This window comes from Pinus tabuliformis, chromosome 7 (genome assembly GCF_031772625.1).
Source record: "Pinus tabuliformis cultivar Carrire ecotype Pingquan chromosome 7, CPIR1, whole genome shotgun sequence".
Taxonomy (NCBI): Eukaryota; Viridiplantae; Streptophyta; class Pinopsida; order Pinales; family Pinaceae; genus Pinus; species Pinus tabuliformis.
Genome location: NC_142293.1, coordinates 1,696,268,120 through 1,696,340,208, shown reverse-complemented (window position 1 = coordinate 1,696,340,208; position 72,089 = coordinate 1,696,268,120).

The following is a 72,089-nucleotide window of genomic DNA, read 5'->3' as shown; positions in this document are numbered from 1 at the left end:
GGGAAGGAGTAACTCATCATATGGAGCTTACAACATAAAGAATTTTATGCTTAACACACAGAGCTTGCATCTTTAAAAATTCCTATACTTATTTGAGTTAGAAGTAGATATAATGGGAAGAAGAGAGGTTGTGTGCTATGATTCATGAAGAGCAACTATTAAAGTTATAATTTCAATAATCCATGCAGGAACTAGCATTAACAATTTTGATACAAATAAATCTGTGAGGAACTTACAGGCACATGCATAACATATTGATACCAACGAATCTGTGAGGAAGTCTTGAAATATTTCTAAGAGCTGTAATTACTTGAATTCAGAGAAGAAACATGAACAAAATGGGTTTTAATAGAGGGAGAACATACTATAATACTTGGAGGGGGAATCACCACCATTTCCTTCATATTCTGGAAAATTTGTATTCTAAAGCCATACAGTCTGAAATAACATGTAGTAATTTCTTTATAATTTCTAAACCTTTGTTAAGTCTTGCTGCCTCCTATTTATTTTGGAGAGGGGAGCATGGAAATTCATTACATCAAAAATATCTTCAGCCGAGTCTCAGTTGTCCGGTTAACAAGTTATCTCAGATGGGATGGCTTTGAGGCCCAAAAGCATTAAAAAATTAATTGCCTCATTGAAGAGAGGCATGTTTCAGGACAAAAACAAGTAAACAATGAGACAAAGCAATAAATGAAATATCTTCATGCCCGTCCCTATGATCTCCACTGCTTTAGGTTATAGTTTTCTCCATGGTATGACTTTCCGTGTTGTGTGGATGATTTCTGTCTTGTCTGGATTTACTGCTTGAGTTGTTTCCCCTATTATGGGGTGCCATGTCTGAGAGTTAAATCCTCCCGAGTGTTGTGGGGAAAAGTGCCTATGCAAGACGACCCTATCCACCTAAGGTGTGACAGTGCCTTAGCAACAAACAAAGTAACTACTTGAGTATTCTTCTTTATGAACTATGAACAAAGAAGGAAGGGATGAACTAACCGTTGTCTTCCGCTAGTTCCCTTGGCCCAGTTCCTCCTCTCTTTGATAGCTTTCAACCTCTTGCTCCTTCACTGGCCCAGCAGCACAATACCTGCAAGATCAAAGAAGAGAGAAACTACACAAAGATATATGTTCATATGCATAAAAAGCTTAGGATCAGATTATAAGCTAAACATGCTAATGCAACAATCATCAATGAAACACAAGTATGTAGGAGAAACTCAAATAGTTTTATTGATAGAATAATAAAGGTTCAGGAGGAGATACAACCAAATGAGGCCCGATCCAGCATCAACCTCCCAGCAAAGGAATCCCTTCTTCACCTCCAACAAAGCAATCACCCAATAGTCTAATCTCAATCCACAAACCAACAACAATTCTCTGCAAAGTACAAAATTCGAGCCTCCTGGATCTCTGGGATGAGGGATCCATATATAGATGTTTGCAAAGAGGATGAGTCAGCTTGTCATCTGACTAGTGTCCTTTCTCTTTGTCAGTTCTTGCTTCCACTTGGAGAGTGAGAGCTTTCCACTTGGAGACTGAGAGCCTCTTACTCATCCTTGGTCGAATTCAGTGAGGCAAGTGTCATTGGAGAAGATTATGGAAGCTTCCAGTGTCTTTCCACCTCGCATGATGACCTTGCCACTTGTCATTTCCTGCTCAATGCACCCTGGTAGTGCATTCAAGTGCGTTGCAACGCACCTAGGCAGTGCATTTGGGTGCTATGCAATGCAAGCAGCTAGTGTACCTTCTGAAATGATCCTGATTTGACTCTTTCTGAGTAGTTTCTGGTGGAGAACTTCTGGGAGGAGCTGTAGTTTGCTGACCTTGTTCCTTTAGGGGTAGGAACAACATGTTTAGGGACTTTGGATCCCTTGGATTATGGACATTTCATGCTCAGAGCTGTAAGGCACAAAAATGTCTATAACAGTTGCCCCCTAAAGTATGAGGTCGTTTATCGGGTGAAATGCTTTATTAGGAGGATCCGAAGTTCTTTCGATGCTGGGAGGAGACCTGCAATAAGATACAATACAATACATTATCTTCATACTTGTTTTTTTCATGATCTGGCTAAGGCGGGCATTCCCATGCTCAACTTTATAAATTCATTTACATGTACATAGGACAGACAATCGTCTGATGGTAGACTGATGATTCTGATAGAGCCATCATCCTTTTGGTAGGATGATTATCTGTGCTGCAATGCTGTACATTTCAATGTCTTTATTTTCCTGAATATATATCGCAGCCCGGATGGATGAAACTAGATCCGGGGTCTTCAATCTCGTCCGATCTTCACTCTAAGTACAAGTCGATCCATGTGAGAAATTTGTTGAAGTCGAACATGGAAAGACATCGCTTGATTACCAGTCAATGATGTAAACTGTTAACAAGCGCGAGAGGAATCACTGATAATGATGATGACCCTCAAGGTACTGCAGTACAATTCACGTGGTGTGAATAAAGGACTTGGTGTCGAACACCACTCAAAATCTTTCGGTCGAAGGTCATTGATGTATACCTATCGCCGGAAGTGAGAAACTTGCCATTGAGGCATGCAAGCTTCAAAGTACTGAGGGGGGTGTTCCTAGATCAACTTCTTGGATAATGAGCTGATGTCGACAAGAAGTGATCCGTCAAAGGAGGGCCTTAATGAATCCCACATCAATGACATGGAACGGAGCAAATGATTTTGATAGAGGTGAAAACAATCTGATGATATATGGTTCAGGGTGGCGGTCATGAAAGGATGAAGTATAATGTATGGTAGTGGATGGGACACGGTTGACTCCTTCTGGATGACTTCTCTTGAACATATCGACGACACTTATGTGATGGATTGGTAGCATTTACCCCAAATGTGGATGGTATGGCGTGACCATGGTGATGTGACCGGTGAATGAAACAACCCAACCCGACTCGGGCACAGAGTGGAAGTGTCATGTTCAAGAGCGACCTGCTACCAATAAAGATTCTTTGAGTTTTTCCCAATTTTTCCCCAGTCATTGCTGACCAATACCTCTTTATTTTTGTCAAGCTTGAGGAGGATAACATATGCTTGTTCTATAATTTACCCTTCGGGTAAACCCATCGCTATGTTTTAACGAGCCTAGCGATAGTGAAACTCGTTCTCGTCTAAAGACAAGTTTGTCGCTATTAATGCTTTTAACGAGTCTAACGACAAAGATAACTCAGTCCTTTTCAATTTTAGAGAGTCTAAAAAGGTACGTAAAGTTAACTCCGAAATTCCTTTTTCGTCATCTAATCCCTTAAGTCCGAAAAAGTATAAAACAATACAGAAGGGATGAATTTTCGATAGTTTTAACGAGCCGAACTAGACAAGCGCTCGATCTTTTTGTGCAATAATCCCTCAGGTCCAAAAAGATTAAAATCTAGAGGAGGGATAGCACTTCCAGTCGCTTTAACGAGCTGGAAGGCCAAAACTCGGCAATCTTTTCATATTTTACGAGTCAAATGAAAAGAGCTTAAAGAAGACTCGTCTTTTGAGGAACGAGTGATAAACAGGGTAGCAGCTGATTCCAGGTAAGGCTTGGAATTTTCCAATCACGGCAGTGTCACAAGGATGGCTAGTGAAATTACTCTTCGCAGCTATTCCTCAAAATGGGTAAACAATCAAATGGAGGTGAATGATCGGCCAAATGAAAAGTGGAGGTGACGGTGCAAACACGACCAAGGTTTTAATGGCTAATAAGGTTACATTCACGGTGGTTATTTACCGGAGGATAGTTCATTTTTTAACGAGCTTAAACGCGGGTTGAAACACTTGCTCGATCTTATGTTTATTTTTTAACGAGCATGAACTATGTGCTAAAACTGCTCGAAACTTATGTTTATTTTTTAACGAGCATGAACTATGCGCTAAAACTGCTCGATTTTTCCAGTCATATGATAAGAATGTCTCACTGAAGGTGTCATTTTTTATGGAGCTCGCACCTTACAAAGCTTTGCCCCGTATCCTTTCTTTATGCAAGTTCGGAGACAACTAATCCAAAAAACAGATAAATAACCGCTCTTTGCTTGCACTCCAAAAGGTTTGCATGCCCCCAGGTATAAAACAGAGTTTCAAGGTTACCTCTACTTCATTTTCCGCCAAAACAAAAAGTTTTACCGAGAGAGGCCTACCTCTTACAGGTTACCCAAAGATTGTTCTGCTAATCTTTCAAACAAAACACTTCTTCGGCGATGTCTATCGAGGTAAACAAAGGTGAGCGACGATGCCCGCCAACTCACATAAATTTGACAAAATAATCTTATTCTAGAATAACCTCTCTTCCAATCACGGACGGGGTACAGGCTAGTCATATTCTCCCGCGGAAACCTACTCTATATCCGGAGTTTTCTCTGCCCGAAGCAGACCAGGATGCATGCCCCCTGGGTTCCAGTTACATCCTTCCGAATCACTCGTGCTCATCGGGAGGATGGACTGGGGGTGGAGACATTTCTTGCGTGAATAGACCATTTAGGGATGGTATATTACTAATTTCTATGCGTGACCCAGGAAATGAAAGCTGGTCTACGAGCTTGACCACTCTTCCTTCGTGCGGAAAACACATTACTCTAAAGAGTGAGGAGACAATGGCTCCCATGCAATAAATATAGTCTCGTCCAAGGAGTCGGTTATAATCCAAGGGTCCTTGAACTACCATGATGTTCATTTGAACAGTCTTCTTTCTCAATGTTATGGACACATTGGGAAGAATCCCTAAAGGTCGACTGGTTCCTTTATCAAAGCCTGTCAGATTTCTCATCTCAGGCAAAAGCGATGGCGAACCAAGCGCTTTCCAAGCAATCGAGGAAAGGATACTCACAGATGCCCCTTCATCAATGATAATACCAGCCATGACCATTCTATATATTTGAACGATAATTCTGAATGGTATGCTCACTGGTAGGCGGGGTCTGCCTAGTTGATTCCAGTCGAAGGAGACAACTAGGTTGCTTGGATGTGGGACCGAATAGACAGACGGGTACGACCCTGATGAACTCCCTTCCGGCGGTAAAGGGACGGGTATATTAACCTCATGTTCATTGGAGTCTGTGTTGATGAAGAGAATTTGGATGGTGTCATGTTTATTCTCCTCAGTGACTGTATCATTCGAAGATAAAACCTCTGAAGGCAATACCGGGTCAACTGCCGCATCGACCTTTTGACTTTTGTCTGGTATGGATTCAGTTGGTCCATCTTCAATGACAGGCGCTTCAGCCGACCACTTGAGCGGGCCAGCTAGATTCTCAACTAACGAAGGACTCGGCAAGAGTTTTTTATATCTACGAGGAAGTCGTAACGGTGAAACCGGACGATCATCCAAAACTCTTTTCGCTTCGTCTAAGAAGGGAAAACGGTGGATGGCGTGATCGCCTTCGCACAGTTTGCAGGGAAATCTAGCTCTCCCTCTTTTTCCTGGGGCTTCACTTTCGCTAGTTGACGGTGTGCTTTCAACATGATCACCAGAGGTTGACGACACCGGGTTGTGCAAACGAGGAGACCAGTCCCTCAGTATCCGGGGAATACAGGGACAATCTCTATGGAAGTGGTCTCCTCTGCAAATGACACATGGCGATTTAGGCTCGGTCAGTGCTGTGTGTGGATTTTTGCTGGACGACACTTGTTTTCCCCCATGCGCCTTTGGCTCCTTCTTCTTCTTCTCTTTCTTCTTCTTTTCCTTCTTCTCCTTAGGAGCTTGGCTTTTAGCTTTACCAGTTCCCTCAAGCGAAGAGGAAGGAGGAGAGGAAGAGTTAGAAGAGGTAGAAGGTTGGTGGGAAACTTTAGATTCGTCTAGCTGTTGATTCGAATGTTCAGGAATATTGGTGTTCTGAATGACATTGGTTGAGAAGAGCCAGACAGGCAAGCCAATTGTCAGTCCTGGAAGCGACAATGTGGCCATATGGGGCGCACCAACATCTCCCCAAGAGGAGAAGGGACTAGGATTTCCACCAAGGGGAATTCCTTGGTTGGTATGCTCCATTTTCTCAATCGAAAGATCAACGTAGGAAAAGGGTGATGATTGTTCCGTTTAAAATAAATTTTAACATGCTTTGACACAACTTGTTTTTTCAATTTTAAAGAGTCGAGAAAAAACAAAAGATGACTCTAGTCTCCTTCGAATTTTTAATGAGCCCGAAGTGACAAATGCTCAGATGGACCTTTTCCGTTAAGGAGTCTGAAAAGGAACGAAAGGGACTGCTCTGGAGATCTAGGTAGAGGGTGTACCAAACCAATCACAAAACTGCAGAATACGTTTTACGGTACGGCAGTCAATCTTCCCGAATGCTGTGTTCGGTGCATTGCGATCAGTAGGGCGGCCGACACGGCTTCCTATGGATAAAAGGTTTTAAGCCTATAGGGGTCTCCCAATATATACTCGAAGGTACGTGGGAGCACAATCCGTACTGATACTTATCGCTTCACTGTGGAGGAATCAACCAACCACTCGACGGTAAGATATCAGGCTTTACGACGCCGGAACACGTCTCTAGCATAGACCTCTATGTTGTGCGTTAAGTTACAAAGCGTTGTTAGATTCATTCAATTTATTTTAGGTTGATCTTTCTTAGAAGTTTGCCTTTCGGGATCACCACGAGATGTAGATGTAATTCCTAAATGCAATCTAAAGATGATAAGAAAATCTTTTATCTCTTTTCGACAATGAAAATCCTAGCTACAAGGGGAAAAGAAAGACAACATCTTTTCTCAAAGAGCAAAGAGCACACTGTAAATGCACTTTTTCCTAAATCAAGCCACACAAACTATCAATATGCAAATGCACAAGTGCATGTATTTGTTTTTCACTTTCTTAATATTGATGCCTAGAAAGAAAGTTGATGTACAAATTTGAATTTGCTTTTCAATGATAAATACAAACAAGGAAAATACTCGTTTCGACACTTAGAAAAGCACAAATCCAAACCAAAAGACAAAAGTAAATGTATAATCAACTGTCTACAGCAAATAAACTTTCTCCTAAGACCAAAGTCGATACTCACGACAAATCTGAATCTAAGGACGACAGTATGACTATTTCACTTTTGTAATGGAAAACTGTAAATGATGCCACAAATACACAAAAACACTCACAGTTATTTTGTACAAAGGAGGCGGAATTAAGGCAGAGAAAAGGGGTTTTCAGATAGGTACCTATACTGGTCACAGGCTGCAAAAATCAGAGATAAAACTGAACCAAATGAAGCAAAGAACCTCAGCTGCACAGGGCAAGGCTGATCAGCGCACCTGCAGCACAGAGAAACTGAATTGCAGCGCAGGTAGCCCCTTCGGGACCTGCGTTGAAATGCAGAATCTCTTCACAGAGCCTGCGCTGGGGCAAAAAAGAGACTTCTCTCCGGGTTCTGGGTTACGGTTTGCAGTTTAATCTATGGCTTTTGGCCGAGTAAAAGCAATCAGTATGGTACAATTAGAAGGATGATTTAAAGGAGGACTAAGAGCTATCACAAAGGGAAATCAGATCATTTTTGAATCCATTTTTCAAATCATAAACAAATCCAGTGAGAGGATTGAGGTAGCAGCTGTCTACTTTGCATTTGATAATGGCAAATGCAGTTCGATTTTCTGCTTCCAAGTTTATGAGATAAACAACAAGAGAAACACAAATAAACTAACTAGACACGATCCCCAGTGGAGTCACCATTTTGTTGTGGGGAAAAGTGCCTATGCAGGACGACCCTATCCACCTAAGGTGTGACAGTGCCTTAGCAACAAACAAAGTAACTACTTGAGTATTCTTCTTTATGAACTATGAACAAAGAAGGAAGGGATGAACTAACCGTTGTCTTCCGCTAGTTCCCTTGGCCCAGTTCCTCCTCTCTTTGATAGCTTTCAACCTCTTGCTCCTTCACTGGCCCAGCAACACAATACCTGCAAGATCAAAGAAGAGAGAAACTACACAAAGATATATGTTCATATGCATAAAAAGCTTAGGATCAGATTATAAGCTAAACATACTAATGCAACAATCATTAATGAAACACAAGTATGTAGGAGAAACTCAAATAGTTTTATTGATAGAATAATAAAGGTTCAGGAGGAGATACAACCAAATGAGGCCCGATCCAGCATCAACCTCCCAGCAAAGGAATCCCTTCTTCACCTCCAACAAAGCAATCACCCAATAATCTAATCTCAATCCACAAACCAACAACAATTCTCTGCAAAGTACAAAATTCCAGCCTCCTGGATCTCTGGGATGAGGGATCCATATATAGATGTTTGCAAAGAGGATGAGTTAGCTTTTCATTTGACTAGTGTCCTTTCTCTCTGTCAGTTCTTGCTTCCACTTGGAGAGTGAGAGCTTTCCACTTGGAGACTGAGAGCCTCTTACTCATCCTTGGTCGAATTTAGTGAGGCAAGTGTCATTGGAGAAGATTCTGGAAGCTTCCAGTGTCTTTCCACCTCGCATGATGACCTTGCCACTTGTCATTTCCCTCTCAACGCACCCTGGTAGTGCATTCAAGTGCGTTGTAATGCACCTAGGTAGTGCATTTGGGTGCTATGCAACGCAGGCAGCTAGTGTACCTTCTGAAATGATCCTGATTTGACTATTTCTGAGTAGTTTCTGGTGGAGAACTTCTGGGAGGAGCTGTAGTTTGCTGACCTTGTTCCTTTAGGGGTAGGAACAACATGTTTAGGGACTTTGGATCCCTTGGATTATGGACATTTCATGCTCAGAGCTGTAAGGCACAAAAATGTCTATAACACCGAGCTACCCAGTCTCTTTCCATTCCCGTCAGTATCGACCCCGATTCCGTGTTAGAATGGGCATTCTTTGAGTCAGCGCGTGCCAGTTTTGAATGCACCACTTGTTTCCCTTAAAGACATGGCTACCAACCCATTCGCCTTTAAAACTTTGTACCATGCTTTCAGGGCCTTACTGTGGCAAGACTTTTCCTCATAAATTGGTGCGGTAGAATGACGAGTTTTGTTTTTCCTTAGCTCCCCTTAGTTTAGCCCCTTATACTATTGTTTTCTTCATAGGACTGGGGGCTATGACCAGGGGCTTAGCCTTTGGGTACTGAGACTTTTAGAACTGTGTCTGGTGGCCTTTTTCCTTTGTAACACAAAATCCTGCACTTCGACACTTTCCAAGGATTGCCACTAAGATTTCCCTTTGAACCCCGCAATCACCGATCCGCAGGGTCGGGCCCACCAGAGGTATCGCAATTGCACTGCGGGAGGGGAAAGGCCCTTTACCTTTTCTCCATAGCGTGGGCCGACTTGTCCAGATGTGAAATCCTCATGAGGTAGAACAAATAAAACATGACATCTGAGAGGATTTCTTGTGTATCGCAATTGCAAGCCGGGAAAGACTGAGGTGCAGGAGGGCCTTAACCTGCACGATCGCTGGTCGCCAATTTGTAGGGGGTGTCGTCATCACTGCCACGTGCCAACCTATGAGTGGTGACGCGTGTCACCCGAAAATTCCCCCATAAGACCCCTGAAAAAGTCTAATCTGAGTGACATGTGTCCTCCATACTTTCCGTGTCACCTTCCATATTGTTGCGTGGAGGAGAGAGAAAGGGTCCACCCAACCTTCATTTTTTCATGCATTTCATTTGTTAAACATTTTCGACCTCCCTCGACGCTTTTACACTGGATTGCAAATTCAGCAATTCGCAGGGATTTTAAAGTGGTAGCCCCTTTGTTTCGTCGATTTCCGATATTACGGGACTGATGTGAAGTTGCGGGATGCGGGATCGCGACACTACATGATTGTGTGGTTGCGGTACTACGGGATTGCGAGGTCGCGACATGGCCAATATGCGGGATTGTGGGATTGCCCACTGCCAATCACTGATAAGCCATTCCACCATGTGGAGGAGGGAGAAGAAGGCTCGCTGGTCCCTGTTTTGCATAGATTTCTGTTGTAAAATGATTTCGGCTTCCCTCAGTGATTTTACACTATATCGCAACCCCATAGGTTTTCTTGAGTGGCAGCCCCTTTGCTTCGTTGATTCGTCGATGGCCGGTAATGTGGGATTTACTGTGCCCAGGCCCGATTTACGATCTGCCATAGTCCTTTGGGCTTTTCTCTTTGTTTTCTAGCTTCTCAAGGGGTAGTTTAAATTTGCTCTATCTTCTGATGTAGAAGTCCATTCTTGGACTTCCATATACCATTGGAAATATCTCTTCGAGCACTATGCAATGGGGGGGGTGGGGGTTCGATTAAGCTCTGATATCTTCTATGTCTTGGGAAATGGCTTCAACTTCACTACTCTTGGGTAACCTTGACCAACTAAAACCCACAAAGTAGTGAGCGACAACATTGGCTCCAACTGGGGACAATGCCTTGCTGATAAGGTCTTGAGAACCTGCAGACTAGTAACTTTCCTTCCATTGGGCATGGAGTCATTCTTAAACAAAATATAAGTATGTGAAAATGGACTTTTTCACTCATAAATTGAGAAATTCAAATAAAAATTACAATACATGCACACCAATATTTACAATGAGTGTAAAACAGATACTTCTAATTTTGAAAATAAAATTTGAGGAATTGACCATTTACTGGAAGTTTTAGCAATTCACCATCCAAGTTTTTAAGCAAGTGTTCTTTCCCCTATATTTTGCGATCTTGAAGGGGCCAAACCATAGTGGATCAAATGTCCCATGTTTTCCTTTATCCTCCCATCAGACATCCCACTTGAGAACCAAATCTCCTGGCTAAAAAGGTCAGTCATTTGCCCTCTTATTGAACAAATATTTCATTTTATGTTGGTAATTGGACAACTTGGTCCCAACCTTTTCTCTGTTTTCGTGAAGCTCGACCAGCTGATTTATCCTTCTAGTTAAGGCATTTGGCTCTTCCTCTGCTTCTTGTAGTAATCTCACCATCGACATTGCTAATTGGATCGGGAAGACTGCAGCCTTACCGTATACTAGCTCAAAAGGTGATTTTCCCGTGGATCGTTTAGGTGTTACCCGGTTGGCCCATAGGGAAAACTTTAGTTGGGAGTCCCAGTTTCTTTGATTTTCAGCGATGATCTTTTTCAGCACCCTTACGACAGTCTTGTTGGAGGACTCATCCAAGCCATTACCTTGAGGATAATAGTAGTGGAGTGCCTGATGATGATATTGAAATTATGGAAGAAGCTGGTGAACTTGGAAGATTTGAATACTTGGGCATTATCAGTGATAATTTTGGAGGGACACCCAAAACGAGACAATATGTTATCCTCCATGAATTTGATTACCATTGCATCTGTAGCATTTCTAGCTGGGATGGCCTCTACCCACTTGGTGAAATAGTCAGTGGCTGTCAGTATCCACTTATGTTGGCCACTGTATGGTGGGTTTATTTCTCCAATGAAGTCCAGTCCCCACTATCTAAAAGGTTCCTCCACATGTACTGGAATCAGGGGGAGAGGAGAAAACTTTTGCCTTTCAGCAAATACTTGGCACTTCTGGCACGATTTGACTTGAGAATGAACATTCCCAAATAGTGTAGGACAATATCACCCTACCTTAAGAATTTTATGTGTCATGGTCTTCCAACTGAAGTGTCCTCCACATACTCCTCCGTGAAAATCTTCTATCACCTTATGGGTTTCACCGTCCACCAGACATAACAGCAATAACCCTATCGAGTCCTTCCAGTAGAGCAGGCCATTGGATATGATATATTTATATGATTACAACCTTAGGGCCTGATATTTGGAGTTATCTACCCCCAATGGGAACCTCAGGAATAAGAGATAATGAAAAATGTTCTTATAGCAAGGAGATCCCTCATATTTGGCTTAGATTTTTTGCTCAGATGTTCTAATCCTGCTCTGATGATCCTCGGGTCTGCCATCCTCTATGATCAGGTTTATTCTAAGAGCTTGGCAACTGGATTCAGATAAAATCTTGGCCAACCCTTGGCCTTTGATGAGCTTGGTAGGCTTTATTTCTAGATCATATTCTTGTATTTTAGTTATCCATCAACCCCTCTTTCCTTCGTTGTCTGCCTGTACCAGGATGTCATTGACTATTGTTGTTGAGACAAATGTTGTGATTTCCGATTGCAGCACGTACATACGAAGTACCTTCAGATCCTTGACCTGTGCATAGGCTTGTTTCTCCATTATATTATATTTCAGCTCAACATCCCTCAGGACTTGGATGAAAAAGGCGATGGGCTGCTCATAACCTTCTTTATTTTTTTGTAGCAGCACAACAACAATACTATGTGGAGAGGCAAAAGAAAACATGTAGAGAGGTACTGAATAGTCAGGGCTAGCTAGCATTGGGGCCTTGGACAAAGCTTCTTTGATTATTATGAAAGAATATTTGGGGGCAGAGTTCCACCTGACTTCATTTTCCTTCTTGAGCATGTCTGTAATACCCTTGACAATTTCTGCCTAGTTGGGTATGAACCTCCTCAAGAAATTTATTATCCCTAGAAAAGCTTGAACTTCTTTCTTATTTCTGGGCAGGGGAATAAGGCTGATGGCTTTGACTCGTTCAGGATCAATATTTACTCCTTCTTGTACTACTATGTGTCCAAGTAGCTTCCCCTCACTCAGGGTGAACTGGGATTTCTTAGGATTCAGAGAGAGACCATACCTCCTACATTTTTCGAAGGTGAGCTCTAAGTGGAGGATGTGCTCTTCATCAGTTTTGGAGAAGAATGTGATGTCATCCAAGTAGACCACCACGAATTTGTCTTTCTCCCCTACGAAAGCTATGTCCATGGTTCTCTGAAATGTGGCCCCTGCATTTATCAACCCAAAAGGCATGCAAGCATACATGAACGTTCCCCATGGGGTGGTGAAAGCAATTTTATTTTGATCCTCAAGGTGGATTGCCACCTAGTTGTAGCCAGAGAATCCATCCATCATGGACATTCTGGTTAAACCAACCACCTTTTGCAGTATATGATCCATCTTGGGCAGCGGGTAGTTATCTTTCAGCGATGCCCTGTTTAGATTTCGGAAATCAATGCAAAACCTTATCTCTCCGCTCTTTTTCCGGATAGGGACTAGGTTGGCCACCCATTCAAAATAACTTAATAGCACTATGATCTTTGCCTATAGCAGATTTATCACCCCTTTTCAATGGAGGGAAGTAAGAGTGGATTTATCTACCTGAGTTTCTATTTGCACGACTTCATTCACTCTTCAAAGTAATCTTATGTTGAATGATGTTAGTATCAAATGCTTTCAAATCCTCATAAGACCAAGAAAATACATCCTTGTAAATTTTGAATAGATTTAAACACCTTTGTCTGTATTGTAAGGGGATTCCTTTTGATATCTTGATCATCTGGGGTTCCTCATCTAATTCGATGTTGTAGTCTTCTACTTGATCATCTATTTCTAGGGCTATTGACTTGGATATTATGTTGTCCTTATTAAAAAGCCTTTCCAGTGGGACCAGTCCTCGTGGGATGGTATTCCCTTTCAATTGCAAAATTTTTCACCCAGCCACTGTGTCTTTCCATGAAGTGGCTTCTAAATCTTCTTCTTCTTCTTCTTGATCTATGGTGGAGTGGGAAAACTCCCCAATGACTTCTATGAATCTTTTTATCTGCTCGTCATCCTCGAATACCTGCCAGTACTTGACATTATCAAGTATTGAAGGTATGTACCTGACTTCTACCTCATATCTGAGGAGCGAATTTTGTGGGGGGTTGAAAATGCTTGCAGCTATAGCAAGGGAGTCTGTCATTTTGTTTCCTTCCTTGAGCAGAAATTGGATATTGAAAGCTAGGAAGAAATGATCAATTTGGTCACATACTTCATTACGACTAGCTCAGAGTCTCCATAGACTGATAGGCATTCAATGTTCATATTTCTTGCCATTTTTAAACCAAGGAGCAATGCTTCGTACTCCACCACATTGTTGGTCACCTCAAATTTGAGCTTGAATGAGAGGGGTATCATGCTACCTTCTAGAGATACCAACAATATTCCAGCTCCATTTCCCTCTTTTGACTTTGCTCCATCGAAGTGCAATTTACATACTTTGTTTTCATTTAAGTGCTGGTATTTCAACTACCTTGTCAGGTGTACTGATGCTTCTTCTAAGAGGTTATCATCTTCTTCTAAGAATAGACATGAGAGGTCGCTTTCTTTTCCATGAGCTGGGGAGTTTTCTGAGCCTTTAGCTGGGGTCACAGTTTTCACAAACATAGATTCTCTGTACAACCTCCTTTGCTTGCCTCCAAAAGTGGGAACTGTGGCATAGTTCAGATCTAGCTTGATAGATCCCCCCACATTAGAACCCCAAGATATTTATAATAAAATTCTGAACCGAGGAGGAATATCAGCCACCATGATGTCCATTACCACACTCTTCACTGAGATCTAAGCTAGGCTCATGACCAGGTCTTTTATCATCCCTAAGCACTTGACTCTCTTGGAGTCGAAAGCGTACATGTCCTTGTATGGTCTGGTGATTTCCAAGCCCAGTTGTTCCATTACCGCTAGTGACATGAGGTTTTGTGAGGCTCCGGAGTCCAACATGCAGTTGTGTAATAAAAGATCATGGATCACCAAAGTCACATAGAAAGGTGCAGTAAAAGGATCAGGTTCTTCTACATGTGGCCCAAAAACAACCATTGGCCTCTCCTCTTGGAGATTTGTGTTGAGGTAGAGGGATGCATGAATTAGAGACTTGAGCTTTATAAGTAAGTTTCTTTAGAAGCTCAATCAGAGGGATAGGAATATTTACCTTTTCAAGCTCCCTCTGGAGATTGAATGTAGGTTGGACTTTTTCTATACTTCCGGGCTCTGTTCCTTCTTCATTACCCCTAGTAGTTTTCAGTGGAGCAAGTGCCTCCTTGTCAATGTGTCCCTCTGGACTATTTCTTTCCTTATTTTCAAAGACTTTCATCATGGAAGGGTCAGGATTTTGCTTGCCTTTCCCTTTGTCTGGTACTAGAGGAGTAACTTGGGGAGCAATTTCTTCCTGTTGTTTTGGTTCTCTTGACCTCTTCTTTGAAGATCTTAGATTATATTTATGTTTCGGTTGCGCCTGCATGAACTCTACAAACTGTTTGCAATAATAATCTATATCATCCTCATATGTTATTTCTCCATCATGATTGACCTCCTGGTGAACCATATTCTCCTACTCTTCTTCAGGGAAAGAAGAATATAAGTTTCCCTGTATCTCCCGTGTATTCGACAATTGCTCATCGGGACCATCTTCTAAGTATAAAGGATGAGGGATCTGGTCGAGCTACTCCTTTCTCTCCCTTGGAAGCATTTGCAATGGAGGTCTTCTAAATTGCGGGTTGTAATCCTGGTTGTTGACTTGAGCATTCTGTTTGGAGAGGCTCTTGTTATCAATCTCAAGCTTTCCAACCTTCTATGATAAACTCCTAATGGGTTTTTCTAGTTCATCCATCTTCAAGTATGGTGATTCTCTATCTCGACCAGAGGAAGATGCCTCTTCTTTCCCTCTTTTGTTCTCAGTATTTTCTTGCTTTCCTCTTGACTTTCCTGCTAAGGCGAAATGTGCCTCCACCTAAAGTGCATCGATTTGGAGTTGATATAAAGTGATAGACCTCCTTTCCCTTAAAGTAAAGCCAAATTCAAACTCAAATGCTCCCAAGAAGCCTACTCGGGCAACAGCTGGAGGAGGCTTTATCTCGGCTGGCAGATTATTGTGTTGCTTGTTGAACCTCTTTATAAATTTTGAGATATCCTCTTTTGGCTTCTTCTTTATGGTGTTAAACTCTGTGAGGAGGTACTCATGATTTCTCTTTTCACCCCATTTCTGTGTGAAGGAGTTTTCAAGTTCCTCCTAGGTAGTGATGGAGGCATTGGGTAGGGATTTGAACCACTTTCTAGCCTCTCCATTGAGGGATTGTACAAAAAGTCTCATGACCACATCCAGTTATTCCACGTTTATGTTCCTGGTAAAAGCACTAAAGGTTTCAATGTGACTCTGTGCCGTGTTGTCATATTCTCCATTGAACCTAGGCAGTTTCTTTAGGTAGTCCTGGGGCATTGCACTCAGGGGCTGAGGTAAATTTAGAGGTGCATATTTATTTGACAAAAAACTTGGAAGAGCCATCTGGATAAATGGAGGGGGATTGATGTTTTCCTGAGAAACTTGGCCCAAAAGCACAGTGGTGGGAGTGGCTAGATTGAATGCAGGGTATGTCAGGGCCTTAAGAACAACTCCTGAGTAGTAAGTAACAGTGGGCTGAGAACCGAACGAGGAAGCTTCAAAGGCTAGTGAGATGGTAGTATCAGCAGGGGGTTTTCTCTTTCCAGACTTTCCCGAATTTTTTTTTTTTTTGGGTCAAATACGAATAGGGCTTTTTGCTGAGATGTATCTGAGCGAGTGTGAGGTCTCTTAAAATCCAGGATGATAATTGATAATGGGGGGTTGTGGAGTCGCCAAGGTTATTTGAATCCAATTAGAACAAACTTCACTCACCTACACAAAGAGTGCTCAATTTGTCGTATCCCAGGGGAAAAATCCTTCAATACGTTCCCCAGTAATGATGCCAAAAGATGTTGTCACTTCTAGTGACAACCTCAGATTGCTTACAAGCCCAGTGCCTGGGCACATCTAAATTTGGAGAGTCTCAAATGATTCACAGTAAAGGGAGACCTCACTTACATTCTATATGTATATATAATGGGTTGGTTCATTCACCTAAAGGAGTAAGACATGAACTTCTTGGTACTTCTTCCCATATACAAATCTCAGAAATATGCATAAAACAGAGGAGGCTGAGTAGTCTGGGAGAGACTGAGGTGTAGGAGTGCCTTGACTTGTGCGATCATTGATCGCCTATCTGCGGGGGGTGACATCATCACTGCCACATGTCACCCTGTGAGTGGTGACACATGTCACCTGAAAATACCCCTGTAAGACCCATGAACAAGCCGAATCTGAGTAACACATGTCCTCCCTACTTGCCGCGTCATCTTCCATACTGCCACGTGGAGGAGAGATAAAGGGTTCACCCGACCTTGGGTTTTCCATGCATTTCCTTTGTTAATATTTTTTGGCCTCCCCCGATGCTTTTACACTGGATCACAAAATCAGCAATTTGCAGGGCTTTTAAAGTGGTAGCCTCTCTGTTCCGTTGATTTCCGATATTGCGGGAATGTTGTGAAGTTGCGGGATGTGGGATCGCGACACTGCGGGATTGCGGGGTCACGTTACTGTGGGATTACGGGGTCGTGACATGTCCGATATGCGATACTACGGGAATGCGGGAATGCCCACCGCCGATCACTGATAAGTCATTTTGCCACGTGGAGGAGGGAGAAGAAGGCTCGTCGATCACTGTTTTGCATAGATTTCATTTGTAAAATGATTTTGGCCTCCCTCGGCGATTTTACACTATATCGTAGAATCACAACCCCACGGGTTTTCTTGAGTGGCAACCATTCTACTTTGCTGATTCGTCGATGGTCAGTAATGCAGGATTTACTGTTCCTGGGCCTTAGTCCTTTGGGCTTTTCTCTTTGTTTTCTAGCTTCTCAAGGGGCAGTTTAAATTTTCTCTATCTTCTGATCTGGAAGTCTATTCTTGGACTTCCATATACCGTTGGAAAGCTATTTCCGAGCACTATGAAATGGGGATGTTATCATTAAGCTTTGATATCTTCTGTGGCTTGGGACATGTATTCAACTTCACTACTCTTGGGCAACCTTGACCAACTGAAACCCACAAAGCAATGAGTGACAACATGTCGTATTTACTAGAATGAAGTGAGATTTCTTGCTCAACCTGTCAACCATGACCATAATAGAGTCATGCTGCCTCATTTTCCTTGGAAGAATAGTGATGAAATCCATGGAAATTACTTCCCATTCCCATTATGAAATCGCTATAGTTTGTAGTAAACCACCTAGATGCTTACATTCTACCTTTACATGCTGGCGATCTAAGCATCTAGCCATGAACTCTATCACTTCCTTCTTCAAATTCAGCCAATGATAGAATTTCCTCACCATCATCAATGTCTTTTTATATCTTGGATGACCCAAGTATGGCTTGACGCGAAACTCCCTCAAGATAAGCTTCTTGAGCTCACTGCAATTTGGCACCTAGATCTTGTCCTTAAATCTCACCAAATCATCTACCGTGAGATGATAATCTGCATCCTGATCATCTATACTTGTACCTGTACTCTGTTCTAACCTGTGCATGATCTCAATGTATTTGTCATCCTTTTGTTCTACCTACAAGATCCTATCCTGTAACTATGTCCCATAAGAGCTCATAGATGCTATATGATTTACTTGTACCTTCATGCTAAGAGCATCCGCAACTCGATTCTCCTTCCCTTTGATGTATTTGATCTCGAAGTCTAACTCACTAAGGGTAGCCAACCATATATCTTGCCTAGAATTTAGATTCCACTGGTCAAACAATTACCTCAACCCACTATGATCGCTCATCAATGTAAACCTCCTTCCCAAAAGATAGTGTCTCCACATCTTCAATGCATGTATGATCACTGCTAGCTCAAGATCATGCGTAGGATAGTTCTTCTCGTGCTCATTTAGTTTCCATGATTCATAACACACTACCTATCCTTCTTGCATGAGAACTCCACCAAGTCCCCTCTTGCAAGAATATGTACACACTACGAACTCTTTTTCTAGATCTGCAATCTTTAGTATTGGTGCATGTGTCAACAACTGGTTGAGCTGCTCAAAACTAGCTACAGATTCTTCTGTTCGTTCGAACTTCTTACCTTTCTGCTGCAATAATGTGATAGGATATGCAATGCGTGAGAAGTTCCTGATGAACCTCCTATAGTAACCTACCAATCCCATGAATGATCTCACCTCATCCACATTCTTAGGAGCTACCCACTCCATTATGGATCCACTATTATGCCATCCTTGGAGACAACATGCCCCAAGTAATGTACCTCTGTTTGAAAGAAGCTGCACTTGCTACGCTTAGCATACAACTGATGCTCTCTTAGCAATCTCAACATAGTTTCTAAATGCTTGACATGTTCTTCCTCATTCTTAGAATATACCAATACGTAATCAATGAATACAATAACAAACTTGTTTAAATAAGGACACAACACACTATTCATCAAACACATGAATGTAGCTGGAGCATTAGTCAAGATGAATGGAACAACAACAAACTCATAATTCCCATACCTCATCCTAAATGCAGTCTTGAAGACATCCTCTTCCTTGATGCGTACCTGATGGTATCCAGATCTCAAGTCGATCTTAGAGAACATTGCTACTCCCTTCAACTGATCAAACAAATCATCAATCCTCGGTAATGGGTACCTATTCTTGATCGTTACCTTGTTCAGTTGCCTGTAGCCAATGCACAATCTAAGAGTACCATCTTTCTTCTTTACGAACAATATTGGTGCACCTCAAGGTGATACACTTGGCCTAATGTATCCCTTGTCAAGCATCTCCTTTAACTGCAACTTCAACTCTACCAACTCAAGTGTGCTCATCATGTAAGGTGTTTTTGATGCTAGAGCTGCCCCTGGCACTAACTCAATATAAATGCCTACCTCCCTGCGAGGTAGAAACTTTGTAATGTCCTCAGGAAATATATCCTGAAACTGTTGTAAAATTGGGTACCTGCTCAACACATCTGCATCCTCAATTTCCTTACCTTTATCACTAGAAATGTGTACTACAAACATCACACAACCTTTTCTATAACTACGCTTAACCTGCACAATGGTAACCATCCTCACTGATGTAGGCTTCTTCTTTCCTTGCAAAGTCCTCTTTTCCCAACTATCATCCACACATTCAATGGCCTTGTAGAAGCAATCCACTTTGGTCCTGTGAAGGTATAGCCAATCCATACCCAAAAGCATACTATACAATCCCATTGGTAGTACATTCAAGTGTGTTGTTGCAGGCATACCATTTAACTCAAATGCACAAGCTCTTACCCAATGGAGAACTCACTTCTTTGCACCTGTAGCCAACTGTACCAACCAAGATTCTGTGTGCACAACTTTTCTCAAACCACACTTATCCACTAGGTCAGGATTAATATAATTATGGTTAGATCCATGATCAATCAAAATAGAAACAACTTGATCACAAACCTTACCATCCATCTCAATGATCAATTCTTGATGATCCGCATACTTATTGTCCACAACTGCATAGATCCAAGGAATGCTATGACCAACATCACCAAATGTATGTGCCTCTTGAGAACTGTAGATCTGGGGTCTACCACCACTCTGATACTATGGACAATCCCTCTTATGATGATCCTTACCACATATACAACACTACAATGGTTCCCTACCACCGCCTGTCCCTTCTTAGCTGTATTGAATCTCTTGTAAGGAATTGCATTTTCTTTCTCAATTGCATCTCAAGGTCTTCCTTTCTTTGGTGGCCATTTTCCTTTAACTTTCTCATTTCTTTCAAGTATTTCTTAGGCTCAACTTTTCTCTTCGACTGCTCATAACAATGTTCAACTTTTGGATGGCCCCCTCCAACGATCTAGGCTCATCGAACTCAATTTGGTCTTTGTATGCTACTGGAAGTTCACTGATGAATCTATGAACCTTGGCCTTCTCATCCCTGAGATAAGACACATACCTCAAGAGCTCCTAGTATACTCCTCATTTGTCATAGAACCCATCCACAACTCATAAAACTCCTTAGCTCTGTCATCAAAGTACCTCTCCGACAAGTACTTCTTCTTGAAGAGACTTTCAAACGCATGCCAAGTCAAATCTTCCTCATGTATACCTTATAAATTCTTCACATCTTCACACCAAATGTTTGCTTTACCTGAGAATGAAAGTGCCTATATTTTCTTTCATGTTTTCTGAATAATCATGCAATTGAAATAATTTCTTCATACCAAGAAACCACGCCTCTACATCCTGTGATTTATTCATCTCTCCATCAAAGGTAGGTGGCTTTGCCTTCTTAAACTCATCTGGTAAGTATCCCCCATCAATCCTCCTATGAGGATGATAATGATGATGATCATGATGCCTATCAGAACCAGAACTAGAATAGTACCTGTGTCTATCATCTCTCCTATCCGTAGTGTCCAACAACCTGCCATCTCTCACTGTGTCAAATCTATCCAAACTGTGTCTACTAGGAGACCTACTGCCATATGCCCCATTAGTTTTGTCCTCATGTCCATGACTAATTCGAAGTGGCCCCTATTGTTGCAATTCTGACAAACTTTGAAGTAGTATCGCATTCACCTCTACTTATTTCTCTTGTGCTTGAATGATTTTGTCATTGTTTGCTTTGCAACTCCTTATTTATTCCTTCAGGCTTCTCAATGTGTCTGTCAAGTCAAAAGAGTGCCCCAAACCACGTTTCCCATTTGATTTATAGGGAGATTCTATGTAGTCTACCACCTTTCTAGCCATTCGATCTCTTTCCTGCAAGGCATACTATGTCAACTAAACCAAATCACAATAAACCAACCTACCTTAGCATAACTCAAGGAGGATACCTTGTCTACAAGATCATCAAATCAACGTGATACATGTATAACATAATCATAAGAACATATAGACATATATCGAATAAGTGCATCAATGCATAACATCATTTTAGTTAGGGTCTAGTCATCAATGCAAGGCCATATCAACAATGCATGCTATGACCTCATGCATGACAACAACCATTACTCCAATGTACACATTGCCACATGCAACTATCAACATGCATAAGAAATTCCTAATCAACTACAAATACACATGGACGCATGTAGTCGAGCATAAGTGATCAATTATTGTAACCAACCTATAAGATTGATACATGTAATAAAACAACCAAGAATGCAACCTAACATACAAGGATGTAATCAAGCTGCATATAATCATGTAACCAATCATATACTTCTGACAATGCATTCCCCAAATCAACATCAAGTTCCTTATGACAACCTTACTTCAATCATGATCAAGCATTATGCAATGCAACAAGCACATGGAATGCAAGTGTAAGAGACACATGAAAATGACACGCATGCATGACCAACACATTCACCCAAGGAGAGCGCAACCATGCTTTGATACCAATATGTAACACCCCCTCCTCCAAGGTCTACCCAAGCAATTGCCAGTTGGGGTAAATATGCGACGAGAGAGGCCACTATAAGGGATTCAATCTCCTTGGTGACCTTAAGGAAATGGAATCGATGGAACACATCAATCAATCCGATCCAGATCAGCAACAACACCCTCAGGAGACATGTCAGCCACTCAGACATCCTGACTCTAGGTCACGTTGATGTTTTAAGCCTTTTAACCCCTAGTCACTCTCATGTTATAGGCATGACATCATCCAGAAACCCAGAGTCGCTCTCACAGACCTATGTGCCAGCGTCTATGGACTCTTCTCAGCAGACCTATGCCAACGTCCCTAAGATTTGAGCCACTTTTCTAGCCCAGAATCACGGCCTCTGCCCAGAACTTATTACAACCTCCATAATCCATCAAAGACATGATGAAAATACTAATAAATCAAAATCAACGTGAGGATTAGGCCTGAGCATCCCCAACCGGGACTGACATTCTGTCAAACAATTGGCATCAATGCAACCTACAGGTCTAGGATACAAGACAAGGCATGAATGACTGAAAATAATTATGAAACATAACCAGAAGGATCAACACCTTCTCCATTGAATTGTTATAACATCAATTAGGTCTTTCATCCAACATTTTAACAATTACGAGTAAATACATGAAATAACCATGACATGAACCAGCCATACAACCATGCTTACAACCATATAAATATCATCAATATGACATGTTAGTTTTTGGTAGCATTGGAAGTGATCTAGCCTTGAGAATTGGTGGAGAGGCTAAGGCACATGCGTTCTAAAGAACTCATAAACCATTTGGTGAAATTCCACCTAGATTGTATTTTATTAAAATAATTAATGTTTTTAATGGAGTTCCTAAGTCTAAACTTAGGGAGATTAAAATATTAATGGGTATTAATCAAAATATGGGTGAGATTGATCTAGAAGGTGGATCAAGTCATATTTTAATCTTAGCCATTAATTAGAGACTTAATCTCAACTGTTGAAGACTTAACAGGAAACGTATAAAATGGAGGCTTGGGGTTCATTTGGAAACACATACAGAGAGATTGAGGAAATTGATTTTCAGAAGTGAGAAGTTCTCAAGAGGAAAATCGATTGGAGAGTTCTTGCAACAGACGAGAATGAGAATCCAAGAGGACTTTCTGTAGAATACTGACAGAGAGGTAGAGAGAGATTGCAGAGAGGTAGCGTAGAAGCCAGGAGAGTTGACAAAGAAAAGTTGTCTGTCACACAGAATCCAGAATTGCGGAAACATTCGGAACTTCCAAGAAAGCTGACGCAGAGGGAAGAATCTAGAACTGTCGAGAACAACCAGAATTGTTGGGAGCTATCAGAACAGCTGGGAAAGCTGACGTAGAGGGAAGAAGTTGGAACTGTCGGGAACAATCGGAACTGCCGAGAACTACTGGAATAGCTGGGAAAGCTGATGCAGAGGGCAGAAGCTTGAACTATCGGGAATAGTTGGAACTACTGAGAACTATCGAAACAACCAGGAAAGCTGACGTAGAGGGCAGAAGAAGTGACATAGAAATATGCGGGGTTAACCAGTCTTGTGCCAGATCAACCATAATTTGGCCGGGTGAAGTGACGTAAAACTCACTTAGATTTTCTGCTAGTATTTTCTCTGTAAAGGATTTCTAGATTAGAATATTATATATGTATTCAGATATTTCTCCTACATAATAATAAAACCCTCAGAGCTGCTGCATCAGTTTTCCCACATTGGGTTTTTCCGGGGATTATTGTGTCCAAAAATAAGTGTGTCCTATGTATCTTGTTCTTCGATCTGTTTTCTGTTTCATGAGATCAAATATTTAATTAGTGTAGGCTGCATAAGTAATTTGCTTTAGTATTCAGAAGAATAACTTGATTAATGTAATTTAAAAATCAAGTAGGTGAAGTAGATTCAGATTTTCTACAGTAGGGGTTCCTTTGAGTGTAGGAATTTTCACATGGTATCAAAGCGTTTATTTCGAAATAGGAAGAGAAGATCAAGTGCTGAGCAGTGAGGCCGAAAGATGCACTTGGAAGCAATTTGAATCCCCTTAAAGGGATTGCATAGTCCTTTCCCAGAAGCAGAGATTCCGAGGAAATCTCTAAGAGAGTTGACAGGGAGGTACGATTTCCGAATCGTGAGCTTGCAGAGGCAGAGGGAATGACACAAAGCCTTAGTGCAATGCTTAAAGGGCGTAGTTCCTACTGGGGTAGAAATCCACTGAAAAAGAGAAAAGACACATATAAGGAGATTTTTCTCCTTAGAGGACTTCCAACCAAGGAGTCTAAATTTTCACTTGTTGAACAACAACGGAGAGGGGTAGATCTATAAGATCTAGCAGGGAGTGCGTAGGCCAGTCTAAGTGTTATGCAAAGGAGAGAGGAGGTCATTCGACATTTCTATTTGGCAGAGATGGTAGCCGCATATCAAGGAGGGAGGTGGGGAGATTTAGAGTTGTAGTTTGAAAGAGCTACAAATGGGCAGGATCCTTGAGGAGTCCACCTCATGGATCAATTCCTTGCTACAGGAGCCTAAGATTCAGCAGTAGTGAGATGGACATAATGTCAGATGGTGTAGTAGCCAAAGACCAAAGACTAATTAGCACAAAGCAAAGTTGGTAGCAGTGTAGATGGCACAATGTAGAAGTCAGTAGCAGCGCAAAAGATTCAAAGGGTCAGATACTAGTAGCAGTCAAATTACAACATTCATGGTATTATGTTGAACACAATTAAGTTAAGATAATTTTGGATGTTTTCCAGTTGCTTCTCTCAGCAACTGAGTTGCAATACGGATGTAGTGTTAGCAGTGGCAGTCTAGCGACAGAGCAGATGCATCATTTGAGAGGTAGTTGTAGTAAAAATGTAGCAGTGGCAGTGGAAGTGTCATGGGTAGCAGTACAGTAGAAACAACATCACAGTGTTGGTGGCAACAACAGTGCAGAAAGGAGGTGCTTTAGAAACAGAGCAACATGTAGGTGGACATTGTTGCAAGAGCACTTTCCTCACTAAGAGGGAGTGTTAGTTTTTAGTAGCATAGGAAGTGCTCTAGCCTTGAAAGTTTGTGGAAAGGCTAAGGCACATGAGTTCTAAAGAATCCAGAAACGGTTTGGTGAAATTCCACCCAGATTGTATTTTATTAAAATAATATTTTTAATGGAGTTCTTAAGTCTAAACTTAGGGAAATTAAAATATTAATGGGTATTAATCAAAATATGGCTGAGAATGATCTAGAAGGCCGATAAATTCATATTTTAATCTTAGTCGTTGATTAGAGACTTAATCTTGGTCATTGAAGACTCAATATGAAAAGTATAAAATGGAGGCTTAGGGTTCATTTGGAAACACACACAGAGAGATTGAGAAAATCGATTTTCTGAAGTAAGAAGTTCTCAGGGGGAAAATCGATTGGGGAGATCTTGCAGCAGAGGGGCAGTGAGAATCCGGGAGAAGTCCGGAGCATACTAATAGAGAGGCGGAGAGAGATTGCAGAGAGGTAGCACAGAAGCTGGGAGAGCTAACGCAGAATCCAGAACTGCAGGAACAACCGGAACATACGGGAAAGACGATGCAGAAGGCAGAAGGCAGAACTACCGGAACAACTGAGAAAGCTAATGCAGAGGGAAAAAGCTGGAATTGCTGGGAATAGCTAGAACTGCCGAGAGCTGTGAGAATAGCCAGGAAAGCTGACATAGAGGGCAGAAGCCAGAATTGTCAGGAACAACTGGAGCTGTCGAAACGGTCGGGAATGATGACATAGAGGGTAGAAGAGGTGACACAAAAATAGGCGGGGTTAGCCAGTCTTGTGTCAGATCAGCTGGAATTATGCCGGGTGGAGTGAGGTAAAACTCACTCAGATTTTTTGCCAGTATTTTCTCTGTAAAGGATTTCTAGATTAGCATCCTAGATTTGTATTCAGATATTTCTCCTGCATAATAATAAAACCCTCAGAGTTGTTGCATCGGTTTTCCCAGAGACTATTGTGTCAAAAAATAAGTGTGTTTTATGTATCTTGTTCTATTCTCTGGTTTTTGTTTCATGAGATCAAATATTTAATTAGTGTAGGTTGCATAAGTAATTTTCTTCAATATTCAGAAAAATGACTTGATGAATGTAATTTAAAAATCAAGTAGGTGAAGTAGATTCAGATTTTTTGCAATAGGGGTTCCTTCGATTGTAGGAATTTTCACATGAAAACCATTAAATCCACACGTAAACAAGTACAAAAGTAAGAGAACTTAGCTTTTATTAATCATAGGAAAATTTGACCAGGTTCGAGACTTCCACGTACCACTCGACCATAGACATGGTTGAACCAAATCTTTCTCTCAGCCAGTCACCCATGTGTCATATTCCAAGCATGAATGTGGGATCTCATAGAACAACCAATCCAATAACAACGAAGGAAATCCATAGGTTAAACCACCTCCACCCTCATCAAACCGTGATCACACGAAAAGCGATGCTCTAATCACAACTAAACCAAACTTGGAATGCCATACAGAATCCATCGCTATCCTTGACGAATTTTTAGTCTCCTTGTCTTTGAGGCTTTACCACAATCCAATCCCATATCATTTGGCCCTAAACTGAGACCAGTCTCTCAAGATTTACCTCAATCCAAACTTGGACCACTAGGCCCTAAACCGAGACTCCTCCCTCAGGCTTCACTGTGTATACCACCAAAATCGGTCAAGGGATTCCTAGGCCTTTGGGTATGAAAATTGAGACCACCTTTTCCTCGGATTTGAAAATCCAACCGGTAAACCAAAGCTCAAAAACTGAAATAAACATCCCAGCACCATGGCATCTAGAAAAATCCAAGGCTAAGTTGAAAACCACTGTCATAACCCGACAAAACCATGCCACCGATAGCAAGATAACCATACACCAACATCTAAAGCCATGCATGTCCAAAACAGCTAGGAAATCACACATGCAATATGTCACCTGCAAGTAGTCCTACTGAAGCTGTCTGATCCTGCTCTTCTTCCTTGATCTTGGCTTTCCTTCCTTTTCCTTTGCTTGGTTTTCCTTCCTTGCTACAAAGCTAAAGTGCTCCAAGAAAACTCTAAGTGACCAAGAGTGAGATAGAGAGAGATAATAATGAGAGAGCTCCAAACTTGAACTGAAAAAAGGTTACCAACTGATACTCATAATCCTTTTTATGAGTGAGGCCTCTATTTTATTCATTTTCCATTATTTTCTTTCATTTTCCTCCTCACATGCAACCTGTGACCTTTCACCTTACTTTTCTCCTAATTTTCTTTATTTTCATAAATAAATTGTCCAAAAATGACTTTTTTCCTTTTAATGTCTTTGCCTTAGCCTTTGCCATTTTCATTAGCCAAAACACACATCCAGTGATTCCCACTAGGATATCTTTGCCCAACATTCAACTTGGAATAAGTGTCCCTTAACCGTGGTCTTATTTTTCCTTTATTAACTTTTATTACATGAAAATTTTCACCAGGGCTGTTACAATATGGAATTTCCAGGTTTGAAAACAACTTGGCGATGAAAAGAGGATGAAGAGAAGAATAACCCTACATCAAGAGGGGGATGAGTTCTTAGTAAGTGAGTGAGATGAATGTAGTGAAGTGACGAGTTGATATGCTCTTGAGGAAAAATAGGTGTATTGGCTGGAAAGGAATTGGTTTAGCAAGTAGATCCAAGAAAGATCGTTGAAGATGAGATCTTGTTATAGATCTTATAAAATTGAATGTGATGCTTATGTTAACTTGGTCATTAAAATAATCGTGTTTGCATGAATGAATTGGTAGCAACTCCCATAGCAAGTAAGTTATGTCAAAGGAAAAGGAGCATGAAAAACTCTTAGATGAAGAAATGGTGACAGAACCCAACAACAAAATAAATTTGTTAAAAGCTAAGAAGAGTGTGCGCTTGAATATGCAACAACCAATAATTTTGAAAGCAAAGGAACAAGAGTGCTCAAGAAGAGGCTCTATTAGTATGGGTGACAAGTAGAAGACTTGTTACAGAGGAAAGAAGGGCTTGTTGCAGTTCACTAGTAGACATGGAGATTTCTCAAGAGGAAGAGATGAAGATGATTGTTGTTAGTCATGGTAGGGGTTCAGAGGAAGGTCACAAGAAGAAGAAGAAAACCATCAAAACAGTTGGACTCAAAGGAATGAGTGATGAAGAATTTGAGAAGGAGATGCTTGAGTTAAGAGCATAACTCAATCATGTGAAACAATTTCTACAAGAAAGTCAAAATGTCCAAAGTTATGGTTGGATAATGAGCAAGAAGAAGGTGAGATGGAATTCCTTGCAAAGGAAGATGAGACAAAATATGTTTGTCAAATTAGAAGAAGAATTCAGAGAAACTAAGTGTGAAAGGGATGTTTTTATATGTAAAGTTGAACAAGGATTGTTCTTTGATGAAGAGGAAGAATGGTGTTTATTTAAAGAACATGAAGGTTTGCAACAACAAAGGGATGATAACAGTAAGAAGAATTCTGGAACAACAGTTGTGTGTTCAAGTGAAGATTGAACAAGGGGGTAATGATCTTTTGTTTTTAGTCAATTGCAAATGAATTGTTGATTACAAGTAGTAGTGATGAATGCTTTTAGTTGAGGATGATGGCAAGGAACCTTGTAGTTGAAAGTAAGGAAGAGAAACAAAGTTCTCAGTGAGTAAATTGCATGAAAAAACTAGAAGAATAAAGAGTGCTCAGATGAAGATTCCAAAGGAAGGAGTCCACAGAAATAGTAGGAGAAGACTAGGCATTGGAAGAGCTTAGTATGGTATTTACAGATAGGTTGGTGGAGTTAGCTTGTTGTAGTGCCTTGTGTACAGTTCACAGTGAGTAGGGACAAGCTCATGGAAGAAGGAGATTTGTGACTACTGAGAGTCATAGTAAAGGTTCAGAGAGAAGCCATAGTAAATAAAGTTAAGAAAAACTTGATATAGAAGTAGTTGAAATCAAATTACGACTAGATATTTTGAGAGGACTGCTATAAAAAGATGAGGAAGACTAGGGAAATCAAGCACAAATGAAGAGGTAGAGTTTTTAGAGGAATGGTTGGCAGAAGGTCCACATGATGGATATTGCATATAAGTTATAAAAAATAGAATCCGAGAATATTTTTCTGAATTATATGAGGAGCTGGAATTCTTAGAAGAGAGGATATTGAACCAAGGATCACACATTCAAAATGCAAAATCAAAATTGGGAAAAGAGAAGATTGTCATGGATGACAATGAAGATGAAACTACAAGATACAACTAGCAGGTTGTGAAGGAAAGAAATAAACCAGAATTAAATGAAGATTGTTTAAATTTTGTGACAAGAGAAGGTATACAACAACCTAAAGACAAAAAATTTCAGCCAAGGATTGAATTAGAATATGAAATCAACCAAAGGAGAGCAGGAAAATAAAGTTGGTTGTATGAAGAAACAACCTATGATTATGAGGAAATTTTTGAGAAATGTATTGGTAAGTTTAAACAATTTGACAAGAAGTAAAGGTCATTTTTAAGTTTCACTGTGCAGGTGACAATAGAGGAAGGTGAGGAGATTTGCAATAGCCTAGAGAAAAGAGTGCTTGAAGGGTTCCAGAGAAGAGAACCGGGAAGATGCCAAAATCCCAAACTCAGGAGAAAGTTTGGTGAGGTATTGTGTAGCAAGGTGGAGACTTGTTATTGCAAAGGCATGTCATAGCTCATGATTTGAAGTTATTACGAGAAGACTAGATGCATATGACTAGGAGGTCATAAATTTTCATACCTTGGGAGTTTGATGTAGGTGCATAGATGGGGCACTAAATTCGATGAAGACTAGATTGAAGCTTTCTAATGTGATGGGATGGTCACATGATGATGCTGAGAGAAATTTTAAATGTTTTGTTAGAAGTTGTAAAGATTTACATTATGAAGTGAGTTTGTTTTTAGAATAAACTAGAGGAATTATTTCCTAATGTAAATATAGTATCAATTTCTTTTTTTTTTTGTGGAGAAGGGAAAACAATTCATCCTGTGAATCTTGGTTGTCCAATGTTAGCTTTATTTTAAAGAAAATAGTGTTTGAGAAGAAGAAGTGCAACAGTGGAGAAGAAGAGAGGAGGAGATCCAAAACAAGGAGAAGAGACAGAGACCAAAAGCGGCTTGGCTACATTATATATCTGGCTAGTTTAATGTGTATTTGAATTTGGTTAATGAGTAACATATTTATATGCTTTTGTGTTTGTTTCTTTGTTCGTGTACTATTAATGAAGTTTAATTTATTGATATCTTCACTTTTTGAGTCGATTTATATTAAGAATATGAATGCGTCGAGAAGTGTGGTGGTTGTATGCTTTAGAAGCAAGATGACTTTTTAGTTCAAGTGCAATTTGGAGTTGAACATATTTACTCCTGTGCATATGAAGTTGTAACTTCATATTGTTGTCGTAGTTGTTGTTGGTGTGTTTATAATATATTATGATGGCCTATTGATGTGTGTTATTACTGCTGGTTGTTAGGACTCAGAATTGACCAATTTTGACCTTATATTTTTGCCATAATATTATCCTTTTCAGTCATAAGTTGTGAGCTTTGATTACATAATGACTTAATCACCCCAAGGTATGAAGTAACTGTCCGCATATCTATATGTTTAATTGTTCATTGCATATTCGTGAGTATCTTTATATTTATCTTTGGAAAAGCTGACTAAGTTGCCAAGTAATTGTCTTAAGCCTGCAGGAATTATAATTTATAGTTGTTGTAACACCAGAAACAACAACTACGCAGTTGCTGCAACACCAGAAACAACAACTACGCAGTTTCTGCAACACCAGAAGCAGCAACTACGCAGTTGCTACAGTCAGCAACAACAACCATCTAAAGCAGGCTATTTTGCAACAGCTGGGAGTAACAAACGGCAACGCTGACGCGGCATGATCAAGCAGCTGTCTAAAGCGGGTAGAACACAGTTACCATTGCTTCAATCAGAAACAGTATGGGGAAACGGCAAAGGAATGCGAGAATCCCAAGAAGACGGTTAAAGTCGGTCACCAGCTGTGTAACAGCCAGAACCTAAGAAAGAACATATCATTATACTGTTGTAACAGCGCTCTGTAATTCTTATTTTTGGATAGAAAGGGTTAGCTGAATGAACTGTAATAATCTATTGTAATAGATGTCTCCTCTATAAAGAGGAGACATCTACATTAGAAGGGGGGGTAGTCTGTAAGTGAGATTTTGAGAACATCAGCAAGTCTGAACTTTATTGTACCTGAATCTTTTGGCAGATGAATAGAAGATCATTCTGAGCATTTAATCTAACCTTTGTGTTCTGGGGAATCTTGTGAGAGGGACTGGGCCCACCTTCCTCACAAGATTCACCCATTTACTTTTCTGTCAAGTGTGCAAGTGTGTGATAGTTTCTTTCTGTTGATACTCTGTTTGGATTCAATAGCATTACCTCTGGTATTTCCGTTTTGCTAAGTAATCTGTTTCATTAATTGCTTGAAGTTGTGCAAGGATATCTCACTGGTGAATTAGAGTGCAGTGTGTATTAGCAATCTGGTTACAGGGGCAGGTGTTGAACATCCTCGTCCGGAGGATAGGGTCCTGATCCTCTGCTAACAGAGCATCCATTACTTTGCTTTCCAGATTTGTAATTTTAATTAATTACTTTCATTGTATCAGTACTGTGATAACTTAGCATAAGAATTACGTATACTACAACATTTAATGCTTTTAGAATTAAGTACATACAGTACGCGGTAGCCTTTGGAATAAAAAGACTTTCCCAGGTTGACAATTAATGTGGCACTTGATTGTTCAATCAATAAACAATCTAACTAGCCAACATTTTGGTGCCGTTGCCGGGGAAGGCAACTAAAGATTTCTAAAAGCGTTAATGATTTCTTTGTGAAAATAACAGGTGCATGAGAGGACGCAAGAAACCTAATTTCACAGGCGGCAAAGGAGGAAGAAAGACTTTTATTGACGAAATCATCTCAAAGGCCGAAACATCACAGAGGACGAGTTCCCGGAGACCTCAAATCCAATACTCCTCACAAACAGATCGACAGACGGAGGAAGTACTGGGACCTAAAAGGAAGCTGGAAGTACCAGAATACACTGAGGAACCGGTAGAAGAACCTGAAGAAACAGAAGACACAGAAGATAAAGTAAGTGATTCAGGAAAAAGACCAATGGAGGATAACAGAGCAGAAGGAAGGGGGGAGAACTCACTCTCTACCCTGGAGTTCCCTATTGGGGACCTTCTGAGAGGAACGACCCCTATGAAGAACATTCCACTCTCAGCATTACCCAACTTCCATGGGTTATCCTCTGAAGACCCAGATGAATTCCTCTTTGAATTTGATATACTATGTAGAAGTTATGATTATGTGAGTCCTAATCAGAAACTAAAACTGTTTCCAGCAACACTAAAAGGGAATGCGTTGAGATGGTTCATGAGCTTAGGAGCTCAGGCAATCACCACCTGGGACCAGATGAAAGAGGGATTCCTGGCCAAATATCAAGACTACTGCCGAACAAGAGAAAGGAAGGAAGAATTGTTTAAAATGGTTCAGAAGGAGGATGAGAGCTTAGAGGATTTTGTGGAAAGACTGCAGTATAATCTGCAGAGGTCTGACCACCCCAATATGAGTAAAGATATTCTGAAAACTATATTGCTGAAAGGGGTAAGAGATGACTGCTTGGACATGTTGAATATGTTGGGAAAAGGGGACATTTCCAAAGAATCATTTGATGAAATTATCAATCTCTGCATGAGATGCTCAAGAGGAGCGAGGAACAGATCAAAGAGCAGGGATAATGTGTATTCAAGAGTTCAGAAGTCAGCCAGTGGAGGAGCAACAAGAGCCGAAATAGGTAACTTATTGGAAGAATTTAAAACTGAAATGCTAAGCTCTTTTGCTTCACAAATTGATACTCTGCAGATTAAGAAGAAATAGGCGGAAGCAGAAGCTGCTCTAGCCATTTTCTGTTCCAAATGCAGAGAAAAACACCCACTCAGGGAATGCCCACTGGATAAGATACCTATCTGCACAATCTGCGAAAAGGACCATGAAACCTAGCAATGCCCTTCTCTGCCTGGAATCAAAGCAGCATTGCAGTCAACTGAAGAAGAGGCTGAAGCAGTGTACCTGATGACACAGAGGAGGCAATGGCCACAAAGACAAGGTATGAACTCTAACACAGCATTCAGTCGTTGGAATAATAGTTCTCCTTTTCAAACAAGCTACCCACCCATGAACCAAATGCAGTACCCACCCTTTAATGCAATGAATTTTCCACTTATGCCGCAACCAAATCTTCCTTTTCCTGATCCTACTATGTGGAATCCTTGGGCTCCCCAGCAACCGTATTTTAATCAATGGAATCCAAACTAGGCAGCCCAACAGATACCATTTCCTCAACAACAACAGTCCCTTTCCTTACCATCCAATACTCCTCCAAATAACCAGGCAATGAGACCACAACTGCTTGTACAACCTAACCCCAATCCAAATAATAAGAAAGCCCTGCAAGTAATTGACATTCAAAATCAACCTGTCTCTCCCCTGCAATGTAACGATATCCATCTTCGCTCAGGGAGAATTGTTGAACCCATTATAGATGATATTACTGACTTTGACAAAGAAGAAGTTAGAAAAGAGAAACCACCTAACAATAATGCTGAAACAGCGGAATCAGCACCTAATAATAATGATCAAATAATAGATCCGCCATTCCCTGAACGACTGGCTCTCACTAAAACACCTGAGCAACCTACCTTTAACCTTTTAGGAGAGCTACAGAATTTGTATGTTAAAATCCCATTACTGCAAGCATTAAGAGATGTTCCTATTTATGCTATAACTATTAGAGACATTTGTATAAAAAAACCGGGAAGAAAGGCTAAGGATCCCCTCACAGTCCATGTGATGGGAGAATTAACTGCTTTAATGACTGAAAAAGATTATCCTGTGAAGTATGGTGACCCTGGTCACCCTACAGTAACAGTCCAGGTTGGAAAAACCTTTATCTCTAAAGTTCTAGTAGATTTAGGAGCTGCAATAAATATTATGACACTCGAAACAACACAATTGCTTCAGTTAAAAAACTTTATTAGGGAAACTCCAACTATCTTAGAGTTGGCTGACCGCTCTACAATTAAACCTGAAGGGGTCATTGAAGATCTTATAATCTCTGTAGAATCCTGGAATTACCCGGTTGAATTTGTGGTGTTACAAACTAAAACAAAGTTGCGGGGTCATCCGTTGATTCTAGGGAGACCTTGGCTGGCTACAGCAGATGCTTTCATCATCTGTAGATCAGGATCAATGACCATCTCTAATGGGCAGGAAACTAAATAGCTTACCCTCTATCCTCATGCTACACCTATGATTAACAATGATAATTCTGTATGGGTAGATTATGAGGATGAGGAAACCCAACCTATATTGACTATTGGACAAGCCTTGACTTTTAAGGACTCCACCGAAGATGAATTAATCAGCAGCTTTATTTATGAACCCTCTTCGGTCAGCCCTGAAACATATAATCACTTCACTGCAATCTTAGAATCTGAATCCCAGCAGAACATAAAAGATGAAAACTTATTTCAGACAGCAGTAGGCAGCCCTTCCAAAAGTACAACAATTGAAATTGAGCCTGGTAAAACATTAAATATAAATCCTGACTTGACTGATAATGAAAAATAGCAATTAATAAAGTTACTCCAAGAAAATAAAGAGGCATTTGCATGGGACTACACACACATGAAAGGGATCTCCCCTGAACTATGCACTCACCGTATTTACATTAAAGAAGGATCCCGGCCAGTCTGTCAACCCCAGCGAAGAATGAACCCTAACCTTAGAGAAATTGTGAAGGAGGAACTTCAAAAACTCTTGAGTGAAGGATTTATATACCCTATATCTGATAGTGAGTGGGTGTCCCCACTTGTAATTGTACCTAAGAAAAATGGGAAATGGAGAGTATGTGTGGATTACAGAGCATTGAATAAAGCCACCCAAAAAGACCATTTCCCTTTACCATTTATTGATCAGGTATTGGATAATTTAGCAGGTAAGAAGTTCTTTTCATTCTTGGATGGGTTTAGTGGATATAATTAGATTAAAATTGCACCCCAAGACCAGGACAAGACCACATTTACTAGCCCATGGGGGACCTTTGCTTACAGAGTACTTCCAATTGGGCTATGTAACGCTCCAGCAACATTCCAAAGAGCGGTGTTAGGAATCTTTTCTGATATGTTAAATGATTCATTAGAAATATTTATGGATGACTTTACTCCTTATGGAGTGACTTTTGAGGATGCACTGCAAAATCTTGAAAAAGTACTTAAGCGGTGTATAGAAGCACACCTTGCCTTAAGCACTGAAAAGTGCCATATGATGATGAATCAAGGTATTGTATTGGGTCATTCCATTTCATTTTTAGGAATTCAAGTCGATCCAGCTAAAATACAGGTAATTCAGAACCTTCCTATCCCCAAAACACAAACTGATGTAAGAAGCTTTTTGGGACATGCCGGATACTATAGAAGATTTATTAAGGATTTTTACAAAATAGCTTCTCCTCTATTTGTGTTGTTAACGAAAAATGTTGAATTTAAGTGGACTGATGACTGTGAGAATGCGTTCAATAAACTTAAACATCAATTGTCCGTAGCTCCCATTTTGAGAGGACCTGATTGGGCATTACCCTTTCATATCTCCTCTGATGCCTCAGACACGGCAATTGGAGCTGTCCTGGGTTAGGAAGAAAACAGTCTCCCCTATGCCATCTATTTTATTAGCAAGAACATGACACCAGCTGAGCTAAATTACACAGTTACTGAGAAAGAATTTCTATCAGTTATTTATGCTATTAATAAATTTCGACATTACATTACTGGCTACACTACTTTTGTGCATACTGATCACTCGACCATTAAGTATTTAATGAATAAATCAATTACAAATGCCCGAGTCACCAGATGGTTATTACTATTACAAGAATTTGATATCACAATTGTAGATAGGCCAAGAAAAGAAAATGTAGTTGCTGATTTCCTTTCTCGTTTAAAAACTGATGAAAATGCTCCAGTAGATGATTCTTTTCCTGATGAGTATTTATTTGCAGTATCTGCTCACTCACCTTGGTATGCAGACATTGCCAATTATCTAGTTGCAGGAAAATTACCATCACACCTATCACACAGGGAAAGAAGAAAGATCATCCAGCAAAGTGCTAGGTACAGCTGGATAAGTGGGTGTCTGTTCCACACAGGAATAGATCAAGAAATCCGGAGATGCATTGGAGAAGACGAGATTTATGACATACTGAAAACTTGTCACGATGGCCCTTGTGGATGACATTTTGCAGACAAAAGAACAACACACAAGGTACTTAGAATGGGTTATTATTGGCCATCACTGTTTAAAGATGCCAGAAAATATGTGAAGGCTTGCGACAGCTGTCAAAGAATGGGCCAGCCTAACCATAGGGATGAAATGCCACTTAATCCCCAGGTAACTCTTGAACCTTTCGAGAAATGGGCATTAGATTTTATAGGTCCCATTAATCCTCCATCTAATCAAAGAGTGTACATATTAGTATGCACAGATTATATGACTAAATGGGTAGAGGCCAAAGCACTCATTAAAGCTAATGAAGAAGCAGTACTAACATTCTTATTTGAAGAAATCTTTGTTAGATTTGGACTACCCAGAGAATTAGTCACTGATGGAGGACCTCCTTTTAATTCTCATGGCTTAAAAAACACGCTCCAAAAATACCATATCAAGCACAAAATGACTACACCGTACCACCCCCAAGCAAATGGGCAGGTGGAAAGTACCAACAAGGTCATAGAAGCCATCTTAACAAAAACGATAAAGGAGAATAGAAGGGACTGGTTTCAGAGGTTGCCCGAGGCTCTATGGGCCTATAGAACCACTTGGAGGAATACAACAGGCTTTTCACCCTATGAACTAGTTTTTGGGAAGAATGCTATTTTCCCTGTAGAGTTTGAGATTAAAATCTTAAGAACTGCCTTAGCTGTTAACCTTGATTTAACTAATGCACAGATAGCCAGGTTGCAGCAGCTTTAGGAATTGGATGAGAAAAGACTGGATGCCGTCCATCAAACAACTATGATACAACAACAAAGAAGCAGATGGCATGACAGAACCATCAAGCAAAAGCAGTTCCAGAAAGGTAACTGGGCTCTACTTTATGATTCCCGTTTCGAGAATTTTCAAGGGAAGCTAAGAACAAGGTGGTTAGGACCGTATGAAGTGGATGATGTTTTTCCAAATGGAACAGTTAGACTTTTAACAATTGATGGGAGCAGAACACCACTGTTAGTTAATGGCTACTAACTTCGGTTATATCAGCGGCCGGTTTCCAAAGAAGATTTTAAAGCCACTTGCATGGCAATAAAACAGTATTCTTTTCCAGGGGAACTTGCTGTCCCTCAAAGCACTTGAGTTTCTATTATTTATGTAATTTTTTTTAGGTTAGATATTCTTTTTTTTTAGAAACTAATAAATCCTGCCAAGGATTGCGATATTACATTTCAGTATTTTGCATATTGTAGCTTGGGAAGTAGCTGAGAACAAAAGTTTCAAAGGAATTACTTTGCGGACTCGGAACTCCTATTGCTGCAACACCATTCCCTGTTGCTGCAACACCATTCCCTGTTGCTGCAACACCATTCCCTGTTGCTGCAACACCATTTCCTATTGCTGCAACACCATCTTCGGTTGCTGCAACACCATTCCCGTTGCTGCAACACCACTCCCGTTGCTGCAACACCACTCCTATTGCTGCAACACTATTCCCATTGCTCCAGCACATTTTCTGTTTTTACAAACGTCTTTTTTCCCGATGATAAAACATCATTCCCTGTTGTCACAACAACAATTTTCCGTTCCTGCAACACCAATTCCGGTACTACAACATCGCTCCCCGATCACGGAACACTCTTCCCAGCAAATTCCATCACGTACGAAAACACCAGTCTTACCACTTCAGCCCCCAAGGAACAAATATTGATAAAATATACCACTTTGTGTGATGATTACAGCACCCCACTATCACTTCCCGTCATTATCATTACAAATCGCCGGTATTCCCATGCTTTCAGATCCGCGGTAATCATTATGATCCAGCAGAAGACAAGACGAGACTTTTTGACGCAGCAATCAAAAAGGTAAAATACGAAGGTACGCACGTTTATGTATGGGCATTAAATAATAGATAATGCGGAGAAGTTGATAGGACTATCAATTAATTGCACTTCCAATCATATCATGTACACGTAGGAGGGGGGGATTACCAAAGCAACTCTCATAATGACATACCATGTCAACTGCCACCACCCTTAACTCTCCCGGTATTATGTAAAAGTCACCCTATCACCCATGTTACCAGTTGCGATGTTTTACTCTGAACCAAAATTGGAAGCTCGGCTCTGAACTCTGGAGTTTACTGAAACAACAGCTATGGGAGGAACCCTCATTACACATGAACCTGGCACGATAGCAGTCCTTGAACTCTATCCGAAGATTTATCAAATTTTCTTGCAAGCGGGATGGATAGAGTACTTCAGGAGACTTCCGGACTTTGACGAGCAGCAAGTCCTTGAATTTGCATGCAACTTAACAGAAGGATTCTCTGTCGTCCAGGGAGTTCAAATTCCAGTCACAGAGGAAATTATAGCCCAAGTTACCGGGCTACCAACTAATGGCATACGGTGGTTCAGCAGAAAGCACCTGATTCTTAATGCGCAGCAGGATTTTCTCAGACCAGGCGAGCAGGTAGAGCCCAAGAGCAGAGGCGTAGCACTTCAGTCGTTACCTCAACCGTGGCCGAAAGTCACTGAATTTTTCAAGCAATACCTGACGTGCGAAGGCTGCTACCAGGGAATCCACCAGCACGATTTCATCCTGTTGAATCATTTGAGAAATGGTCAGTTAATAAACATGCCATATTATCTATTGGGTTGTCTCAAAAACATGTCACGATATGCTGTTAAAGCGAAGCGTCCACTTCTGTCCTTAAAACACCATTGCTTAGCCCAATTGCTGATTAATAGAGCCTTCGCCCTAAATAACCCTCCACCCCCCATTAATCCCCATCAGGAGGCAGAAATTCCACAGCCGGAGCATGAAATTCCTCATCAAGAAGAGGAAATTCTTCACCAAGCTGAGGACACACCTCAGCAAAATGAAGAATTTCCTCAGCAAACGGAGGACATGCCTGAACAAATCCCTCTAGAAAACCCTCAGCAAGCAGAGCACATCCCTGAATAAATCCACCAAACACCCCCGCAAGTTGCTGAGAATGAACAAGCAGCAGTAGAAAAAACCCCGAGAACAACCCCATCTCCCAAAAGAACCAATTCTCCCATTCCCATATTTGGTATTTCTACTGATGACTCCGATGACAATATCCCCATTACCCTGCTTAAATGAAAAAGGCAGCAGGGAAAGAAAACCCCATCGAAAAGAAGAAGAGCTAGGGTTTCAGCAAAGGCACCTGCTACCCCGGCTACTGCCCCTATCCTAAAGAAAGCTAGCCTGAAGAGAAAAACGCCTGAATTCCCTGCTTCCCTACCAAAGCGAAGAACTCAGTCATCGGTAGCAGCTGAATCTCCTAAGTCCTCCGGTTCACCACCCATCACTATAAGGATCCGCATTCCCACCACTCCTCAAAACTCCTCTCCCTCACCCTCGGAAGCTGAGATGCAGAGTGTCCATAGCTTCGTGACATCATATTTTAAGATAGCTGATACACAAGAACCAGCTGTTGACACCCAAGGTAATAATGACCAAGTGGCTGCAACACAAGAAACAGCCACTACCCCAGGTGACACACAAGAACCACCTGTGGGGAATACTGATCAAAATGATGAAACACAACCTCTGCCTCCACTGGAATCTACTTCTCCACAAGACCAGCCTACCATACCAGCACTGCAGGAGGAAATTGAATTTCTGAAATCTCAGATTCAGGACTATGAGGAGGAGATAATAAGGGTCAAGGAAGCATATCAGAATGAATTCAACGTGCATGTTTTAGCACGAGTAGTGTCTGCAGCAGAGAAAAGTAAGGATAATGAATATGTATGTACCAATTGTGGTGAAATATATACTCAAGAAGGATATAAGGTAGTGGCAGAACTAATGAAGGAAGCCTCTGCTATTGTAGATGAAACAAAAGAGCCTACTGTTATACAGACGGAAAAGCCACAATCCTTTGCTGAAATAAAAGAACCTGTTGACATACAAGAACCAATAGGTTCTCCAGAAAAAGTGTAGACAGAAGAACCTGTTGCTACACAAGAACCAACAGGCTCTCTAGAAAAAGTGCAAATAGAAGAACCTGTTGTCACACAAGAACCAACAGGCTCTCCAGAGAAGATGCAGGACCAAACTGAAGAGCTTACTGACACACAAGAACCAGTAAGTTCCCCAGAAACTGCACAGGACCAAACCGAAGAGCTTACTGATACACAAGAACCAGTAAGTTCCCCAGAAACTGCACAGGACCAAAATGAAGAGCTTACTGACACACAAGAACCAGTAAGTTCCCCAAAAATTGCACAAGATCAAACTGAAGAACTTACTGACACACAAGAACCAGTAAGTTCCCCAGAAATTATGCAGGAAGAAACAGGGAATAACAAAGAGGAGAATACAGACTCACCCCGGCCTACCCAAATTGCTATGAAAGAAGCAGTTACACAAGAATCAACAAATGAAGAAGAAAAATTGGACTCACCCAGCCCTATTCAAATTGCCAAGGAACGAGAAGAAGATGAAGGAAATGAGGAAAAAGGCACAGACTCACCCCGGCCCACCCAAATTACCATGGAACAAAATGAATCAGTACAACAGGAAGAAGAGACACTAGCCGGAAATGAAGAGAAAGATGTTGGATCATCCCATCCTACTCCAACAGAGCAGATTATCCTTTTGGATGCCTTTACAGAAACAGAGCTTCCCTCTGTTAGTGATGCATGCACAGAAACAGATAGTTTTCAAACATTAAAAGGAAAATGGTGGAGAGAGTATGAGCAGTCACAAGGCAAAGCATTCCAACAGCAAAAAGGAACCTGGTTCAATCATGCATATATAAACTGGGAGGCTCTTGAGCAATGTAGAGCTCAATACAAAGAGATTAAGGAATTAAAAGCCAGATTGTCCCAGATGTTTGAATTATTCCAAAGAATACTTGCCACAAGGAAACCCTCTTTCAATTATGCAACATTCTTGAGGGAAAGACTGACATTTTTACAGATAAAGGCTGTAAGAGAAGGTAGACCTCATCAGGTAGTTACCTCAGAGCAATTTATGCAAACTTTTGCAGAGGCACCTAAAAATGATCAAAACCTGTTATGCGAGCTTTATCTCCATAATGAAGCCATGTCCGAAGAAAGAAACATGAATATATTACCCGTGGTTGGCGACATACAGCTGAGAGCTTTCATATCCTTTTTAGCCAACCAGCTTACATGGCAGAACGCCTTTATCTCAGCTCAGCATAATGAACAAAATTGCCTTCTGTGGATTAGGGCTGAACCACAAAAAGCAGCCACTTTCATTGCACAGCATCAAACAATGATAAATGATCCTGATATGAAAGACCACCTCAGGCAACTACAAGCAGTAGTCCTGAAAGACTGCCAGCACTATCTGAAAACCAAGGCACCCTTGGCTGTGAAGGCAAACAAATTGTTTTGGGAAAACTGCCCCAAAGAGAAGCAAGAATATCACCCTTATAATCCATCAAATTTACAGGTAGCACTCACAAGGGTACCTTGCTATATTAGATGCATGCAACACTGTGCTGAAAACTGGATGGGCTACAGATTTAAATTTCCACTTCTATGGTTATCCGGTGAACAATATAAGGGTCAGTTTGGACTATCCGACAGGGAAGAAGTAGCTGCATGGAGGCATATACAGACTGCCTGTGGGTTCAGGAACAAGTTTGATGCCACTTCCTATAACTATTGCCTCAGTAATCTACACTGTTCATCCCATTACTCCGACTCGGACTCAGAGTAAACATTGCATGAGGACATGTAATCTCTTTAGTTGGGGGGGATGTTAGGACTCAGAATTGACCAATTTTGACCTTATATTTTTGCCATAATATTATCCTTTTCAGTCATAAGTTGTGAGCTTTGATTACATAATGACTTAATCACCCCAAGGTATGAAGTAACTGTCCGCATATCTATATGTTTAATTTTTCATTGCATATTCGTGAGTATCTTTATATTTATCTTTGGAAAAGCTGACTAAGTTGCCAAGTAATTGTCTTAAGCCTGCAGGAATTATAATTTATAGTTGCTGTAACACCAGAAACAGCAACTACGCAGTTGCTGCAACACCAGAAACAACAACTACGCAGTTGCTGCAACACCAGAAGCAGCAACTACGCAGTTGCTACAGTCAGCAACAGCAACCATCTAAAGCAGGCTATTTTGCAACAGCTGGGAGTAACAAATGGCAACGCTGACGTGGCATGATCAAGCAGCTGTCTAAAGCGGGTAGAACACAGTTACCATTGCTTCAATCAGAAACAGTATGGGGAAACGACAAAGGAATGCGAGAATCCCAAGAAGACGGTTAAAGTCGGTCACCAGCTGTGTAATAGCCAAAACCTAAGAAAGAACATATCATTATACTATTGTAACAACGCTCTGTAATTCTTATTTTTGGATAGAATGGGTTAGCTGAATGAACTGTAATAATCTATTGTAATAGATGTCTCCTCTATAAAGAGGATACATCTACATTAGAAGGGGGGGTAGTCTGTAAGTGAGATTTTGAGAACATCAGCAAGTCTAAACTTTATTGTACCTGAATCTTTTGGCAGATGAATAGAAGATCATTCTGAGCATTTAATCTAACCTTTGTGTTCTGGGGAATCTTGTGAGAGGGACTGGGCCCACCTTCCTCACAAGATTCACCCATTTACTTTTCTGTCAAGTGTGCAAGTGCGTGATAGTTTCTTTCTGTTGATACTCTGTTTGGATTCAATACCATTACCTCTGGTATTTCCGTTTTGCTAAGTACTCTGTTTCATTAATTGCTTGAATTTGTGCAAGGATATCTCACCGGTGAATTAGAGTGCAGTGTGTATTAGCAATCTGGTTACAAGGGCAGGTGCTGAACATCCTCTTCCAGAGGATAGGGTCCTGATCCTCTGCTAACATAGCATCCATTACTTTGCTTTCCAGATTTGTAATTTTAAATAATTACTTTCATTGTATCAGTACTGTGATAACTTAGCATAAGAATTACGTATACTACAGCCTTTAATGCTTTTAGAATTAAGTACATACAGTACGCGATAGTTTTTGGAATAAAAAGACTTTCCCAGGTTGACAATTAATGTGGCACTCGATTGTTCAATCAATAAACAATCTAACTAGCCAACACTGGTATATGGTAGTGTCGTATATGTGGTGTAGATGCTATGCATTGCTGGTATATGGTTTTCAGACCTTTTAATCCATTGAATCGATTGATATTAAGAGTTGATCCCTCTCGACTCTAAATGTTGTGTGTGTTAGTCATGCATTGGTATTGTTTTCAATTGTTTCCAAAACCGTGGAGGAATTTCCTTTGTGTAATGAAGTAGTGACTATGTGGTATTTACAACGGATAGAATGCTTCCATAGAAAACAGAGCACCTTGATTTGTTGAATGTTGTCAAAACCCTTGTAGATTTGAGTTAGCCTTGGAAAAGAGGTGAAGGAAGTTAAGTGAAATCATTCCTTGTGTCAAGGAGCAAGTTAAGGTCATGGGAAGTTGATTAGAACAAGCCCAAGTTGTTTCACCTTCCCGAAATTAGAAATATAGTTTTTTTAAGGCGCTATAAAATCATTTCACAATTCCTTCATGATTTTAATTGCACTACAAAATTATTACGTAGCGCTATTGTGCTGTATAACAACCCCCCATTTCATAAAATTTTTTCTTTAAAAAATAATAATACGAAATGGGTCCCTTTTAAACATAGATGTGTGAATAAATTGGTATTAACTCATCATTAGAAAAACCCTCAGCAAAAGGTCCAATGGAAATGATATATTTTAAAAATAAACCTTTTTGAATAGAAATAAATTCAGTCTTGTAAATAATTATAAAGTTATTTATTATTGCGATAAAGCAATCGCAAGATCGCATATCGCAATAATAAGGAAAACATATATAAAAGACCTATTGACTCACTCCGATCTGAAAAGCGAATAACTATCGGATATCAGGAAAGGAGAATCACAAGTATAATAAAAGAACATCCCTTATTTCTTCGATGCGATATCGCTATCGGCAATCGGGGGTAGCGACCCAACTCATGTTTAAAACACATTCGAATCCTCTGATGCGATAAGGCATATTGCCATCAACGATCGGCGATTTTGCAATGGCATAAGTAGCATGACCCGAACCCATCCCCGATTGTGATGCATTAAATCAAGGCACGTGTCTCAAAACATGTTTAAAAGGCTTGCATGCATTATATCACCTTTTGGTGATCGAAAGATATTTTGGACTATTATTAAAGCCTTCCCGTTCACGTTACCAATCATTGATTTCGATTTACTTCTGATTATCCGCCAAAAAATCTAAGCCATGCTTGAATGGATCATTCATCATATAAACGATATGATGGGTATTTAAAAACTCCTTTACTATGATTGATAGGTTAAACGGCCAATTAATGAAGCAGTTATGCCAAATTTTCCTTTAGATTGTATCTGCGGCAGTTTCACTATAATCCTTTATTATCCACTAATCAATATAATTCTTTCATATTGGCTCATACTACCTATTCTTTGTGTCATGTTGGTTTCATTCGTTGCACAGAACTCTGCCGAAATAAGAAATTTTAAACAAATGGGAAAGAAATCCAAGAAATCCGTGGCAGCAGCGGCTCCTACAACAACAGTGCAGCCCACCAGTGATCCAGGACCAAGTAAAAAAGGTTTAATCTCAGACACTACGTGTCTTGGCCTTGGAAATACAAGTTGGCAAAGTATCTACAATTTAATTGAAGTAGAGGAACCTGAGGAAGTGTCGGAAGAAACTACTGCAGACTCAACTAATAAATCAGAAGCTTCCCTGAAAGATTTAGCCGACTCATATTTGCACAGGATAGCAGCACGGGAGAAAATTCTTCCATACACTGATGTAGTCAGATGGGTGGTTGAAGAAATTCTAGTTTCAAATAGAACGTTTTGCACAGTTGACAGAAGAATTTTTGGTTCATTTCAGTCTGATGACGTAAGGAAGATGTATCACTTGCCCGAACCTAAAAAGAAATACAACAAAGCCTTTCTGGAAAAATTCACAGAAGAGAATGAGATTGAATCGGCCCCAATTAAGCAATGGAGACAGAATCCTGCAAAGCACAAACATGAATCATCGGGTAAGTACTTTGTCGATTCGTTATCATCTCCTTATTGTTATGTTGGGGCAATGATGTATAGAATGTGGGGAATGCATGATTCTGCAAAGTTCACTATTGAAATGGTTACTTTAATGGAAGCGACAGTTAATAGTTATGTGATGGATTGGGCAAACATATTGTCCAATAAATTAGCCACTGCAAATCTTGACTTCAGATCAAATGCACGTAAAACCACCAAAACCATTCCCCCTTTTTATTACAGTGCTTATATTATCGATATTCTTTGTTTTAATTTTGAATATCCTGTACTCGGGTGGAGATGGACTGCAGAAGACCCTAAGCCAATCCACATTTATCATCAGATGTTATGGAAGGCACACTATAAAGACCACTTGTACCAAATCTATAATGGTTTCATGTTACCTATCTATTATGCCATTTTTGATAAGCTTACCCCAAGGATTTCCGAGGAAGCAGGGATTGACTTGACTACTGTAGGGAATTGGTTTGGGGAAGACAAGTTCACATATATAAGGGTTTATGGTAGCCTTGCAAGACCCCATGTCCTTCCTTTGTATGTACCTGATAAGCTGTTGGCTCGAGAGTTGGCCTACCAAATAACAACAGCAGGAACATCCAAAACTCTTAGGAATTCTAAAAAGCAGGCGTGGCCTACATTTCCTTTGAGGTGCGGTGTTTACACCCTACATGATTACAAACATGCGGAAAAGGAGGCAGGAAAAATAAACATGCTCAATCTTGTAACCATCCCTAACATGCAATACGATCCAAGAAATGTTGCTTATCATGTGCTTGAACAAGCCTAAATTACAAAGTTTGATCATGAAAAAATTGAATTTGACGACCTGTTTTCTTCAGCAGAATCAATATTTCAGGTAAAAACATTTGCCAAAATGAAATATAAAGATGAAGGGATGGTAGAATTCAATAGGCTCAGAGAACAGAGGTTGCAAACTCTGCCTCTGGACTTATTAACTACTACCCCAACAACCTAGTCAAGCGAGCCTGAACAACAAATTGTTGACAAATCTCCTGCCGTGGAGAAGATTCCCGAGAAAGGAAGAGATGGAACAGGAGATAGAGCAGGAGAAACAGAAGAAATAGGGCAGTGAACATATTGATATAGATACTCAGATTGACCCCAAACTCCTCAAAGAATGGCAACAATTTGACTCCATTATAAGCAATTCCGAGACTTCACAAGGGTTCAGCACACCTCAAGTAACAGTCGGTCAAGAGACAACGACAACTACGGTTCCAATTGAAGGGACCAATGGCCTATCCACCAGCAAAGATGTAGAAATAATTCCTAAGGATCCATCCGATCAGATTGTTTTGCAGATAGAAAACATCCCACCATTAGATGTCTTTTACAGTCCCAAACACAGGGCCGTACTGAAAAGACAAAAGAAAAGGAGAAGACTTGATCAAGCTTCCCTTTTACCAGCACAAACAGAGATGGCTAATGTGGTGTGGAAGGAGGAATTTAATCCTTCCGATGACCTTACAAAACTTTCTCAGTATGCCGGAGCCTATTCAACAGCCACTATGGATAAAGCCTCGGAAGTAAGCAATCTACTTAAGGAAAGAGACCAAACAATTGTTTCATTGCAGTCACAGGTGTCCGAAAGACAACAAAAAATAGAATAGTTAGAACAACAACTATCAACACAGCAGCAGATAAACAATCAATTAAATGAGCAACTGCTCAAGGAAAAGCAGAGGATAGACTTAAGCATAGTACAGAAACAAAAGGAATTATCTGAAGCATTGGCCAGGTTGAAGACAATGAATGAACAAATGAGTAAGACGAAAGATGAGCAAATCGATCAACTGTCACACCAAGTAGAAAAGTTAAAGAGTCTTCTGCAACTAGCAGATTTTAGGTCTGAAGCTCTCCAGATCAATAAAGCATTGATTACACAGCTAAAACTGCTATGTCATAACATTTCTCTAATTGACAAATCAATAGATGCCAGGCAGGATTTGGAATAGGCCGATGAAACTTTAACCAACTTTCTTGCTTGGCAAGACACCAGTGAAGCGAAAGCCGCGAATCTGCTTAAAATTCTCGAATCACACAAAGAAATCCTTTTCCTAGAATGACAGTCACAACTGATGAAGGCAGAAAGAGAAACCTCAAGATGTAGATTATCAACCAGTAATTTAATTGAGTTAATCAATAACACTCTTTATTTGTCTAACTTGATTTCACAATGCACTCCGGGTAAGCTGCCGTCAGCCAAAGCATTGGAACAAACATGCAATCAAGAATTGGAGAAGAATGAAAGATTAATCGCCGACATCCAAAGTTTAACTTGGGATACCTTTTGTTTTTTCTTAGTTAAACCATACAGTCAAAGGGCCGCACTCAAATGTTTAACCGATGCGATCAGTTACATGATTCCCAAAATCCATGATGCCACATACTCAACCCAACTGCATTCTCGTCTGAGTCGCCCTCCAGAATTGCAACTGATGCTTGCAATCTGCCAGCTCAAGCCAAAGGAAGATCATCTGAAACAATGAATCATGCTGCCGACTGTAAACAAGCCTATTTTGAGGAGATACTCATGATTTAGTTGTACCATCTAATAGCATTTTTATTTCGTAATTAGTTAGCCTAGTTAGTATTTATAGGCCCTTTCATGATTTTAGAAAGGGTCCTCAGTTTTTGTATAAACTAAAATCAGTAAGTCACACTATTGTGCTTTCGACATATTTTTTAAAGACTGGGCCAATATTCTGAATTTTAACGAAGAAAGCTTTGATGAGATGTGCACTATTGCCTTGTTGTGGAAGTGTTTCTTAGTTAGAAGAAGGAATTTGAATGCGATTTATATTAGGAGTGATCCAAATAACATATGGTACTATTATCTATGCTCTTGTTTCATTCTTTCATGTGAATCGGCATTTATTTAATCTTGCTATCATTGGATATATGTATGTGTTTTAACAACAATCCTGATACTTATCACTATTGAATGTCTAAGGAGTGTTATTCTTTCAATCATATTTATGTCTATGATATATATGAAGAATAGTGTAATAATGTTTTCATGATTACTTTGTTCAACTACTTGAACAAAGTAATTATCATATAAATAAATGTCTTTGTTTACCAATGGAGTCATCTATATGCCTGTTTGTAGATAAAGAACATCAAAATTTACACTAAAGCAGAAACTTCCCGGGATAGGATAGTTGTTCATAATTTTAATTTTTAGATTAAAATCATTCATCCATTATCATTATATTAGAGAAACAACTACTTATCCATCCTATTTATCCATCATTGGGAAACTAGTCCCATTATTTCCAGTTGGAGCCACCACACCAAATGGAAAAGGTGTTGCCTTTAAGGTCTGGACTGGGTGGTTTTCCCTGATGTTGTTGTAGCGATTTTCAAGGCATCGACATTTTTGGCGCTAGAAGGAGGGCCTGAACTATGAATGGCGAGCCAACCCAAACCTATAATCCATTATGAGAGTAAATCTCCCTCCACCTCACCTCGGACCTCCCATTTGCATGTTGGAATACCAGTATTCAAACGAGAAGAAGAGGAGTAAACCACAATTGCTCAAACCCATCATACTTCAGAACAATTAAGTCCTGGGTCCCCTGAAGTTCAGTCACTTATCCATAGACTTCAAGGCTTTTCGATATCACCACAGAAATCTGAGGTATCTCAAGGCAGTAAGACTTCGCAATTCAATCCACCTCACCCTCTCACCAAACTTCAAAGCGGAAAGCTCAGTATTAAACCTACTGAGTTGCCTTTATCCAAAAGGAAAAGGGCAAAAAAGAATATTGAATGATCTGACAGTGAGACTTTCTCATCATCATCCTCCATCTCATCTTCTCCAATGCGAAGTCAGCCATCCACCCCTCCACTACACATTGTTGTTCAACAGGGATCAGGAACTTCACCACCTCAAACCTTTATATCAATTCCTTCCCAAACATCTGTAATTCCATCGCCAATATCATCTACTATTAATTTGACAATGGCTCAGAATCCATGGAACAATCCTGGTGCGGCCACTGTGCCTGCACCATTGCATCCATTGCCAGCACATCCTGAAAAATGGTTGCCGAAATTTAATCCAGATGCAGGAATACAAGTCGACGAACATATCAACAATTTCATGTTATCAGTTAATTTAAAAGGAGTGACAGAGGAAGACATTGTTGTTAGGCTTTTCCCTTATACATTACAAGGATCAACTGGGTCTTGGTATTTTTCCCTGCCCTCTGGATCCATTACTAGTTGAAACATTTTCCAAGAATAGTTTCTGACTAAGTATGGCGATGACAAGTCTTTAGCAATGTTAATTAGTGATCTCTTGAATCTTAGGATAGAATCTAAAGAACCTAGAAAGGAGTTTAATTCACGATTTAATAAACTCATGAATAAGATTCCAACCGCGTCTAAACCAAGTGAGCAAATTAGAAGTTAATGGTATATAACATCCATACCTTCAAATATAGCTATTTTTGTAGATAGAGCTGCAAAACCAACTTTAGCTGAAAACATGAAAGAGGCGCTTGCTGTAGAGAAACACATTATTGCTTTAGAAAAGAAAGCCGCTCTTGAAGATAGAAAATCCAAAAAAGTTTCTTTTAAGGATGATTCAAAGAAGAAAACCCCTAAAGATCCATATGATATGGAGGGTCTACAAAAATTCCTCAAGACTATGTCAAATGAAATGGTTGAAATCAAAAAGCAAGTAGCTGAAAATTCAACAAAAAGGCCATTTAGAAATTTTAAGAAACCTGAATCAAAACCACCAAATACTATATCCAATGCAGAATTAGATCTTGAAGAGGGAGAAGAGGATGAAACAGTCTTTCCATCTGAGGAACCAAAAGAAGAGGAGACTGTTGAATTCCATGGGATGTGGGACTTTATTTTACCCAACTCCGATACAGAAAATGAACAAGAAGCTTTTCCTGTGACTACCAGAAGTAAGGGTACTTCTGAACTTGTTCAGGCAATTTCAAAGAAAAGGAATGAAAGTACCACTACTACTAAAGAAAAGGTTCCCACAAAGAAATCTGCAGCGATACCATCCCAAAATCAGCCATCATCTTCAAATTCACCTTCAACATCTAAGACATTATTAGTTACAGATTCTATGGATTACAATCTTATCGAAGATATGAAGAAGACAAAGACAAATATTACTATGCTTGAACTTAGCAAACTCAAACATCAACAAAAATTACTTCTTAAGGAGCTAAATGCTGTATCTTCTTCACCTCTTCCTAATGCTGTATTGTCTGAAGCTGCTAATGATTTAGGCCAACCACCTCCTAGTAGAGTGGAAGCTATTGATGCTATTTTAATTGGGGATAGATCAAATTCTCATACTCCTCCTTTCCTCTTGACCTTTGAGATCTATAATAGAAATCTACACAACTGTTTGATTGACTCAGGGGCTTCCTCTAATATAATGCCAGCTTCAGTTTGTTCAAAAATGAACATTGAACCCCAAAAGTCTGCAATTCATATTGTACAGTTGGATAGAACTAAGGTCCAGGTTTTAGGGGAAATCAACTCAGTAACTATCAGGTTATTAGATGATCCAAGGGTGGTTCAGAGAATTGATGTTTTAATCGCTGATATACCTGAATTCTATGGTTTGATTCTGAGTAGAGACTGGTCTGAGAAACTCCATGGTTATATTTCTACCGATTGGTCCCATATGTGGCTTCCTTATAAAGGAAAGCCAAATCAGATCAAGATCGATCGGGAGAAACACATGACCCATACTGTTACCGAATTCGAACAAGAAAATCAACCAATAGTGTTCAATAACAATATTTTGGGGAATTACTCATTCGAATAATTCTTTGGAAATTTCACTGCCCAACCATCTCCTTTCTCAGTTAAAAATTTCACATCTCAAATCGAAAACTTCTCACAAACAGATAGATCAAGATGTGTTAATATCGTTGAGGAAACTGTAAATAAAATTGTTGATAATTCTTTATTTTGGTCATTATACTTTGATGGGTCTAAATCTAGTGAAGGTTCAGGAGCAGGATGTATTTTAGTTAGTCTCGAGGGAGAAAAAACTATGTTATCATGCAGATTGGAATTTGAATGCACAAACAATACAGTCGAATATGAGGCCTTAGTTCAAGGACTCTACAAAGCAATTGGTCTTAAAGTTCAATATTTGAAAGTGTTTGGTGATTCAGAAATTGTTATAAAACAAGTTAGAAATACAATTCATTGCCTTTCTAGTCATCTCAAACACTATCAGTCTTTGGTGCAGGAACTCATATCTCAATTTTTAGCATTCAATATTTCTCCCATCCCTAGGTCCCAGAATGCAGCAACAGACCTGCTAGCTAATGTTGCTTCCAAACTCCTACCATCCAAAGATTACAACCCAGACAGATTTTCAGTAGAATTAATTTTTAGACCATCAATTCCCGATAACGTCACCAATTGGCGAGTGTTCAATCATGATGAAGACATTTTAAATTTCTTGACTTCAGACAAGTCCTACAATGATCAAATTATTGATGAAAGTGAGCATGACCTTCAAATGAAGGAAAAGCAAGAAGAAAACTCAATACCAAAACGAGTGGTCAAGCTTGAAGATCTTCATGATATTAAAGACAGGTTTAAACAGGTGACCAATTCAAAGCTCTAGAGTTCCACTTTAAGATTTGAATTGATAAACCTAGGTATTGAGGAAAACCCTCAAAACATCAATTTGGGATTAAGACTTTCTTCAGAAGAAAGAACGACATTCGTTAAATTGTTGCGGAAAAACAAATATATCTTCACTTGGAAATATGATGATTTGAAAACATACGATGCATCGATCATTCAACATACTATTCCAATGCTTCCCGAACAAAAGCCAGTGCAACAGAAGTTAAGGAAGATTCATCATAACCTAGAGAGTCAAATAAAGGCTGAACTAAATAAACTTTTGAAGGCTAAGATAACTTTTCCTGTCAGACATTCAAACTGGGTGTCCAATATGGTGCCAGTAAGAAAGAAAAATGGCGACATTAGGATTTGTATCGATTTTAGAAATCTTAACAAGGCAAGCCAAAAGGATAACTTCCCTTTACCTACCAGGGAGCAGACACTCCATTCGGTAGCCGGTTCCGAGTTAATGTCCTTTTTAGATGGTTTTTCAGGATATAACCAAATTTTGGTCCATCCTAATGACAAACTTAAAACTACCTTCAGAACTAAGTGGGGAACTTATGATTACCAAAAAATGCCTTTTGGACTTATTAATGCTGGAGCTACATTCCAGAGAGCAATGGATATAGCATTCAAAGGATTAATTAGTAAACCAGTAGTTGTCTATTTAGATGATATTACTATATTTTCCAAGAAAAGATCCAATCATTTACATGATTTAAAACAAATCTTTGAATGCTGCAAAAGGTATGGTATTTCGCTTAATCCAAAGAAGTTATTTTTTGCTCTTAATCAAGGAAAGCTTTTGGGCTTCATTGTTTCAAAGGATGGTATTGATATTGATCCAGATAAAATTAAAGAGATTTCTGATATTCCTTTCCCTCATAATAAAAAATCCATGCAATCATTTTTGGGTCAAATTAACTTTGTCAGAAGATTTGTTCCAGATTTTTCCCAGATAATTTACCATTGCAAACGATGATTAAGAAAAATTCAGTGTTTAAATGGGGACCTGCAGAAAAAGAGGCATTTGATTCTATCAAACAATCAATCATTAATGCCCCTGCTTTAAGCACTCCCAATTTTTCAAGTCATTTCATGTTGTATACCCTCGCATCCGCTTTGTCTTATGCAGCAGTACTGACTCAGATTAATGATGAAAACTTGGAATCACCAATCTCATTTTACATCTCAAAGCTTCAAGGTGCTAAACTTAATTACTCGGAAATAGAAAAACAAGCCTTTTCTGTGTACAAAGCCATTAAACACTACAAACCCTTTCTCTTAAAAGCTCACACAAAAGTTATAGTTCCTTTTTCAACAGTAAGACAATTACTAGTCCAAAGGAATTAGGAGAAAAGAGAGCAAATTGGGTCACAACATTACAAGAATAAGACTTAGAAATCAAGACAACAAAGGTTGTCAAAGGCCAAGGTTTTTGCAGGTTGTTAGCAGGAGCATCCAATATTCAAGAACCTGAAGGTACATAAGATATTGAAGTAATCAATCAGATAAGTATCATAGATCCTAAATCACAATATGCAGATCTGATTTTCTATTTAAAAAATGGATACGCTCCTTATAATCTTTCCTATAAAAACAAACACGCCATTAGATTGAAAGCGAAAACTTCATAATGGTAGATGATGTATTGTTTAGGCGAAATTATGATTCAATTCTATTATGATGCTTAGAAAAACCTGAAGCACAAAAGGTTTTGCAGGAGCTACATGATGGACCAGAAGGAGGGCATTTTGGAGCTGATACAACAACTCACAAAATCATTCATGCTGGATATTATTGGCCCACCTTGTTCAGAGATACTCATGAATATGTAAGGAAATGCCAAAGTTGTCAAACCTCCAGTGGAAGACAAAGGAAGCCAACTTTCCCTTTGCAACCAGTGAACATTGAACAACCTTTTGAGCAATGGGGATTGGACATCATTGGGGAAATCACTCCACATTCATCCAAACAACATATCTATATCCTTACCACTACTGATTACTTTACTAAGTGGGTTGAAGCAATTCCTTTGAAGACAACAAACTCTGAGGCAATTATGGAATTCATAGATCAATTCATTATTACCAGGTTTGGTGTCCCAAACGCTCTTGTTTTTGATAATGCATCTTATTTCTCTGGAAATTCTATATTTGAGTTTGCTATCAAAAGGGGATTTAAATTGAAGTATTCTGCAAATTACTACCCCCAGGGTAATGGTTTAGCAGAATCCACCAATAAAAATCTTATTAAAATTATTAAGAGAACTATTGAGCAGAATCATAAAAACTGGCATAAATCTTTGATATTTGCACTATGGGCTGACAGAATAACACAGAAGGCCTCCATAGGCACTTCTCCATTTAATCTAGTATATGGAAAGGAAGCTGTCATACCAGCAAATTTAGTACTTTCATCCTTAGCTTTAGTGCAGTTTATTGAAGAAAGTCCCTCATCTTCTATTCAACTAAGACATGATCAAATTTTGAAACTAGAAGAAGAAAGGGAAAAAGCCAGAATTATACACCTAAAACATTAGCAAATTATCAAGTCATCTTTTGATACAACTTCAACCAGTTCAAAGAAATTACAAGTTGGTGATCTAGTTTTGAAATGGGACAAAGCCCATGAAGATAAAGGAAAACATACTAAGTTCCAGAAACTATGACTTGGACCATTTCAAATCAACGAGAAGATAGGCCCTTCTACTTTCATATTGTAATATTTATCAGGAAAGATAGATTCTCTTCTTGTTAACGGCCTTATCTTGAAAAAATTCTTCAATTGAGGAGGTAACCCCTTTTCCCTTTGTAAATATTAAATTTTCAACAAATTTGTGTACATAGTTTATTTGTTAGAATTTTAGGAAAATAAAGTTGTATGAAGCCTTCCATTGGTTTTTACTATATTGAAAAGTTACTCAAAAGAAATAATTTTGATATTTACTTTTGAGAAATGGAAGCCTTAAAGAAAATAAAATTTCTAGAAAATTAGGTATATTTAGATTCTGAAATCCCATCTTAGTTTTGTGAAATCTTCTCAAGACTTAGAAGAATTGTAAATCATTTTAATGTTTTCAACTAGCCTAAAAACAGTTATCAATACAAAACAGAAACTAATTCAATCTCAGCATCTTCAACTCCCACCCTGTCATCCATGTTCTCTTAAGGAGAAAATTGCTCATCCTATTGATCAAAGTTTATAATTACTTAGAGTGTAATTCTAAAATATATTTGATATAAAAGATAAGAGGTCTTATTACAAGCCTGCTTACCATGATCATAGGGGAAGAGTTCAACTGTCATTACCAATAGTGCATACTAAAACAGGGTAATGGCTTATAATTATAAGACAAGGGGTCTCATCACGAGCCAGCTTGTTCAGTTAGATTACAGCCAGTGAATGGAATTGTCTAAACAGCTGGCCATCAAACCAGGGCAATGGCTTTTTATCTTACAAAATAAGTAAAAAGAAAAAAGTGATACAAAAATATGGAAACATATTTTTGATTCATTCTTTTTAATTATACTCTAAAATGGATGGGATAATGAGTGATCAAATGGTTAAAAGGTATCCTTGTCGAAACTATAAACGTTTGCGGGTAGTAGAGGCTCTACCCATGACAAAGGAGTCATTATAAAGCTAAGTTGGAAAAGCTTCTTGTTTTATCATTATCAACCAATTAAGGCTAATTTAAAACTTATAATGTATTTAATTTTAACACGAGAAGAAAATAACAGAAATAGTTATCATTATATTCAGAATTTATGATTGCCTAGTTATATTAGAATTTTACTGTCAGATAAGATTTCCAGATTAAGAAAGTTTAAATATTTTAACATTTCTCAGAGATAACTGTTTCTCCCAGTGAATCGCCAATTGTTGTGCTATACACAACCCCCTATTTCATAAATTTTTTTCTTTAAAAAATCATAATATGAAATGGGTCCCTTTTAAACATTGATGTGTGAATAAATTGGTATTAACTCATCATTAGAAAAACCCTCATCAAAAGGTCCAATGGAAATGATATATTTTAAAAATAAACTTTTTTGAATAGAAATAAAGTCAGTCTTGTAAATAATTACAAAGTTCTTTATTATTGCGATAAAACGATCGCAAGATCGCATATCACAATAATAAGGAAAACATATATAAAATACCTATTGACTCACTCCGATCCGAAAAGCGAATAAATATTGGATATCAGGAAAGGAGAATCACAAGTATAATAAAAGAACATCCCTTATTTCTCCGATGCGATATCACTGTTGGCAATCGGGGGTAGCAACCCAACTCATGTTTAAGACACATTCAAATCCTTCGATGCGATAAGGCGTATCGCCATCGGCGATTTTATAATGGCATAAGTAGCATGACCTGAACCCATCCCCGATTGCGATGCATTAAATCAATGCGCGTGTTTCGAAACATGTTTAAAAGGCTTGCATGCATTATATCACCTTTTGGTGATCGAAAGATATTTTGGACTATTATTAAAGCCTTCCCGTTCACGTTACCAATCATCGATTTCGATTTACTTCTGACTATCCGCCAAAAAATCTAAGCCACACTTGAATGGATTATTCATCATATAAGCGATATGATGGGTATTTAAAAACTCCTTTACTATGATTGACAGGTTAAACGACCAATTAATGAAGTATTTATGCCAGATTTTCCTTTAGATTGTATATGCAGCAATTTCACTATAATCCTTTATTATTCGCTAATCGATATAATTATTTCATATTGGTTCATACTACCTATTCTCTGTATCACGTTGGTTTCATTCCTTGCGCATAACTCCACCGAAATAACAAATTTTAAACAAATGGGAAAGAAATCCAAGAAATCCGTGGCAGCAACGACTCCTACAACAATAGTGCAGCCCACCAGTGATCCAGGACCAAGTAAAAAAGGTTTAATCTCAGACACTACGTGTCTTGGCCTTGGAAATACAAGTTGGCAAAGTATCTACAATTTAATTGAAGCAGAAGAACCTGAGGAAGTGTCGGAAGAAGCTACTGCAGACTCAACTAGTAAATCAGAAGCTTCCCTGAAAGATTTAGCCAACTCATATTTGCACAAGATAGCAGCACGGGAGAAAATTCTTCCATACGCTGATGTAGTCAGATGGGTGGTTGAAGAAATTCCAGTTTCAAATAGAACGTTTTGCACAGTTGACGGAAGAATTTTTGGTTCATTTCAGCCTGATGACTTAAGGAAGATGTATCACTTTCCTGAACCTGAAAAGAAATACAACAAAGCCTTTCTGGAAAAATTCCCAGAAGAGAACGAGATTGAATCGACCCCAATTAAGAAATGGAGACAGAATCCCACAAAGCACAAACATGAATCATCGGGTAAGTACTCTGTCGATTCGTTATCATCTCCTTATTGTTATGCTGGGGCAATGATGTGTAGAATGTGGGGAATGCATGATTCTGGAAAGTTCACTATTGAAATGGTTCCTTTAATGGAAGCGGTGTGTTAGAAAATTATATATTACGGAGCAATGGAACACATAAAATATTGCAGAAATGTAAACACAGAAAACGCATAAAACAAGAGAGACACAGATATACGTGGTTCACCCAGTTTGGGCTACGTCCACCTCGAACAGCTAGTCCTTCCTTTCTATTATCCAGCAAAATGAAGAGACACAACCTACAGCAGATCCACTGTAATATCCTCTGTTTTCTCTCACAGTCTCACCTCTCTATTTCTCGCTCACCAAATACACATCTATTACACATCCTCAAAATACAATGCCCTCATACCAAGAGAGGGGTTGCCTTCTAGGGCAAAAAACCCTAAACTAAACATAAGTTCTACCGTCAGATCATCCGCCTAATGAACGGCCCAGATTGACTAGAAATTACTATACTTTTACAAGGCAATTTTACATCTGTTTTTTTTTTTTTTTGGCTTCGGGGGCGCTGCCCCTGAGCCCCCGCCGGGGAACCGCTGGCCCCCGGACCCCCCAGCCGGGGGGGATCGGCCCCCCCGGACCCCCGCGGGGGGGACAAGTCCCCCCCGCACCCCCCCGCGTGGAGGGGTGTACAAAACTTCCTAGGGTATACATCTGGCTGAAACAAAGACCTTTGAACAATCATGCTCCACAAACAACATGGCGGTTAATAGTTATGTGATGGATTGGGCAAACATATTGTCCGATAAATTAGCCACTGCAATTCTTGACTTCAGATAAAATGCACGTAAAACCACCAGAACCATTCCCCCTTTTTATTATAGTGCTTATATTATGGATATTCTTTGTTTTAATTTTGAATATCCTGTACTCGGGTAGAGATGGACTGCACGAGATGCTAAGCCAATACAAATTTATTATCAGATGTTATGGAAGGCACACTATAAAGACCACTTGTACCAAATCTATAATGGTTTCATGTTACCTATCTATTATGCCATTTTTGATAAGCCTGCCCCAAGGATTTCCGAGGAAGCAGGGATTGACTTGACTACTGTAGGGAATTGGTTTGGGGAAGACAAGTTCACATATATAAGGGTTTATGGTAGCCTTGCAAGACCCCATGTCCTTCCTTTGTATGTACCTGATAAGCTGTTGGCTCGAGAGTTGGCCTACCAAATAACAATAGCAGAACATCCAAAACTTTTAGGAATTCTAAAAAGCAGGTGTGGCCTACATTTCCTTTGAGGTGTGGTGTTTACACCCTACATGGTTACAAACATGCAGAGAAGGAGGTAGGAAAAATAAACATGCTCAATCTTGCAACCATCCCTAATAGGCAATATGATCCAAGGAAAGTTGCCTATAATGTGCTTGAACAAGCCAAACTTACAAAGTTTGATCATGAAAAAGATGAATTCGACGACTTGTTTTCTTCAGCAGAATCATTATTTCAGGTAAAAACATAGGCCAAAATGAAATATAAAGATGAAGGGCTGGTAGAATTCAATAGGCTCAGAGAACAGAGGTTGCAAACTTTTCTTCTGGACTTATTAACTACTACCCCAACAACCTAATCAAGCGAGCCTGAACAACAAAATGTTGACAAACCTCCTGCTGTGGAGAAGATTCCCGAGAAAGGAAAAGAGCCAGAACAGGAGACGGAGCAGGAGAAAGAGAAGAAACAGGGTAGTGAACATATTGATATAGATACTTAGATTGACCCCAAACTCCTCAAAGAATGGCAACAATTTGACTCCATTATAAGCAATTCCGAGACTTCACAAGGGTTCATCACACCTCAAGTAGCAGTCGGTCAAGAGACAACGACAACTACGGTTCCAATTGAAGGGACCAGCGGCCTATGCACCAGCAAAGATGTAGAAATAATTCCTAAGGATCCATTCAATCATATTGTTTTGCAGATAGAAGACATACCACCGTTAGATGTCTTTTACAGTCCCAAACACAAGGCTGTAGTGAAAAGACAAAGGAAAAGGAGAAGACTTGATCAATCTTCCCTTTTACCAGCACAAACAGAGATGGCTAATGTGGTGTGGAAGGAGGAATTTAATCCTTTTGATGACCTTACAAAACTCTCTTAGTATGCCGGAGCCTATTCGGCAGCCACTATGGATAAAGCCTTGAAAGTAAGCAATCTACTTAAGGAAAGAGACCGTACAATTGTTTCATTGTAGTCACAGGTGTCCAAAAGACAACAAAAAATAGAACAGTTAGAACAGCAACTATCAACACAGCAGTAGATAAACAATCAATTAAATGAGCAATTGCTCAAGGAAAAGCAGAGGATAGACTTAAGTGCAGTACAAAAACAAAAGGAATTATTTAAAGCATTGGCCAGGTTGAAGACAATGAATAAACAAATGAGTAAGACGAAAGATGAGCAAATTGCTCAACTGTCACACTAAGTAGAAAAGTTCAAGAGTCTTCTGCAACCAGCAGATTTCAGGTCCGAAGCTCTCCAGATCAATAAAGCATTGATTACACAGCTAAAATTGTTATGTCATAACATTTCTCTGGTTGAGCCCCTCTATGAAATTACTGCATCAATAGTTGACAAATCAGTAGATGCCAGGCAGGATTTGGAACAGGCCAATGAAACTTTAACCAACTTTCTTGCTTGGCAAGACACTAGTGAAGGGCAAGCCGCGAATCTGCCTAAAATTCTAGAATCACACAAAGAAATCCTTTTCCTAGAATGGCAGTCACAACTGATGAAGGCAGAAAGAGAAACCTCAAGATGCAGATTATCAACCAGTAATTTAATTTAGTTAATCAATGACACTCTTTATCTATCTAACTTGATTTCACAATGCACTCCGGGTAAGCTGCCATCAGCCAAAGCATTGGAACAAACATGCAATCAAGAATTGGAGAAGAATGGAAGATTAATCATCGGCATCCAAAGTTTAACTTGGGTTACCTTTTGGTTTTTCTTAGTTAAACCATACAGTCAAAGGGCCGCACTCAAATATTTAACCGATGCGATCGATTACATGATTCCTGAAATCCATGATGCCACATACTTAGCCCAACTGCATTCTCGTCTGAGTCGCCCTCCAGAATTGCAACCGATGCTTGCTATATGCCAGCTCAAGCCAAAGGAAGATCATCCGAAACAATGAATCATGTGGCCGACTGCAAACAAGCCTATTTTGAGGAGATACTCTTGATTTAGTTGTACCATCTAATAACATTTTTATTTCATAATTAGTTAGCCTAGTTATTATTTATAGGCCCTTTCATGCTTTTAGAAAGGGTGCTTAGTTTTTGTATAAACTAAAATCAGTAAGTCACACTATTGTGCTTCTGACATATTTTTTAAAGACTAGGCCAGTATTCTGAATTTTAACAAAGAAAGCTTTGATGAGATGTGCACTATTGCGTTGTTGTGGAAGTGTTTCTTAGTTAGAAGAAGGAATTTGAATGTGATTGATATCAGGAGTGATCCAAATAACATATGGTACTATTATCTATGCTCTTGCTTCATTCTTTCATGTGAATCAGCATTTATTTAATCTTGCTATCATTGGATATATGTATGTGTTTTAACAGCAGTCCTTATACTTATCACTATTGAATGTCTAAGGAGTGTTATTCTTTCAATCATATTTATGTCTATGATATATATGAAGAATAGTGTAATAATGTTTTCATGATTACTTTGTTCAACTACTTGAACAAAGTAATTATCATATAAATAAATGTCTTTGTTTACCAATAGAGTCATCTATATGCTTGTTTGTAGATAAAGATCATCAAAAGTTACACTAAAGAAGAAACTTCTCGGGATAGGATAGTTTTTCATAACTTTAATTTTTAGATTAAAATCATTCATCCATTATCATTATATTAGAGAATCAACCGCTTATCCATACTATTTATCCATCATTGGGAAACTGGTCCCATTATTTCCAGTCAGAGCCACCACACCAAACGGAAAAGGAGCTGCCTTTAAGGTCCGGACCGGGTGGTTTTCCCCAATGTTGTTGCAGTGATTTTTGAGGCATCAACAAGTGCCTAGAGGGATAAATTTCAGTATGTGTGTTTGGGTTTTCAAATACCCGTTTGACCTTCTTGTTGCATCATTTGTTATATGGAAGCATGTGTATAATTGGATGAGGTGAGAACAAGGATTACAAAGTGAGAGAAATCTCTCTCATGGAATTTATGAAGGCAAATTAATATTCTCATTTTGACTGCATATTTTAAATGTTGTATGAAATATTATTGGAAATATTTACAGAGTGGTGTGTGGAGTTTTGTCTTGGGTTATTGGAAGTTGGGGTAACCCGATTTGTCATCATGTATAATATCATAAGTGTTTTGATGCAAATCGACATTTACCATTCATTCAATTTACATGACTATGTTAGTAATTTGATAATTAAATTAAAATTTTGGAAATCAACAACTATTATATCCCACTCTACTTGTGAGTTTTATTTGTTACATGATGTGCAAAACAATCATGGTATTAAGTTACATTCTACCTACTTTGGAGATTACATTATATGTGAGATGTGATTTAAAGGAGATAAAATTTTAAAATGGGTTGCAATGATTTTAGCTTTTACATATTAATTAAATAATAAAGTTCGATTATTTAGTGTTTTATAGTTAAGTTATTTTAGTGTAATTCATAAATGGAAAAGTGAAAATTATTGACGCTAAGATAATTTTATTATAATTGTCGCCCATGAGGTGTAGTCAAGTTAGTTTGTGTGGGGCTTAGTCAGCATAGGACTCTGGTTCAAATAATCTCATGGGGAGGGGTTTAGGATGGAAGCCAACTTTGAGCGAGATAAAACTATCCCAAGTGGCATCCATACTTCACCAAATCTTGCACAATCTTAGTGATAACATCCCATTGATGGGTAGATCATTCTTCCATACAATATACAAGATAGCATGGGATCTGCCTAGTTACCAAAAAAAACAAACAAACAAAATAACTAAACTAAACTTTATTATATCTTGTTTTGATCAAGGAATGTAATAAAAAAAATTAAAAGAAAAAATAGAATTTTTATTATTATTTGTTTTGTGCTCTTGAGATTTTAAAATAAATGAAAGAAGAAAATAGATATATGAAATGGATTTTTTGATTAAAATAGCTCCTATTATTTACTTAATTGAATGAGGTAAAACAAATATTGGTGATAGCAACTCCAACATTAATCCCCAATCAAATTTTGGAGAACATAAAGAAAAAAAGCATAAAAATGAATAAGTCCATAACAAAAGAATTGTCAATATCTCATTTCAATATAAGAATAGATATGAGATAAAAGGGAAGTGATGGAGAGTTCGAGGGTGGTGAATGGTAGGGTATTAGACAATGAAGCTAGAAGTAGGCTAGGCTTTCATGGGGTATAGATGGAAATCGTTGTGAATTTGAAGGAAGTAGGTTGGCATTGGTGTTGGTCAAGACACATATTTTTACCTTAGGAAATAGAAGCATTGCATCCATATCTACAATGGAGAAAGGAGAGTTTCAATGCCTCACAACTGGATTCTTGAATGGTCCATTGCCTTAGGGATAATACATTGATTAACCATTTATGCAATAGGAGATTACTGCAAAAGTTTCTCCATTAGATCATTGGTTTGTGTCATGTTGTGGTTAGAGGTAAAATCAAAATTTATCAATTAGAGAGGGGTTTATTTTCTTTATACTTAGAAATTTCTACAAATAAAGAAATGGTGGTTAAAGGAGACCCCTATAATTTGGGTGGTATTAGACTTGTCTTGATCATATGAAATGAACATTTTAAATCCTCTATTGCTAAGAGAGATCTATATCTCTAGCGGATTAGACTTTTTGGTCTACCACTTCATCAGTGAATTTGAATACGTTGGAAGCCATCAAAGATTCCTTGGGCATTTATCAATCTACAATGCCAGTGACTATCACAATGGAGGATGTTCCTTGCATTTTAGTTTTGATGGACACCAATGGAAGCATGCTTGCTCAAATCACATTGGTGTGGGATGAATCAAAGTGGATTCACAAGCTTTCCTAGGAGAAATTGTCTTTTTTATGTAGGCACTATCATAATCTAATATTTATTCTCCATAAATATCCTTAAATGGGCTCATCATACAAAAGGAGATGATAGGTCTATGAGACATACTTGAGGGAGTTCGATGTTTCCTAGAACATTCCTTGAAAGGCTACGAGTATGGTGATCAAAAGTCTTCACTAGTGGTCTAAATCTCCATAGAATTAGCAAGGGATAACCTTAGAAGTGTCAAATTGGTTATTCTAGGTAAAATTCTCCCATACTATATGTTTTGGGGATTTATCTAAAGCCATGGAAAATATAATTTATTTCTTAGTATAATCTCTTCAAACTCAATACGTTTCTCACGTGGATTTAAATTTTATGATGGTGTGGAGGATATTCATGTGGTCTCTCAACAATGATGTTATATTGGTGACCCCCCTCCAAAGACCACTACATATATGGAAGGGAACATGTTATACATTGTAGTTTGTCAAGCCCCTTTGATGGCTAATTCTATGGTGGCAGATTCATCTCCAAGTTTGTTTTAAGTTTCTCCACTTTGGGAAGGGGATGTTGTCACTCTATTGTGCTCAAGGTCCCTTTCTCCCTCCCCCTGAGGTATATAGATGATTTCTGTGATGTCTAAAATTTGGATTCAAACCTCATCATAGTTGTTTCTATGATTGTGTGTGAGATCTTGTGCAAAGGTGAGAACTTCCCCTCTTTCATTTGAAGGATATTATAAAACTTTCTTAAGATTGACACGGTTTGCCTTCAATTTTGAATTGCCTTGGGAAGCCATGCAAGATATAAAGGAAGTTAGATAAGTCTAATGTAAAGGGAAAAGTAACTCTTTTATCTTCTAATGTGTTGCTACAAAGTTCCTATATAAAGGGGGCGAATTGTGGTTCCTCTAAGTTTATTGCGGAACTTTTACTTTTGATTTGTGTTGTATATACTACAGGAACACTGGAAAAGATACGATGAATCACTTACAGAGACATGAAACCATAGAGAGAAGTCCTCCTTGACTGATTTTTAATGAAAATTTATACAATATTTTCAAGCCTATTATAAGTACATTATGTGTGTTTTTTTTACTATTAAAAACCTGATTCTTTCTTTGCAAAATTAGAATATACATCATCATACAAAATAAATATAGGTTGGGTATTCTCCTCATAGGAGCATCCATGGCCAACTTCATTTCTCCATCTATGAGGTGTGTGTTATTCTATACCATAGCCCATAGTCAGTACTATGTTGAGGCCTCTCATATTCTCTACATGATCAAATCATTTGTGTAGATCCAAAACCAATCTATTAGGTAGACAAATAAGGATCATCCCTCAAATCCTGTAATTAAGTGTAAAACATCACTAATAATAGTTATGTATATTTTAATTAATTTATTTGTTTTAATATACGAAAAACATTTTTCTTTCTTATTGTTCATTATTGACAAAAGTTGTTGTCAATAGTAATGACATTGCTACAAGAAAAATGTGGTTATGCTACTATAAAGAAATGTGTCTATGACACTAGAACAAAGAGCAAACAACAAAGGCCTAGAGGTGGTGTCAGATTACTTGAGATCAAACCTATATCATTATTACAACCACAACTCCAAATTATCACCAAATATTCTCAACATGTCATATATATATATATATATATATATATATATATATATATATATATATATATATATATATATATATATATATATCTATATATATATATATATATATATATATATATATATATATATATATATATATATATATATATATATATATATATATATTTACAAAGCTTCCAGATTTGAGAACAAGGCCTGCTAGGGATCTGAGATTGAAGGAGTTGGCAACGAGGGGCGTTTATGTATTTTTGCTCTAATACCTACTTCCACCATGATGATTCCTCGATTATTAAACTCCATATAATTTTTCCTCCCAACGTTGAGTTCATAGGGCATAATCACCTTTTTCCAACTTATGAAGCTATTTTTTTTTTGTCTTACCTCCCTGCCATACAAACTTCCGAATTATCAACTCAATTTTCTTTTGTATTGTTGTTGGAGTCTGCACTATTATGAATTGGCATAAAGGCAAAGCTAACAAAACTAATTTGATTAAAGTTATCTTGCCTGCTAAATTGAGCCATCACATTCCCCACTGTTGGAATTTTTTCTTCATTTTGTCTATAACCTATATCCAGATCTATGATTTCATTGGATTTTTAGAAATTGGTATGCCCAAATATTTGAAAAACGACCAATCCACTTTAAAATAAATGCCAAAAATATGATAAATATGTTGGAGAGTTCTGATTGGAGTGTTCCAACCATATATGTTTCTCTTCAGATTATTGAGAAGGACACCAAAGGCTTCCAAAAATTTATCCAGTTTTGAATATTCTAGTGGAAACACAAGAGGATCCTCCAATAAATGGCACATCATCAACAAAATGAGAATGATTCATGCTTTTAGTTCTTCTATTATATTGAATTCCTATGAGAGGTTTGATTTGTCTCTCTTGCTCTAGGTTCCCGCCGAGGGTTTCAACCATTATAATGAATAGGAAGGGTGATATTAGGCATCCTTGTCTAAGACCCCTAGTGCTTTAGAAAAATTGACTAGGCCTCCCATTGATTAAAGGAGCAATCTAGGGCTTATGGATGCAAGCTCTAATGAGGTCAATGAAGCTGCTATGAAAACCCAATTTTTCTAGAACAATAAAAAGAAAGGAGTGTCTGACTCTATAAAGCGCGTTTTCCATATCTAGCTTCAGGATGAATCCTTAGTCTTCTCAAGAAATGCTCAAATGAATGGCTTCTTGGACTAAGAGAATGTTGTCTACAATTTGTCGATTATGAACAAACCCCCCTTGATTTTTAGAGATTATGTGGGCAAGGAGACTTTTGAGACAGTTTGCAAGAATATTGGTTATAATTTTATAGGAAACATTGCATAAAGAAATTGGCCTGAAGCAATTAAAGGAGGTGGTCCTAGATTCTTTTGGAATAAGAGCAAGAAAGGTGGAATTTGTATTACCTCCAATTTTGCGCTTGAGTTGAAATCATCTAATCATCTTGAGCATATCTTTCTTGATGAAATCCCAAAATGTATGATAGAAGGAAATGGTAAATCTGTTTGGCCTGGGTGCTTTATCAAGATGCATGCTCCATATTGTTATTTGCAATTCCTCTTCCTCCACTGGTTTGAGTAAAGCTACATTGTCCTCCTCTGGGACAATTTTTGGTGTTGCTCTCAAAACTCCTCAAAATTATTTGGATTTGGGTTTGTAGTTAACAATCTTTTGAAATGTTGATGTGCCTCTTCCTTAATTTTTTCTTGCCCTTTAACTGTTACATTTCCTTCTCCATTAATCACTTCTATTTGGTTCTTTATTCTTCTTGCTTTAGTTTGATTATGGAAAAATGTTGTATTCTTGTCCTCAGCTTGTAACCATAAACTCCTGGATTCAATCCTCTAACTTTCTTCTTATTTTATATTCATTTGTATAGCTCTCAGTGTAATTCTTTTTCCTTAACTTGCAACTCTTTGGTGTCTTCTTCATTCTCCAATTTAACCTGGACTTGCTCCAATTCTCTTTGTAGCTTGAATTTTCTCTACAATGGTTCCTTGAAGCATGATTTAGCCCATTCTTTGAGAGCTATTTTGACCAGATTTAGTTTGGATTCCCATATGAACCCAGGTGATCCATTAATTCTTGTTTTCCAAATGCACTGCACCAATTTCTTGACCTCTTCAATAGATGACCATTGAGGATTAAAATGAAAAGGAAGAGGTCCCAAATTAACACTCTCCTCGAACATTAATGAGATTGGCTTATGATCAAATGTAATAATTGAAAGGACTTTTGAAGTCACTGATCATGTTGTGAGACTTCTGTGGATTAGAAAACAATCTATTCTTTCCTTAATATTGTTAGGGAATGTCCTTCTATTGCTCCATGTGAATTTCTTGTTCTTTGGGAGAGTGTCTAACAAATTCCGCTCCTCTATTATGTATTCTATTTTATCTTTGCTTGGATCCGGGAGAAAGGAGCCCCCGTGCTTTTCTCATGCATTCATTGCCAATTTGAAGTCTCCTCTAATGATAACATTTTGGTTGTCTTCTGCTACTAACTAATCTGCTAGTGATTGCCAACAAATCTCTTTATCTCTATAATGTAGAGGGGTGTAAACATTGTATATTGTTGTAGATTTCCCTGTATTTTTATTTGAGAAGTCTGATTTGATCCAATGGTTATTTTTTTGGATTTCTTTGAGTTCCATAATTGTTTGATTCCACATGGTGCAAATCCTTCCAGATGATCCTGTCGCATTGATTACAACTTCGTTATTTTTTTGTATTCATTGAATTATCACAATGATTTCTTCTTGAGATAGTTTGGTGTTTTCGGGAAAAGTGTCTATTCAGAATGACCCTATCCCACTGGGTTGTGATAGAGACCTCAGAAAAAAACAGGGAAAACTACTCTTGTATTCTCCTTTATGAACTATAAATGAAGATGAATAGGATGAACCAACCTGTGTCTTGCGCTAGTCCTTTGATCCAATCTCTCTTCTCTTTGACAGCTTCCAGCTACCTGCTCCCTTACTTGCCCAGCGTCACCAAGTTCCTGCAAGTTCACAGAAGAAAGAAACTACACAAAGACATGGATTTATGTTCATAAAAAGCTTAGGATCAGATTTAAGCTAAACATGCAAATATAACAAACATCAGTGATATACAAGCATGTAGGAGAAACTCAAGTAGTTTTATTGATAAAACAAGAAGATCCAGGAGGAGTTACAATCGATGATTCCTGATCCAGCATCAACCTCCCAGCATAGAATCCCTTCTTCACCTCTAACAAAGCATAAATCACCCAATACTCTGATATCTATCACAAAACCAACAGCAATTCTCTGCAATGTACAAAATTCCAGCCTCTGGATCTCTTGGTGAGGGATCCATATATAGATGTATGCAAAGAGGATGAGTCAGCTCATGAATTGATTAGTGGCTTCTCTCTGTCAATTCTTGCTTCCACTTGGAGACTGAGAGCCTCTTACTCATCACTGGTCGAATTCAGTGAGGCAAGTGTCATTGGAGAAGATTCTGGAAGCTTCCATTGTCTCTTCACCTCGTGGAATGACTCTCCCACTTGTCATTTCCCACTCAACGCACCCTGGTAGTGCATTCAAGTGCGTTGCAACGCACCTAGCCAGTGTATTTGGGTGCTTTGCAACGCAGCTAGCTAGTGGAGCATCTGAAATGATCCTGATTTGACTAGTTTTGAGCAGTTCTTGGTGGAGAACTTCTGGGAGAAGCTGTAATTTGTTGACCTTGTTTCTTTAGGAGCTGGAACAACACTTTTAGGGACTTAGGATCCCTTGGTTTATGGACATTTCATGCTTATAGCTATAAGGCACAAAAATGTCTATAATAGTTGCCCCCTAAAGTATGAGGCCGTTTATCGGGTGAAATGCTTTATTAGGAGGATCCGAAGTTCTTCTAATGTTGGGGAGGAGACCTATAATAAGATACAATACAATACAATATCTTCATATTGTTTTCATGATCTAGCTGAGGCGGGCATTCCCATGCTCAGCTTTATAAATTCATTTTCATGTACATAGGACAGACAATCGTCTGATGGTAGACTGATGATTCTGATGAAGTCATCATCCTTTTGGTAGGATGATTATCTGTGCTGCAATGCTGTACATTTCAATGTCTTTATTTTTCCTGAATATATATCGCAGCCCGGATGGATGAAACTAGATCCAGGGTCTTCAATCTCGTCCGATCTTCACTCTAAGTACAAGTCGATCCATGTGAGAAATGTTTTGAAGTCGAACATGGAAGGACATCGCTTGATTACCAGTCAATGATGTAAACTGTTAACAAGCGTGAGAGGAATCACCGATAATGATAATGACCCTCAAGGTACTGCAGTACAATTCACGTGGTGTGAATAAAGGACTTGGCGTCGAACACCACGCAAAATCTTTTGGTCGAAGGTCATTGATGTATACCTGTCGCCGGAAGTGAGAAACTTGCCATTGAGGCATGCAAGCTTCAAAGTACTGAAGGGGTTGTTCCTAGATCAAATTCTTGGATAATGAGCTGATGTCGACAAGAAGCGATCCGTCAAAGGGGGGCCTTAATGAATCCCACATCAATGACACGGAACGGAGCAAATGATTTTGATGGAGGTGAAAACGATCTGATGATATATGGTTCAGGGTGGCGGTCATGAAAGAATGAAGTATAATGTATGGTAGTGGATGGGACACGGGTGACTTCTCTGGATGACTTCTCTTGAACATGTCGGAAACACTTATGTGATGGATTGGTAGCATTTACCCCAAATGTGGATGGTATGGCGTGACCATGGTGATGTGACCGGTGAATGAAACAACCCAACCCGACTCAGACACGGAGTGGAAGTGTTGTGTTCAAGAGCGACTTGCTACCAATAAAGTTTCTTTGAGTTTTCTTCCCAATTTTTCCCCAGTCATTGCTGACCAGTACCTCTTTATTTTTGTCAAGCTTGAGGAGTATAACATATGCTTGTTCTATAATTTTCCCTTCGGGCAAACCCATCGCTATGTTTTAACGAGCCTAGCGATAGTGAAACTCGTTCTCGCCTAAAGACAAGTTTGTTGCTATTAATCCTTTTAACGAGTCTAACGACAAAGATAACTCGATCCTTTTCATTTTAGAGAGTCTGAAAAGGTACGTAAAGGTAACTCCAAAGTTCCTTTTTCGTCATCTAATCCCTTAAGTCCGAAAAAGTATAAAACAATACAGAAGGGATGAGTTTTCGATTAGCTTTAACGAGCCGAACAAAACAAGCGCTCGATCTTTTTGTGCAATAATCCCTCAGGTCCAAAAAAGATTAAAATCTAGAGGAGGGATAGCACTTCCTGTCGCTTTAACGAGCTGGAAGGCCAAAACTCGGCAATCTTTTCATATTTTACAAGTCAGTTGAAAAGAGCTTAAAGAAGACTCGTCTTTTGAGGAACGAGTGATAAAATGGGTAGCAGCTGATTCCAGGTAAGGTTTGGAATTTTCCAATCACGGCAGTGTCACAAGGATGGCTAGTGAAATCGGTCTTCGCAGCTGTTCCTCAAAATGGGTAAACAATCAAATGGAGGTGAATGATCGGCCAATGGAAAAGTGGAGGTGACGGTGCAAACACGACCAAGGCTTTAATGGCTGAAAATGCTTCATTCACGGTGGTTATTTACCGGGGATAGTTCATTTTTTAACGAGCTTAAACACGGGTGGAAACATTTGCTCGATTCGGGTTTATTTTTTAACAAGCTTGAACCTTGCGGTAAACGCTGCTCGATTAATCCAGTCTTATGATAAGAATGTATCATATAAAAGCGGAAATCTTTCGAGTGTTGCCTCATATCCTTTCTTTATGCAAGTTAGGAAACAACCAATCCTACGAGTTTAAAGGGTTAGAGGTCCTATAAATTTAAAAAAATAAATAGTCGCTCTTCGCTTGCATTCCAAAAGGTTTGCATGCCGCCAGGTATAAAACAGAGTTTCAAGGTTACCTCTCAATTTGTAGACAAAACATTTGTTCTATCAGGATAGGTCTACCTCTTACAGGTTACCCAAAGATTGTTCTATTTACGGTGTAAACAAAACACTTCTTTGGCGATGTTGCTCGAAATAAACAAAGGTGAGTGACGATGCCCGCCAACTCACATAACTTTGACAAGAGAATCTTATTCTAGAATAACCCCTCTTCCACTCACGGACGGGGTACAAACTAGTCATATTCTCCCGCGGAAACCTACTCTATACCCGAAGTTTTCCTGCCGAAGCAGACCAGGGTGCATGCCCCCTGGGTTTCAGTCATATCCCTCTGAATTACTCGCGCTCATCGGGAGGACGGACTGGGGGTTGAGACATTTCTTGAGCGAAGAGACCATTTAGGGACGGTATATGACTATTTGCTATGCGTGATCTGGGAAATGAAAGCTGGTCCACGAGCTCGACCACTATTCCTTCGTGCGGAAAACACATTACTCTAAAGAGCGAGGAGACAATGGCTCCCATGCAATAAATATAGTCTCGTCCAAGGAGTAGGTTATAATCCAAGGGTCCTTGAACTACCATGACGTTCATACGAACTGTCTTCCCTCTCAATGTTATAGGCACATCGGGAAGGATCCCTAAAGGTCGACTGGTTCCTTTATCAAAGCCTGTCAGATTTCTCATTTCAGGCAACAGCGATGGCGAACCAAGCGCTTTCCAAGCAATAGAGGAAAGGATACTCACAGAAGCCCCCTCATCAATGATGGTACCAGCCATGACCATTCTATATATTTGAACGATAATTCAGAATGGTATGCTTGCTGGCAAACGGGGTCTGCCTAGTTGATTCCAATCGAAGGATACAACTAAATTGCTTGGAGGTGGGACCGAGTAGACGGCCGGGTATGGCTCTGA